Genomic DNA, 72089 nt, shown 5'->3' with positions numbered 1-72089 from the left:
TTGGTGATAAAGTACCAACAGCCAGCCTGCTTCGGTTGCACTGCACCGTGGCATGTAATGATGGAATAGGGCTGACATGTTCACAAAAGCACTTTTCTCTGTGGGTAGGAGTGGGAAACATTCTCATTTAGCTGATATCACTAATCTTTAAAGAAAACATATGAGCTAAAGAGAACTGAAGATGAATGTGGGAGCTATGAGTCAACCAGTGAATTTCAACTACATTAATTCTACCTTTTAAGTGACACAGTTTTAAAGTTTCTTAGGTTGTATTTTTTCTTTAAGAAAGCTCATACGGATACATACTGATGCATGCTGAAAATACTGAACATTTACTCTCATTCTAACATATGCTTAAAACAATGAATCTGCTCTTATTTTCAACATAAAAATTCATTTTTATATTATCAGTTTCCTAACAGTCTTAAAAACCGTTAACAGTTTTTGTGAAAATTGACTCCTTTCTATAAAACATGGTCTTTGGTATTTTGTTATTGTTATGGAATCTTTTTTTTCCCCCTTTTCCAACTGCTTTGTAGTGGATAATGTTGCTTCAAAACATTCAGCAATTTTCATTAGAAATGGACTATTCAGAAGGCTTTTGGATAAGCAAATTTTACATATAGCACCTTTAATCTTAAATAGCTCATCATCAAATAGCAGATATGAGAACTTGTTTTCCTTCGCTGTGGCAGATTCCGAGTGGCATTACAACTTTTTGGTTAATAATAAAAAAAAAAAACTAAAAAATAAGAGCCAGAGATTACATAAGAAAGATCTGTACTTGTCATCCTTACCTCAAAGCAAAACAAGACCCAGAGGCAGAAAAGAATCTCAAGGCCTGATTTAGAGGGCTGTGAAAAATAATTCTATCAAATCAAAGTCTAGGACAATCTTGGACTATGGCAAGAAAAAAAGAACATTGAGCACATTGTTAAAAATAGATATTCATTCCCTTTCAACTGCAGACAGTTCCGTAACATCTTACACGAGCAAATACAGATTGGAGACTTGATGAGTCTTGAGAAACAGGTGTAGTTAATGCTCTGTCACTTGACCATTCTGAGTCTCAGTTTTTTCATCACCAAAATGGGGATATTATTTATGGATTGAGTGTGAGGCTTAAGTGAGATAATGTCTGTGAAAATGCTGTGTAGATGATATGTTGTTGTTGCGTGCCATGGAGTCAATTCCAACTCATAGTGGCCCCCCGTGTTACTGAGTAGAACTGCCCCATAGTGTTTTCTTGGCTGTCATCTTCATGGAAGCAGATCACCAGTTCTTTCTCCTGAGGGGCAGCTGGGTGGGTGTAAACCGCCAACTTTTCGGTTAGCAGTCAAGGGCTTACCCATTGTGCCAGCAGGGATCCCTGTAGATGTTGTAGTACTTACAACACAAGGTTTTACTAATATCGACAGTCTGTCAAGAAAGCTCCTGGCTAATGCTAACCTGAAAGGATTAATAGCTGTTGTCTAACAACACGTTTTCATTATCAAAACTGCAAGCAGGATTCAGTTTGAAACAGTGTTATTAAGGAAAACAATCTGCTCTGCAGATCATGACTGTGATATGGTGCCCTGTCTCTTGGCAAAGACCCCCCACTTTAATTAAAGTTCCACACAGGTAGTAAAAGAACGCTCAGCTTGATAGCTGCCATGTGGACCTAAAGGACAGGATCATCACTGGCCTTTTTTTTTTTTTTTGTGGGGGAGGAGGGCGGTAGTAAGACAGCAGCATTCTCTTTGTTTAAACAAGAAAAGTTGGGGGAGGGAAACGTATGTGGGTTTGATCAAATGCTTGAGAAAATTGTTTTAAGCGGCTGGAGAAATAAAAGGGAGGTGCACTAAGGAGGGAATTCGCTAAATCGAAAGGTAAAGGAGAAACATCCAGTGACTGATTAAAAACGCTTTGGTGACAAGTCAGGCATGTAACGACAAGAGAGCAGAATGCGTGCATATTGAAGAGGTGCTGGTGGAAAGCAGGTTTCTCCTTTTAATTAGCTTTGTTGCTGGGAGATCTTCTCCCTCTAACTTCTGACCGTTTCTTCCAGCCGAGAATCTTGTTGGCGGTCCTTGTGATGTGCTAATGAGGCTGAGGGGCTGCTCCGATTGGGGGTGGGTCAGGAACTGCTCTGCCTCAAGGCCACCTCACCGACTACAGCCCAGTAGCCAGGAGTGGATAGATGGATGCCGATCCAGCTCACCAATGTCCGCTAAGAAAAATCATTCAGAGCTCAGCCTTTCTGCTGGTGGTTTAGATACTTTAAACCAGGTGCCATTCTTTGGATGAGGTAATGATTCTTCCCCCCATCCAGGAATACAACGCAGATGACCTGTGTTCCCCAATGTCTGTTCTCTTTGTCTCTCTTTAACAGAATCTCAGTTTTTACTGGTTGCCCAAAGTAAGACATTTCTCAGCCTTCTTTGTGGCAGATATGTGTGTGTGAGGGGAAGTACTCAGTGCAGCTTCCAGGGAGAGGGCATCCCCTTCCTCCTCTCCTGACTGGCCTGAGGATGTGGCTGCTGTGAGCCACTGGGGATGGTTCAGAGGAGGTCCATCCTCAAAGTGTGATGAAGCAATAGACTTGTCCCTGATACCACGGAGCCACCATACTAGCCCTGGATGTAAACCTTCAAATTGTTATGAGAAATAAACCTTGATATTGTTTAGGCCACTGAAACAAATGAACTTTTAAAAAAATTGTTTATTATCATACTTTAGATGAACGATTACAGAACTAGCTTCTCATTAAAAAATTAGTACACATATTGTTTTGCGACATTGGTTACCAACCCCACGACATGTCAACACTCTCCTTCTCAGCCTTGGGTTCCCTATGACCAGCTTTCCTATCTACTCCTGCCTTTTAGTCTTTGCCCCTGGGCTGGTGTGTCCCGTTAGTCTCGTTTTGTTTTATGGGCCGGTCTAATCTTTGGCTGAAGAGTGAACCTCAGGAGTGGCTTCAGTACTGAGCAAAGAGGATGTCTGGGGGCCATACTCTTTGGGTTTCTCCAGTGTGTCAGGCCAGTAAGTCTTATCTTTTTTTGTGAGCTAGAATTTTGTTCTACATTTTTCTGTAGCTGTCTGAACCCTCTATTGTGATCCCTGTCAAAGCAGTCAGTGGTGGTAGCTGGACACCATCTAGTTGTCCTGGACTCAAGTCTGATGGAGGCTGCAGTAGCTGTGGTCCATTAGTCCTTTGGATTAATTTTTCCCTTGCATCTTTAGTTTTCTTCATTCTCCCTTGCTCCAAACAGGATGAGACCAGTGGAGCATCTTAGATGGCTGCTTACAAGCTTTTAAGACCCCAGACACTACTCAGCAAAGCAGAATGTACAGCATTTTCTTTATAAACTGTGTTATGCAAATTGAGCTAGATATTCCTTGAGATCATGGTCCCCACAGCCCTTAGCCCAGTTAATCTGGCTCCTCAGGGAGTCTGGATGTGTCTGTGCAGCTTCCATGACCTTGCCTTGGACAAGCTGTGCTGGCTTCCCCAGTATTGTGTGCTGTCTTACCCTTCACCAAATTTATCACTTATCTATTGTCTATTTAGTGTTTCTCCATCCCTTGTAACCATCAAAGATTGTTTCTTTTTGTGTGTACACCTTTTCATGAGTTTTTATAGTAGTGGTCTCATACAATATTTGTCCTTTTCAACTAAACTTTTTACCTTCTTCACCTTGATGATTTACATTCAGAGAATAAATTTAACTTTTTCTATATCTGGGGTAAAGACTTTTTTTTAAAGGACTTAGTAGTTCTTCAATAAGTCTGGTTCTCTCCAAAACCATTCCAGAAAATTCATGTGATTGAAAAACTGGGCTAGTTAGTAGGGATAAGAACAGAATTTTTCACAGGTGATCCTTTGGGAAGCAAACATCTCCAAAATTTAGTCTCTGGCTGTGTCCGCATTGTCTGGTCAAGTTGAAGTGCAAAGCTGGCAGAGTCAGAGAATGTGAACACACACAGCATGATGGTAGGCTGTGCCTTAGACATCCACAAGTGAATACACGTCAGTTTATCTCTTGCTAAAAAGGTTCTCTATTGTCTGGATAAGAACTGATCACAAGTGAGTCACCGAAGTTAAAACTGAAGAACAACAGCTGAGACTGGCCTAACGGACCAATAAGCCAAAGCCAAGTCTGTTACATATCACTTTATAGTATGATGGGGAGAGGGAGAGATTTCGGAAAAGAGTAATGTAGAAGAATGTGTTGCGCTGTTCCAAGCCGGGTGAAAAAAAAATTCCTGGGCTGGAGAATAACATCACTTTGGACAAAATTCTTTACATTAAAATTCACTTCTATAATCAGAGACATTCACAATGAAAGCTTTCAAAGAACCTTAGAATTAGAAGGAGGACTAGAGAGCCTTCTTCCTTCAGGTTAAACATCAATCCATTACCAGCAGGATCTGAATGTGGTTGTTCAACCAGCAGTGAACTCACCTAAACTGAGTAATAATTCAGTCTACATTTCTCCATCATATATGTGAGCATAGCAGTCCGAGCAATGTCAGACGTAGGGATAATCTCCATCGCCAGTACCGCTCTAATCTGCCAAAATCGGCATGGTCTTGACTTCAGTACTGATTTCTTTTTCCAAGTCTCACAAATTGTCTTTTTAATTAATTGTTCTATAATTTTATAGGGGAAAAAAATTGAACTTATTGGCTTGTACTTTCCGTGAGTCACATTTTGTACAACTGGGTTGACATTTCCTTAATTCCTGTCTTTTGGCATCTCATTTCTCACAAGCTGTAAGGACTTACGGCTATTGAGTTAGATCTGCAATTTTTTTCGGTGCCCTGAAAACAAGTTTTTAGGGCCTAGGGATATAAATACATTTTATATTGCTACCTATATAGAAAGGAGTTCTGGTGGTCCAACAGTTAAGTGCTCAGCTGCTAACCCAAAGGTTGGCGGTTTGAACCCACCCAGTGGCTCCATTAGAGAAAGACCTGGTGATCTGCTCCCGTAAAGATTATAGCCTAGAAAACCCTATGGGGCAGTCCTACTCTGTCACATGGGGTTGCTATGAGTCAAAAATAAATTCAACGGCACTTAACAACAACCTATATAGAGTCTTCCCTTTTAACCATGTTTGTTCCATCCTCCCTAATTTTGAGAGCATATGGAGGAAACCCTGGTGGCAAAGTGGTTAAGTGCTACGGCTGCTAACCAAAGGGTCGGCAGTTCTAATCCGCCAGGCGCTCCTTGGAAACTCTATGCAGCAATTCTACTCTGGCCTACAGGGTCGCTATGAGTCAGAATCAACTCTACAGCACTGGGTTTAACCTTGATGGAGAAAAAATGGAAAGTAGGAGCTATCTGTTAGTGTCAAAAGAAACAGGTATCAGAGAGTTTTGAAAAAGTGTTATGCTTTTCTGAAGTTTAAACAACAGTGTGGTTCTTGACCCTAGCTGCACATCAGAATCACATAGAAGCTCAGGGATAAAAAAGCCTGTGCCTCACCCTAGAGATCTTGATTTCGTTGGTCTGGCGGGTGGAGTCTAGATATCTGTATTATTATTTTTAAAGCTCTCCAGGCGATTCTAATGTGCAGAGTGGTGAATCACTGCCAATCTAAGCATTAGAAACAAGTTGCTTTTTTTTTCTTATATGAAATCTTGTCTTGTTACTGCAGGAGCTAGGCTGCAGCAAAGCTTTGGTAGATAAAATGGAATTTTTAGGCTGTAAACCAATATCCTCAGGGGGACCCTGTGCAACAAGAGGTGCTGGCAGCCTTGACTTAGTTTAGTGGTTCTGAGACTGTATTTTTGGATACAATCTTCTGAGGAATATGTTTACAATACACATCTCTGGAACTCCTCCCCTCCCACCTCCTTAGACATTCTGAATTGCTTGGGAACAGAGGAAGGTGAGGGTGACCAGGAATCTGCATTCTTAACATACAGGCTAAGGGATTCCTATGCTGCTGTCCCACTTGGAAAGCACCGTCTTGTAGCCAATGGCACACACAGCCTAGTAACATACAGGGACTATACCCTGAGCAACATTAAATATATTCCAAGTAGAGCTTCTCAGCCTTAGTTGTGAAAGGGCAAGAACCTCACTAACCAGGGCAGGCTCTTAAGAGTTCAGGTCTGACCCGGGCCAGCAGATCTACCGTGAAGTCTCGTCCTGGACCCAAGAAACAGACATTGACAAAGCCGTGATTTCTGGAAGCTCCTCCCATTTCCGAGTCTTTATCAATTCCTCCACAACACAGTGTTAAGCTTTTATTTCTTCTTAATTGTTGCTTTCACACTATTCTACTTTGTAAGATCTTTGATCTCCAAACATATTTTCTCCTTAAGTACTGGCTAGACCTAGTTTGAAGTCTCTGGGTGATGTAAACAGTGAACGTGCTCAAATGCTAAACAAAGGTTGGAGGTTCAAGTCTACCCAGAGGTGCCTTGAAAGAAATGCCTGGTGATCTACTTCCAAAAAAATCAGCCACTGAAAACCCTACGGAGCACAGTCCTATTTTGACATACATAGGGTTGCCATGAGTTGCAACGGACTTGACAGCGACTATTTTTTTAGTCCAAGTTTGAAAGCCTGAGCTTTATAGGCCTTGGCCTTCCTGCCTTCCTGGTTCTGACTCATTTATGCTATTCAGGAGCCCTCCTTGCACCTCGCTTGCACTAGAGAGTGATGCACAGTCCTAGAGCCGCTTGAGGGATCTGTCCTACTTCTTTCTCACGGAAATCATTTTAGCACTCCATCCCTCTTGTACCGTATTCCCTTTTAGTTCCTGGCCATGAAATCATACCTATTCTCTTCTAAATTACTATTTCATCAAAGTTGAGTCTTCTGGTTCTCCAGAGCCTGATCCATTCCAACTAGAGTGAACTCCCTGCTTGCACAGGGTCTCCCCACTAGAATTTGTGAGAAGCCTCTCCTTTTTATTTCAGAGTTTTCACACTACTTTTCCAGTATTAGTCTCAATAACTTTCTTATATGTAATTGAGAACCCTACAATGATTCATTTTTTTGTTCTTGGTCAGAATTAGATCTAAATAGTTGATCCTGAATTTTTCATTCATCTTCTGAAAGACGAAATTGTCACAAGTAAAAAATTTATCAGACGGACTTTTAGCAGAGTGAAATCTGCAGCAAAGACCCAGAGGACAGAAATAGACTTTTTACTCCATCTGCCTCTCTTGGTTTGAAATCCAGATTAGGACAGCATGGCCTACAGACACTGCTAATGGCCTCTGTAGCCCCCCAATTTAATACTGTCCCTGGGGTGAAATCACTTCTGATTCTTTTCCCTTCCATGCCCACACAAATACCCTCCACCATGCTTCTTTATACAGGTTTCTGTCTTTCTATTCTTTTTGGATATATACTGCTTCTCTGTTATTTGATGCCATCGAGTCAATTTCAACTCACAGCAGCCCCATGTGGCAGAGTAGATCTGCCTCATAGGGTTTTCTGGGCTACAATCTTTATGGGAGCAGACTGCCAGGTCTTTCTCCCGTGGAGTGGCTTGGAGGGTTCAAACTGCCAACCGTTGGTTTAGCAGCTGAGTGCTTAACTAATGAGCCACCAGGGCTCCTATGCCACCCCTTTTTTCGGGGCTTCCTCATTCCATTCCTGAGCCCCATGTTTCAGTGATATTGAGGAAATACTGATTTCTTCCATTTGTTAACATCTCAAGTTCCCTTTGCTTAATACTCAGACTCTCCTAACTTGAAATCATATGTATTATTCCTGACCTGTTCTCCTGCTATTTTCCCATGCAAATTAAGGCATTGTTCAATTGTTCTATGTTTATGTCAGACACATTTTCTTACAAATACCAAGGTTTACACTTTCACTGGAGTAATTTTTCCACCCTCTCAGCTTTCAGCATAAAGTCTTCTTGGTGAGATTACTGAATCTCCTACAAGCACATTCTTTCTGATCTTCATAGGATGGGCTTTGTCCTTTGCTAGAAAACATCATTCTGGCATAACATTACCTGGTTCAGCTGCTTGCAAGAGGCAATCAAGAGTTGGGGAAATCCTTACAAAAAAAAGACACAGATTGCTTTTGGCTCATGACTTTGTGGCCCACAAAATTTTTGTGCTGCTGAAGCCCAATGATGCTTTCAGCCCCACAGCCAGGAAGCCTTAACTGGTAGTAAGCAGTACTGCTGTATGTCAGAAACAGACCTTGCTACTTGTTTCAGTGTCAGTTTTAATGTCCCTGAGGCCCAAATACTGATCTCGTCCTTCCTGTAGCTGCTAATATCATTTGCTGAGGCGGGAGAAGGTCTCCTCTTCCTACTGTTACAATTCTTTTATTGACTGCCTCAAAAGCTGGCCTTGTTTAGGTTAGATAACTCAGCATTCTAAGAGGAACTTTGGATTCATTACCTCAGAGCTAAGTCAGAAGACATGAGTGACACTACCAGGGCCAACCTCTAGAGGTTCCCACCTGCTGACAGGAAACCTGTCTCCTATCCTGTCACCCTGTCTGAATCCAGGGGAAGTCCCTCCCTGCTCACCCAGTGGCTGGGGGTAGCTTTTGTTCCCCTTTTTAGTTTGAGAGTCTCATCCAGCAAGGTGGGATGAAAACTATCGATTCTAATGTTCTTTTTACCATTTATCGTATCTGAAAACAAATGAATAAAATAAAATTTAAAACTCCCTTGACTCCGCTTCCTCCTCCAGGGGTTATCCCATCGTTCTGTTCCCTTTCACAACAGAACACTTATCTTTATTTACCCATCTCCCATTTCTCTGTAACCACTCATTTTGCTTCCTTCCTCACCACTCACCTGAAAATGATCTTGCAAAGGTCACTGATAAACTCTCATGTTGCTAAATCTTTTCTGTCTTCACTGGCTCACCTCTCTGAGGAACTGAACACAGTGAGTACTCCCTCCCTCCCTGAGCACCCTCCTCTTTAACCTTCATGAGTCCATCCTCCCCTGGTTCTCTCTCCTTTCTTGGATCCAGCCCCTGTTCCTCTACTTCACTTCTGAATGTTGGGGTTCCTCAAGCTATGGCTCTGGACCCTCTTCTCTTTTCTACCTACAGTCTTTGCCTAGGTGATCTCATCCAATCCTATAGCTTTAAATAAATACCTTCTACATAGTGACATCCACCAGGCGCTTCTCGGAAACGCTATGGGGCAGTTCTACTGTCCTATAGGGTCGCTATGAGTCGGAATCGACTCAATGGCAGTGGGTTTTTTTTTGTTTACATAGTGACAACTCCCAAATTTCTATCTTCAGCCCAACCTTTTCTTTGTGCTCAAGAATCACAGACACAATGGTATACTTGACACTGCCATTTGGTTAACGGACATCTCAAACTTATATCTTAAATTAGCACACTCCCTCGCCCCAATCTGTTTCTTCTCCTGCCTTCTCTCCCATCTCGGTATATGGTATCACTCTCCACCTAGCTGAATAAGCCATCCCTGATTCTTCCCTTTTATCCTACACAGAGAAGCCATCCAGTGGGTTCTACCTTTAAAATATCTCTTAAACCAGTCCACATCGCTCCTTCTCTAAAGCCACCACTCAGGTCCAAGTCTCCAACATCGTTCACTTGGATTTCTGTAATAAAATCTTCTAATTTGTCTCCCACTGCCACACTTGCCACCTTCCAAATAATACTCTACACAGCAGAAAGAATGTTCTTCATCAAATGTCACACCCCTGCTCAGTTCTTCTCACTGCATTTAACATAAAATCCAAATGACTACAAATGACTTATCATAGCCTAAAAAGCCTTGCCAGATCTGCCTCCTGCTTACTTCTGAACTGCATCCTATGCAATCCTTCCCATTGTTCCCTGCACTCCCGCCACACGGCCCCCTTTCCATTCCTAGAACAGGTTATACTCTTTCCTGCCTCGGGGTCTTTGTATTTGCTGTTCCCTCTGCTTGCAAGACCCAGGTTACCTGGCCGCTACTGAGAAGAAGTTGGTGTCCACCCTATCTAGAGAAGGACATACCCGTGCTCTCTCACAGTACTCTCGTACCTGTCTGCCCTAGTAGACTAAACACTGCATGAAGGGAGGGGCCCTTTTATCTTGCTCAGTGCTGTATAATAGTACCTGGTACACTGGTGATTAATACCCGTGTGGGTCTTTTGCATATAGGTTTCCTAAGGCCCATCTATATACAATTCCAAGGAAGGTGTTCAAATTAGGGTCTGTGGAAGCCATGGAAGAAGCCCAGAGCTCCTTCAAGACAACTAGCTATGGGGCTGCTATCCCTCGGATCCACCCTGTGCTCATGCCAAGACCACAGCAACCACTGACGTGTGCAGCGGGAGCACTAGTGCTGACCCAGCCCTGTCCAGCATGGGATTCTGCTCCTGGAGGACTCCCGAATGACCTGGTAGAAGCTTTCTAAGAATTTTGCCCTAGTCTGAAACTTTTTCTACAAAATTATTCCTTCCTTCTCTCCTTTCTCCCTACATAGGTGTCAAAACTATATCTTGATCTAAGGGCTTTCCTAGCCTCCTCTGCCCCTTCCCCCTTTATCCTTCATAGGCACTTTCCCTAATAAAGCTCTTATACCTCTAATCCCACTTTGGCCTCTGCTTCCCAGGGCCTCTTTAGAATCTTGAAATATTGATACTATAAACCATGGTCCAGAAAAACAAACTTTTTTACTTGATATTATGTACAAAACCATCTGTTCATGTCCTGTACCTCTGCTAGTCATGACCTTTGACTGGGAGATTAAAAAAAAAAAGCCTCCTGTCCCAAGAGCCTTTTGGTGTACCCCAGGGCTCCACATCACCAGGTCACGTTCCAGAGTTCATTAAACATTTGTTCCTGGTGCATCAGCGGAGTAGGTAACCGCTGGCAGACCCAGGAAATTCTGGCACATCTCAGGCCCACGCTCCAGAAAGGCAGCCAGGAGCTCAGACTCGGTTCTCTAAATCCCTCAGCACAGTCACCAACTGCTACCACTTGTCTTGGTACTAGTGACAGAATCTCTGTAGCTGCTGGTGACTAGACAGCCTCATTAATTTTGTGGAGAATAAAACCTACTCTTTACATCAGAGCGAGAATCTTGTTCTAATTTTTACAACTTGTGTAGTGTGGGATTTCTTCTCCTTCTCTGGTTGAAAATCAATATTTATTTGTTTGATTCCCAGCCAACGAACCTCATGCGTAGCCACTGCCTGTTCTGTCCATGGAGGCTTGCATGTTGCTATGATGCTAAATGGGTTTCAGCAGAGCTTCCAGACCAACACTGACTAGAAAGAAAGGCCTCGCGATCTACTTCTGAAAATCAGCCAATAAAAACTCTGTGGATCATAATGGTCCAATGCACAACCGATCATGGGGGTGGTGGAGGACCAGGTACCATTTCATTCCGTTGCACCTGGGGTCACCATGAGTCGGGGCCCGAATTGTCAGCAGCTAACAACAACTCTGTGAAAACTCCATGAACAGTCTATTTTGTTCACTGCTGTATTCTCAGCACCTAAACCGTGCTAGGTACATAGAAGGTACTCAATAATTATTTGTTGAGCAATTGTCCTATATATGCTTCCACATTATCTCATGTAAACTCTGTGAACACCAAAAAAGAAGAAGGCGCCAATCAAAACATCAACCTTACAACTTGAACAAACAGAAAGTGAGCAACAAAAGAAGCCCATGGTCACCAGAAGAAAGGAAATGATAAAGATTAGAGCAGAAATAAGTTAAACAGAGAACGGAAAAACAATAGAAAGAATCAATAAGACCAGAAGGTGGTTCTTTGAAAGGATCAACAGACAAACCACTAGCCAGAATGACAAATGCAGGAGAAAAAGCAAATAACCCAAATAAGAAATAAGATGGGTGACATTACAACAGAACCAATTGAAATAAAAAGGATCATAAGACAATAGTATAAAAAATTGTATTCCAACAAATTTGAAAACCTAGAGGAAATCGACAAATTTCTAGAAACACTCTATCTACCTAAACTAACAAAAACTGAGGTAGAAAAACTGAAGAGCCCCATAACAAAAGAGATTAAAGAGGTAATAAAAACACTTCCAACAACAACAACAAAAAAGCCCTGGCCTGGTGGCTTTACTGGAGAATTCTACTAAACATTCAGAGAAGAGGTCACACCAATACTACTTAAACTATTTCAGAGCAAAGAAAAGGAAGGAATACACCTGAATTTATTCTGTGAAGCCAGCATAACCCTGATACCAAAGCCAGACAAAGACACCACTAAAAAAGAAAATTATGTATCAGTCTCTCTCACGAATACAGATGCAAAAATTCTCAACAAAGTTCTAGCCAATAGAATTCAACAGCATATCAAAAAAATAATACTTTATGAACAAGTTGGATTCATACCAGGTATGCAAAGATGATGGAACATTAGAAAAACCAATCGATGTAATACACCACATAAATAAAACAAAAGAATCATAGGATCATCTCAATCGATGCAGAAAAGGCATATGATAAAAGTCCAACACCTATTCTTGATAAAAACTCTCAGCAAAATAGAAATAGAAAGAAAATTCCATAACATAATAGAGGGCATTTATATGAAACCAAGAGCCAACGTTATTTTCAATGGACTGAAAGCATTCCCCTTGAGAATGGGAACCAGACAAGGACGCCCTTTATCACCACTCTTATTCAACATTGAACTGGAAGTCCTAGCTAGAGCAATAAGGCAAAAAAAGGGGATTCAAATTATTAAGGAAGAAGTAAAACTACCCCTATTCACAGGTGATACGATCCTATACATAGAAAATCCCAAAGATTCCATTAGAAAGCTATCAGAACTAATAGAGGATTCAGCAAAGTAGCAGGACAAAAGATAAATATACAAAAATCAGTTGGATTCCCATAAAACAACAAAGAGAACTTCACAAAGGAAAACAATATCATTTACAATAGCCCCCCAAAAGATAAAATACTTAGCAATAAATCTAACCAGGGATGTAAAAGACTTACACAAGGAAAACTACAAAACATTACTGCAAGAAACCAGAAGACCTACATAAACGGAAAAACCATGTTCACAGATATGAAGACTTAACCCTGTGAAAATATTAATACTACCCAAAATGATCTACAGATGTAATACAATCCAGATACAAATTCCAACAGTATTCTTTAGCAAGACAGAAAAACTAATCACCAACTTTATATGGGAAGGAAAAAGTCCCCAAATAAAAAAAGCATTACTGAAGAACAACAACAAAGCAGGAGGCCTCACGCTACCTGCTCTCAGAACTTACTATACAGCCATGGTACTGGTACAACAACAACAGACACACAGACCAATGGGACGGAATTGAGAACCCAGACATAAATCTACCCACCTATGGACCTTTTTTTTTTTTTTTATGGACAGCTAATCTTCAACAAATGGCCAAAGTCCATTAAATGGGGAAGAGACAGTCTTTTTAATAAATGGTGCTGGAAAAACTGGATGTCCATTTGTAAAAGAATGAAACAGGACCATACCTCACACCAACCACAAAAACTAACTCAAAATGGATCAAAGACCTAAACATGAAACCTAAACTATAAAGATTATGGAAGAAAAAACAAGGACAACACTAGGGGCCCTAAGAGACGGCATAAATAGAAAAGCAAACATAACTAAATATGCACAAACAGGAGAAGATGAATTAGATAACCAGGAGCTCCTAAAAATTAAACACTTATGCTCATCAAAAGACTTCACCAAAAGAATAAAAAGAGAACCTACAGACTGGGAAAAAATTTTTAGCTGTGATGTATGTGACAAGGGTCTAATCTCTAAATTTGTAGAAAACTTCAACACCTCAACAACAAAAAGACAATCCAAATAAAAAAATGGGAAAAGGATATGAACAGACACTTCATCAAAGAAGACATTCAGGTGGCTAACAAACACATGAAGAAATGCCCACGATCATTAGCCATTAGAGAGATGCAAATCAAAACTACAATGAGATACCATCTCACCTCAAGAATAATGGCACACTAATTGAAAAAAAAAAGAAAATAATAAATGTTGGTGAGGTTGTGGGGAGATTAGAACTCTTATACACTGCTGGTAGGAATGTAAAATGGTACAGTCACTATGGAAAATGGTATGGTGCAATAGAAATATATGATCTAGCAATTCCACTCCTAGGTACATACCATAAAGAAATAAGAGCCGTGACATGACTAGACATATGCACATCTGTATTCATTGCAGCATTATTCACAATAGCAAAAAGATGGAAACAACCTAAGTGCCCATCAATGGATGAATGGATAAACAAACTGTGGTACATTCACACAATGGAATACCATGTAACGATAAAGAATAACGATGAGTCCACGAAACATCTCGCAACATGGAGGGATCTGGAAGACATTATGCTGAGTGAATTAAGTCAATCACAAAAGGACAAATATTGTATGAGTACACTATTACAGAAAAAAAAGTTTACACACAGAAAACAAAAAAACATTATTTGTTGGTTACCAGGGATGGGAAAGGGAAGGAGGGAAAACTATTGACAAACAATACTTTACAAATGGATACGTGGGTAGATAGGTATGCTAAAGAGGTGTGGGAAGGTGTAAGGGAGCACCCACCTGCAGATATAGGTTTAGTTGTGGATATTTCTATATATGTAATCCTAGGTGTTGCATGTATATTAATATAGATAATACAGCACACAAGGGGCACAGCCATGGAAACTTCTTAGGCATAACCAAACACCTTGTGGGATGAAGTTCCTAGGCTCAGAGGCAAGGGACCACAGACTTGGGGACATCTATGTCAACTGATACAGCATAGTTTATAAAGGCAACATTCTGAATCCTACATAGGTTAGTAGCATCTGGGGTCCTAAAAGCTTGCGTGCAGTCATCGAAGATACAACTACTGGACTCCTTCTGCTTGGAGCAAAGGAGAGTGAAGAAAACCAAAGACTCAAGGGAGCAATTAGTCCAAAGGACCCTGAGACCAGAGCTAGCTGGTGCCCAGCTACCACCACTGACTGCTCTGATTGGGATCACAACAGAGGGTCCCAGACAGAGCAGGAAATAAACGTAGAAAAAATGAATTCACAAAAAAGGTGAGACTTACTGGTCTGACAGAGACTGAGGGAATCCCTGGGACTATGGCCCTAAGATGCCCTTCTGACCTGGAAGTGAAGCCATTCCCGGAGACCACCTTTCAGCCAAACGACAGACGGGCCCATAAAAAAAAAAAAAAGTCCTGAGAGGAATGTGTTCCTTAGAACAATCAAGAGATCAACATTTGCCCAAAAGCAAAGATGAAAAGACAGGAGGGGTAGAAAATCCAGACAGAAGCAAACACGGAACCCAGGGTGGAAATGGGGAGAGTGGTGACACATTGTGGGGAATGAGGCCAAGGTAGAGGACACTTCATGTACAAACAATGGAATGAGAAACTAATCTGCTCTGCAAACTTTCACCTATAGTATAATAAAAAATTAAAAAAACAAAATAAAAAAACCCTGTGAGGTAGATATTATCTTCATGTTAATGAAATTTAGAAGGATCTCTTCAACTATTCAGACACTATAGATGCAAGCAGTGTATCAGGTTCAGAAAACTGCTTATTGTGTTTAGCTATCATTTTCCTAGTACTTTGCTCTAAGCACTTAACACTTTTATCACATCTAAGGAGTAGTTACTATTATTATCCGTACTGCACAGATGCCAAACTGAGGTTTGGAGAGGTTAAGTGACTTGCCTGAGGTCAGGTAGCTAAGAGGTGGGGCTGAAACACAAACACAAGTTCTAAATTCTTACACCATATTGCTTCACTACAAATGACAAGCATCAGTCCCCCCCAACCATGAGAACATCAAAGAAGAACACTGTCACATCTTTGGGAGGCTAATGAAAGGTCAATAAACAAATCTGGTGAAGTAGCAGGTTGCATGGCAGAATTACATTTTGCCTTTCCTTAAAAGAAAAAACGGATCTCAGTGTTAAGACAGTAGTGCAGAAGATAACATTGACTGCGTTATACTGTTAAAGTTGACGCTAAATGACCTAAGGAACCCACTTCAAAGTCTAATCATAATAAGGACAAACCAAAACAGAAAGGGACAGTGTCCTCTAAGGCTGTAATAAAAGACAATTTGCGTGTATGGGAGAAAGAAAGGAAAGGTAGCGTATGCAAGGGTTTAGGCAAGCATGCGACATTTCTCCTGAGGTTTGGTGTTCCCAGCAATTTTATATTTGCTTATTTAAATCATACACCACACTCCTCCTGTATTTAGCATTAAAAGAAAAAAAAAAAAGTGCAGGTTTTTGGATTACCCACTGTTGAGCTGTTCAGCTACTGTTGACACTGACAGGAATGGGGATGAACACTCAAAATATGGTATTTTACAACTAGCAGGGCTCTGGCTGGAGAAGATTGGTGGGGTCAGAGTGGCTGAGGCAGTGGTCAGGTCTGACTGGATAGAAGCATTTCATTATGTTAACTGGCACGGCCCTACCGGTTGGTACAGTTAAAAATTAGTGCTGGGCACAGGTTAACTGGGCACTGGCTAATTTCAACCCTTTAAGTGAAAATGTTCGACACTGAACTTTTCTTTATTTTACATTAGGTAAGATTATTTTTAAAAGGAACCAGCTTAGAATATGAGAGGAAAAAAAAAAACAAAACAAAAACCTGTTGTTCAGTCAATTCCAGCTCATAGAAACCCTGTAGGACAGAGCAAAACTGCCCTGTAGGGTTTCCTGGGCTGTAATGTTTATGTGTAATGTTTATGGAAGCAGACTGCCACATTTTTCTTCCATGGAGTGGCTGGGGGGTTCGGACCGCTGACCTTTCGGTTAGCAGTTAAGCACTTAACTACTGCGTCATCAGGGCTCCTTTAGAGAGGCAAAGCTCTCTGTATTTTGACTGACAGGTCACTTCATCGCCTTGGTGCATTAAAAGTATTTTCTTTGAAACTCAACTTTTCCTTTTCATCTGTCTTTTCCTTGGAATCTGATGGTAGTGACAACAATCCACACAATTGGTTGATTTATTCTCTTAGGCCCGAACTTAGGCTTTCAAGAAGAAAACAAGCAAATGCCAGTAAACCTCACTTTACATAATCATGCAATGAAACATTCTTTACGGAAATGGAGGTGAGAAGCTGAACTGCAGCATCCAGGTGCAGGCTTCCCTCACGCCCTCCCCTCACACGGGGAGCACATACCTGGCTCCAGCACTTCCTTACAGCGGCTGGATATAAGGGCCTTTCATAACACAAGCCAGTTAGAATCTGGTTTTATACTGAGTTGGTGAGCTTTGTAGTTAGAGCTTTTAAGGTGTTTTAAATCCCACAGGCCGGTTTAGTTCAGTGCTGGTCAGTAGGTTGATCACATGTCACTGGAACTTTTTAAACAATGCAAAGATCACTAAAAAAAAAAAAAATTGTGGTATTTTGAATTTGAAAACCAAAATCCAAACTAATAACCTACCAGTCAACAAGCAAATCAAAATCAAATCAAGGAGAAATAGCTTTAGGATATGATGGGTAAGGGACCTTGACTTATTTTATACCTGTCTGTGCTGTCTGAGTTGTTTACCATGTAGCATGTATTATTTTTATAATTAAAAACTCATTACCTTGCGAGGTAAAAAACTAGTAAAGAACAAGATACTTTGAAGAATCAAAGTTCCAGAGCATTTAAGAGCTAAAAAGGACATTTCCCACTGCTATTATTTCAAAGTATTAAAACAAACAAAACATCCCAGCAAATATTTTGAACACTTATACCTACTCAAACTAGACAGCTTGGTTTGCAATATTACTTGCACAACCACCTTTTCCAGGAAGTATTACCTTTATAAATGGCTAAGAGCCATGGCTTCTGTTTTGTTTTTAAATTTCTACCATATGCGGGTATAATGCTCACAACAACTCGGCAAACTGGTTACTCTTATTTTAGAGATGAGGAGATTCAGGATGTTAAATGAGGTTACCTAAGACCACTCAGATTCTAAATGGCAGTGATGGATTTGAACCTCACTTGGCTGAGAAAGCCTATACTACTACCTCCTCTTCGTCAATGATTGTAATATATGCATTTTTCCTGCTATGGTATACATGACATTTGGCATTCACATGTATGACATGCAGATGAGCACATCTAGGATGACACACATGCTTTTCAACCTGCTCGTTGTAACTTGACCCCCTTCCCTCTCTGTCAATCAAGAAAGCACACAGAAATGGAACTAAATGATGTTCTTAGGGGGAAAACCTTGAATCCATTCTAACTGATAAAACAGTTTACCAACTTTGGTTCTTAAAAATGACTGTTAGTTAACAAATACCTTGCCACATATCTTATAGCTGAAAACATTACACCAGCATGCTGCACACCACCCTGATGAACCATTACACGAACCCCAGTGTTTTACACTTTACAAATGCACCTTTATATACCTGGAAAAAAAAAAAAAAAAAGTCCTCCTAACAATTGTGTAAGATGGGGAGATACCACTCTCTAGATAAGGAAGTTGGGCCTCAGAGACATGGTGGGGACTTGCTACCCCTTAAACAGAGAGCTTCTATGCAGCTCTTCCCACCACTTTCTATACAACGATTGTTGGGGTCATGGGCCTTCTAACGAATGTCACTGGGCAGCCGGTGTGAAAAGCTTTTGTGCATACTTTTAACCCAGAAATACCACTTCTAGGAATTTTTATAGATCTATGCATTTGTTAAGTTGCCAGAAACTCTTTAGTTCAAAAAACAAATGAGTGGCCAAGGTCCCAAGTTCTACACCAAAGGGCCCTGGTATCCAAAGTGAGGTACATGTGGCCCAGATGGTATTTCAAGATGATCCACTGGGATGTGGAAAGAAAATATTAGGCTCTTTCTTCATCTCATCTTATTTTTATGCCTATTTCTGTGAATGCTTTATAGTTACAACAGAAGTACATGCATATAATCTATAAACACTTACATGGGTAGTATATATTCAATAATGTTTTACTGACACTGTATTAAAAAACGTATAGTCCAATGACATGAAGAAAGTCACTGACCTATACTACATTTACATTACTACAATACCATTTGCTGAGATAAAGAGCATTTCTACGCTAAGTTTGCCTCTAAGAGCCTATTCAAACGTTTAACACAAAAATATCTTATAGTCAAACGTAAATCTTAAGTGTAAGTGTGATAAATATATCCTCGCTCCTACCCTGACTCAATATTCTCCCATTTCCAAATTAATAAGCATCTGAGAAAGATGAGGACAAACAAAGCAGTTTGTATGTTAAATTAAGTCAACAGAAAAGCGGTTCTACTATTTTCTCTATTTCCCTCTTGACAAAACTTATCCTTAGTATAGAACTGTGTGCTCCATCACTGTGAATTACTTGACATAAGACTGCTGAGTAAAGAGATCTCAGAGCCTATCTACTTTACCTCCCACTGAAAGCTGGAAAACTCTGCTGCGCTGTGCCAGACACCATCACGTGGCTTCTTTGCTTAAGAACTTTAAGGAAGAGATGTTCCTTCCCTAATGTATTCTGCTACTGCACAGATCTAGGCATCGGAGTGGTTTTTCTTAAGACTAAGGTAATCTTCACCCATGGCTTTCAGATCTGCCCCTGGAACAACAACAGAACACAGCAACTTTCCAAGTGTCTCCTTTGTAAATATGGTTTATAGCCATTCACGATCATGGACCTCTTTCTGGTTTGGAAGGAATCTAGCCAAGCAATGTTTCACTTATAAACAACAAAAAACAAATACCCCAGAATCAAATGCATTTTACATGAGGGCAGACTACCAATAAGAAAAGATGACTTTGTGTGATTAAGATGTATCTTCTCATAAACTAAGTTTGCATTCTCATCTTTTTAAGCAGAGAAATCATGCTTGACTCATAGTAAGCCTACAACAAACTAATACATTGGCTCTCACATGAAAAAAATGCCAAGTCAGATTTTGGACTTCTGCAATGCAATTTTTGTAAATCTTAAATGGATTTGCCTTTATTCCACTTAAACTGCTTTTGTAGGTTTTGGTCAGTGTTTCAGCCTGAGATCTTTCTGCGCTGTAATTCTTTATCAGCCTTCCCTCCATACTTTCTATCATCTGTAAACTCAGTAGGCTATCCTTTTATTATAAAGATTGTGAAAACACACACACACACACGCATTAAGCCGGACAAGACAGAGCTACATGGAACTCAAGAGGTGGACATGCATCTACTAACTTCTCAGTACATGTATTCAAAATTATTTTAAATCCATTCAAATGTACTATTGCCTGTACCAAATCTTATCCCATCCGCAAGAGTACCATAAGTCACTCTGCCTTGCTAAAAATCAAGGTGTATGATCAAGTTTTCCCTTAATTTCTTCACATGTATTTTTATATACAATTCAAAAAAAGAAAAGAAAAAATACTTTGTAAAATATAAACTGTTTTACATATACAGCACTGCTTGTAACAAGCACTCTCTTAGACTTTAGTAATCCAACTTAAAAAAGCTCCGAGAATGGTTCGTTGCAATTTAGGGAATGTTTTGTTTAAAAATAACTGTTACACATTCAGTCATAAACATTCAAGTAGGCACAAAAATAAGACAATGCCTGTTCCTAAGGATCTTAAAGAAGAACAGTAAGTATAATGAAAAGATGAAAGACTACTCCAAGGGGCTATGAGGGTTAGGAGTAATCCTATTAGACTGGAGAGCATCAGGAAACATTACAGACAGGCCCCAAGAGGATGCAAGATGAGAAAGAGGGCACCCCAATTACGTAGAAAATGTAGAGGCAAGAAAGGAGCAGTGAGAGTTACTCAAGAAACACCAAATGATCCACCTTGGGTGGGACATGAGATCAGCTATGGCAGCAGAAGGCTCCTGGACTGGAACAACAGGGCCAGACTATGGAGGACTTCCCAGTCACAGCCCAGGAGGATGCATTCATCTCATGGACTATGAAGATCCACTAAAAGCTTCAGCAGAGGGGAACCTAAATGTGAATGTGCTTCATATAATGTATCTGATAAGAAGAAAAACAAATGTGGCTTGTGGAAGAGACCAGAAACAAGAAAGCCACACAAGAAATTAGACCGAGGTCCAACTGAGGAAAGAGAGGTTCACAGTGAAAAGACAGACAGCAAAAGCAAATTTACAATTCTGCATTCACTCCAACATTTTCTTTTGTGGTTTCTGAAAATCAAGACACAAATTACTTATCTCTAGTCTTCTAGAGAGCTTCCTTTCTGTATCACTTTCCTAGATGGACAGTGGTTCAGACATAACAAATTCGAATTCTACAAATTCCTATAGCCTTCTGAGTTGCAATTAATCAAGGCCAGGCCTTAATCATATGCTTCTCAGTATTTAATCATATTGAGTTTGTTTTTACAATCAGAGTTTTACAAAATACAAGGCAGATAAACAGGGGTTGTTAGGCAGTGCTATCAAATACCCATTCCTTGTTACTGCTGCTGAACTGAAAACAAGTAAGTTTTCTTTACCACTTTTCAGTAACTCTGCTCCTAAAATTTTGTCTCTTGGCACTAATTTTTAGTTTGCAGGCTTGTTTCATATTTATTACCAGGTATTCATTTGTCCCATGTTTGAAACATTTTAAAAAGTTCTGAGCTTCGTAGAAAAAACAAAAGCAGCATTTAAGTCCTCAATAATGAGTAGCATTTTGACAGGAAAATACTAGGGCTGGTTGGGGTGAACAGAAGGCAATTTAACATTAAAAAAAAAAAGCACAAGCAGAAATAGGCAAAAGTGAGAATGGTGTGTGAGAGACACATTACGTACTACATTTCAGTAGAAAAAAGAGGGAAAGAAAGCTACCATTTATTGAGCACCAACTACCAGATAGGTGCTTATACTCATTATTTCATTTACTCGTTAAGTTACAACAATCCTTTGAGGCATATATTACCTTCTGCATTTTATAAGGTGACTGAAGATACCATAGCTCAGAAAGGTGAAATAACCTGTCCAAGTTCATTCAGTTGGGAAAAAAGCAGAGTGAGATCTGAACTTTTGTGCTTCCATTTTTCTCAACTTCAGCTTTAAATTCTCATGTTTTCTAATCTTCTATTTAATTAAGAAACTCTGTTCCTATCAGAAAAGTTTCTGGCTATTCAAAGTGAGGTCTATTTGGTCACTACGGAAATCCATATGAAACAACAGAACCTAACAAAATGCAGATCAGAAATAAAATCTAGAAACATGAAAAGCTAGTTGGTTACTACAGCTTGCTAAACTGACTTAATGCAACAAAAACTACTTTTTCTATTTCTTCGTAGCAGAAAGCTATCAATTAATCAAAAGCAACTTTCATTAGCCTTGAATTAGAAAAAAAAAATGCCTTAAATGCAAACTGTGGTTTTAACTCTTTACTGTATTTATCTGATAGTTAAGACTTACATCAAGAAGTGCTGATGGAGCCTACAATTTAGCCGTCTGTGTACAATAAATTATGGATTTAGCAACACTAGTTATCTGATGTTCCCCTGCAATTTTCAGTTCTTCCTAGTTTACAGCAGATAGCAGATTAAATATAGTTAGAAGACCCCAAGAGATAACTGGACAATAGACACAGACATTTCATAAAACAAAAAATATAATTAACAAATATAATCTAAATGTTCAAACACTACTAGGATCAAGGAAATACAAATTATATGGCAACACACCATTTTAAAATGCCAAATTCATGAAAAAGTGGTAATATTCAAAAGAAGGTAATGAAATAACAGACGCAGTGTTGGACAAGTATAGCCTGCTCCTGTATGCTGTCTGTACTGCAACTCTGGTTCTCTCATTCTGTTCTCAACTACCCTCTTGAGGATTTCATCCCCTGCCCCCAACAAGGGCTTTAAAGTTTATGATACTTAATTCTAAATGTGGAAATAAAACCGTCTATGCAAATTAGAGAAACCTGTATGTGCAACAACGGAGGTATCGTTAAAACAAACAAAAAAACTACAGCAAATCCATTCACTGAATTATTACGCAGCTACAAACTTTTTACACTGACAGTCTTTACCGTGAAAAGACCACTTGAGATGATAATTACAAAAATATGCAAAAATAAGATGACATAAAAACAAAAGTATGCATTTAAAATAAGTATATGCATGTGTCAGTGTATAGTGAGCAAGTGAGAATAACAGAGTGTGTGTGTGAGACAGAGAGAATATTCACCCAAAAGTTTCTGTCTCGGTGAATCTGTAAACTTCAACTTTACTATATTCTCTAATTTCTACATATAATGAAATTATATTACTTTCATAATTAGGTAGAAGACAACAGATACCATGTAGAAACATACAGTAGTCTGAAATCATTTAGTGCAGAGCCAAGCATCCCTAAATACAGCTCTGTGGATTCTAGCAGCATCACCACATTGTAGCAAAGGAAAATTCCTGCCTGCTAATCTGCTCTAATCCGAGCCCCGACGGCTCAGGGGTTAAGAGCTACAGCTGCTAACCAAAAATTGGCAGTCTGAATCCACCAGCTGCTCCTTGGAAACCCTACTCTGTCCTATAGGGTTGCTACAAGGTGGAATCCACTCACCGGCAATGGGTTTGGTTTTTTGGTTAATCTGCATTCTTAATTATTCTGAATAATCAAAAGTTAAATTATGGTCAGTATACCCTGTTAAAAAACACAGAAAGGTATAAAAGATGGTAAAAATATTTTTATCAAAACAGGAACCACAGAATATTTCAACATTAATATTAATATTCCTAACATACTTGCATCAAGTCACTTTCCTGTTCCCAAACCCTGAAAGGGTCCCCCATGGTGTGCAGAGTAATTTGAACTATTTACTGCAAGCATTGCACAATCTGGTCCCATTCTACTGATCTCTTCCCACTGTCACCCAAGGGCTCAAAGGCTCTCATTCACAAGCCTCATGCTCTGGATGGCCTACTCACTTTCTCTCAAAGAAACATTATATACTTGTCTGAGTTTTGCTTACTCAGCCACCACCACCTTGACTCCCCTATCCGCTCCTAGTCCTCTCCCCCAACCGACACCCAGCCTTCCAGGCACAGTTCAGCCTCCCCAAGCTACAAGCCATCTCCTCCCAGTATGTTCCTATAGAAGTTAATGTCTACAGAACACACCAAGCACTTAACTGTACACCTAAAAATTACGTAAATAAATATATGCATTATCTCCTAAAATACATTTTAATTTCTAAATTATCAGGGACCTTTGTTCTTTGTATAATAATACCTCACTTTTATACAATGCTTTGCAGTTTACAAGCAACTCACATTTATTATTCTCAATAAATACAACGGTGATTTAAGAGAAGGCTTCAGTAATGGTGTGCAGAAAACCTCTCATTCAGATATGGGATCAGTATATTCTCCCTTACAACCCTCAAATAATATTAGCCAATGAGGGGAAAAGCTCAACATTTTCTAATTGAAAAAACAAAACAAAAACTCACCTAGCACCCAGATCTTGGTTTCTAAATATAATCCTCTAATAAAGGGAATTAGGGCTCCTTAAAGAAATGGCTCATTCTAGCACTGGAGCAAGGAAAACACAAGATAAGCTTGAAGCATCTTTCAGTACTGAAAAGTCAGGAAGTGCTCAAAAAACAAAAGGATGGAGTATGTCAAAAGATACAAGAGCCAGTCTGAAAGAGCTCCCAATGGCCAAAGCTGAAATGATTTGAATAAAATAAATAACAGTATTGGATTATGAATCCCTAATAATATAAATGACTGAACAAATAAACGTGGGGGAAGAAAAAATATCTTTCTTACAGAAGAATTCCAAATAATATACGCAGATAGTCCCTCTTTTAGGATGTGGAGTTTAATTCTAGTTCTCCTTGAGTAAGGGTTGGACTGGCTGACTCTCTTCCAAAAAACACCATACGGAAAGAAGGGAAAAACAGAACTTTCCAGAGGAGAAACCTGGCAGACCTACCTTAACCAAGTGATGAAGGTTATTACCATCATCAGTGATGTCATATAATTATCATGCACCCCTGAAAAGGGCACTTAACTTCTGTGGTAGCCTTTCAAAAAACTAATCACCCCTGTATAATCATAAAGACATGAGACAAACACAAATTTGTAGAACACTCTACAACATACCTAACCTGTACTCTTTAAAACTATCAAGGTCATAAAAAACAAGGGAAGACAGAACCTATCACAGACTAGAAGAGACTAAGGAGAAATGACAAATAAATGCAACGTGGTATCCTGGATTAGATCCTAGAAGAGAAAGAGACATTACAGAAAAACTGAAGTTTAGTTAACAGTAATGTGTACAGACAGACTAGGAAGGCCTGGCCATTTACTTCCAAAAATTAGCCAGTGAAAACCCTATGGATCACAACATTCTGATGCCAACAGATCATGGGGGTGGCATAGGACTGAGCAGAGTTTCATTCTGTTGCATATGGGGTCACCATGAGTCGGGAGCCAACTCCATGAGAGCTAACAACATACCAACAACAAGTAGAACCTCTAACCCCAATCAGCCATTTTACATGTAAGTCCTCTGGGAAAGAGACTATCAGGGAACAAGAGTCTAAACGACCTGGTACAAACCATATGAAGTATATACAAATGCCTACTTGTCCTATAGGGTCGCTATGAGTCGGACTCGACTCTACGGCACTGGGTTTTTGTTGGGTTTATGAATGTCTATGAATAAAGGCATCCCAAAGTTTTAGAATTTGGTTCTCTAAAATTCACTTTACCAGATATTTAAGTCCTAGTAGGATAAAAAAAATAATTCTTTAAAATAAAAATGGATTTTAGGCCTTTAAAAAACAAAAACTCTTGCTAGTGTCATGTTCCCAATTTTATTATAAAATGATTTTGACTTTTTTACTTTAAAAAATGAAAAAATACTTAAAGGCCAAAAATTAACCAAAGTATGTACATGAAAAGCTGTTTCACAAATAATGCAGCTTTTTTTTTTTTATTCATGCAGCCATATGGAAATTTATCTATTATTACTGCTTTGTGCTCTGATGTAACTAAACATATTTAATTACAAAATTACACTGAATTTCGCATCTTTAAAAAATTAAAGCCACTTTCTGGAACTAGAAATGCTTAGTGGTAGACAACACATAAGTAAAGACAATTAATATTAATACAATCCATAGGTCTTCCTGGCTAAAGTCTACAGCTTTAAAGACAATTTGCCTTTAAATGATTAGAAACATTTCCACAGTAGGTAAATAATTTTAGAAGGGCCATTTCTATTTGCCTATACTTATTGGAAAGTGGCCCACCAAAGATTAACACTCCGCAAACTTTCAGTAAAAAGGGCCTTCTACTTTCATAGGGCTGGAAGCTCAGTTTTCAAACGAAGCAACATGGGCCCAGAACTTGTCAGTAGCGTCAAAGAATGTAGAATGCGAAACATCTTTCTTTCAATTGCATATTCTTTCCGCTCCAAACGCTATCTTCTCATTCTTCGGGTCTCTAGATGTTGAAAATCCATATTATAAAAGCCGAGATTCTCCAAATTAATGACAAGGGACTGACTGTTAAAGTGCAGATTCTTGTGTTGCACCCCAGGTTTAATGAATTTTAAAAAATATCTACATTTTTAAAAAGCAAAAAAAATCTACATTTTTAACAAGAACCTCAGTTGTCTGATGCAAGTGACATATGAATTGGTTGACGTGTGTAAAAAAGGACATTAAGATTTATACTGAGACAACCTAACATTTAGTTAGTCAATATTAATTTTATATTTAATACTAAATTAATATTTAAACCAAGACTATCTTTGGCAAACCAGGATATCTGGTCACCTTAGTGACGGTCTTCCTTTTGAGAAACACTACTATATTGTTATAGAAGAAATATTATGATGGTACACTTCCTGGTAATTAAAGTTCTAATAAAATAAGATCCAAAATATAAGTCCTACTCTGAATTTTTTATACAGAAAGTAGTGATAACAAGGTGGCTATCCGGTCTATAAAAACCTAAGCCATTATTACGTTAATTGTATAGACATGACAATGCAATATATATAAATATGATTATAAAGTGATATGATTTTTGGCATAGTTACTTTACACTATAGATATATCTACTCGAGTCTGTCTCTGTATGTGCAGATTTTAAATTTGGAGCTATACTATGTACAAAGACTGTCACTACCTCAAACTGAAGCTAAGAAACACCTATCCCCCCTCAAAAAAAAAAAAAAAAAAGATGGTCACTCGCTAAACAGCTTATCCAAAGCACATTTAAAATAGAAGATATTTAATTTTCAGTCTAATATGGTAATCTAGAATAATGACAGGTTGAACTTTTATTAATAAAACATCTATCTTCGCAGTCAAGTACATGGATGCTTTAGTAAATCTACACAGTGGAAGCTCTTAAGATTTTTCTGTAATTTTTAGAATAAATAAAATTAAGCTGGCCTTAAATGTTTCAGAATGTAGTCACAGTAAGCACAACTCCCCAGTGTTGATATTCACTGCTAAACACTCTGAAAGGTACACATCTCTGACCAACGAAACAAAAACAAAACTAAACATCTAGTACAAACGAATTCAGACTAGGTAGTGTTTAAATGTGGTATTTCAGTTATGATTTGGACTGTGGATGATCACTATATTACAAAAAATTACCCCCTACATTCATCACATTTTAAAATAGGTACAGTATATTCCCCATATGAATAAAAATGGAAAAAAAAAAGTACCTTTTTTTTTTGGTAAAATAGTAATGGTGGTAAAATCGACCTTATTTATGCTGCATCTCAGATTTGAACCATGATGTGATTAATTAACTATACAGTATCCTTAATATAAGACCAAAAATGTTTTCTCAAATCTTAGTCAATGTCATCATGGATTTACCCATACAATTCAACTGACCCAAGTATTTTTAGTTTTAGTATTATTTTTACCTTAATAGCTGATTACTTCCCCATTCTAACTTCTCAAACTTATTCTACATAGCAAGGTTTCAGAATTAAGATGTATTCCACACATCCAAAATAGACAAAGCCTCTGTAGGGAAAACAATGAGAAATGAAAGAAATCTCTTGCCCCACTTTGAACTGAGCTACGCTCAAGAGACAACTCTAAATTCAGAAGAAAAAATAAAATAAAAAGGGAAGAGGCAACGTAATAAACCTCTTTAAATGTAGAAGAAATTGGACTAGTTTAGTTTTCTTTATTATCTTCTTTAATAAAACATTACAGCACACAACTGAGCCCCCAGTGTGTCAGTTAAACATGGGGATGTAGATCCATATGAAGAGAATGGAAACAAACTTAATCTTAATCCCACTCCTTTTGGCAGCTAAAGGAAATACAGAATACGAACGGACCAATCCTCACTGTATTTTATCAAGTCTTTGAAGACACCATAACAGTTTTACAAACGAACTTTGTTGTGATCTGTTAAAGAATCTTCAAACTAAATAATAAGCATGCTTAAGAATTATTTTTCCCCTTATAGCAGATTTAACTCAACCACAATAAAAGGGGATGACAGTAATAATCCCCATATGAAGTATGAGAATTAATGTTTTATGTGTGATAAATGCAGCTATTTCCCTATCACTGAGATACACAGTTAAACATGGTGTCTTCAGCTGCTTATAAAAAAATGATTAAATACAAGAACAAAAAAACTTTTATTCTGATTTACAGTCAGTAAAACAAGTGAAAAAAAACTAAACAAAAATTTGTGAATGGTTTTTAAATGATTTGTTACTAAACATAAACATACATATGTTCAAAGCACTTTAAAAGACTTTTAAATTGCAATTAAACCAGAACTTTTATAATACCCACCATACGAAATTAGGCCAAGCTCTAACGTTCTGGTAACCAACGTATTAGGAAACAACAAATATGAAATCTGAGACTTAGAAAATTAAATACATCAAACAAAAGGACTGTACTTCAGAGTATAAGAATAGGAGTTGCTAATGCTAAGAAACTATCACTCCTGGAACTTTTTCTTCGAACTATCTTATTTTAAACTTAAGAGTGAAGACAAACAAGGTGGGCAGAAAATACGCATAGCTGTAAAACAAATGCAGTGATGAGTTACAGCAGAAAGAGGGAATGCATTTTGTAATCCACAGGATTAGGTTTTCGGCTCTAAGCAATCACCAGTAAATATTTGAGTGTTCATCCTACTATGCTCGTTTTAAAATTTAAAGTGAGTTAGAAAAAAACCTGTTATAGTAGTTCCACTCGTACAATACTAGACAAAAGTAAATTAGAAGAACCCTAAACTTAGTCTTCCTTAACTTGGTAGGGTTTACCTCATCCATCTGAACCAACTCACGTCCCCACACTTCTATCCAATAAAATGAGAATATTGGCCTATTTTAATACTTTCTAGTTCATACTGAAGTCACACTGTACACACAGTCTTTGATTTTAGAAATCAACACAAAGCAAACTCCTAACTCACTTAAAAAAGAGAGGAAGAGGATTCTGGGAATTAACCCAGCCACAAATTATTCCAATTTTCCTGTCAATGCAAAATCCATTCATAAAATTGGCCACATCACTAATAACTTTCAAATTATGAACTCTAATTTCAAATTAAAGAACTTGAATAATTTCCAAAGAGCCTAGCGTAATTTCTAAAAAGATAGCTCTTTACCAGTTCACACTGTTTGTTCCATCCACATTTTGTATTAAACAATAAGCTTACTGATTAATTTCATTACAGTATGTACTTCAGAACTAATCTTTCCGAGTGGCTCACTGACAATCCAATGCTTCAGGAATTTATCAGTTATCTGCAGGATACACATGACTGGCAGCTACAGCCAGGCCACATAGCAAGTAGAAAGATCCAACCTCAAAATACAGGAAATGATCAAAGGGTCTGGAAATGACATATAAATGCAATACACGAAGGCAGCAGGCAAGTCATTCTTCACCTAGATCATCAGCTGCCAATAAAATCTCGTACACAAATTTAATGAATGAGTCTGCTCTAGTTTAACTAACGAAACTGCCATTGAGCTGAGGAAGGGGAATAAGAATTGCACTTGCAATTCTAGCTGATGAATTCATTAGACTTTATAAGGCAAATAATGTGGAAACTTAGAACAAAATTTCTAGAACCATTTATCCTGTGATGTTGTAAAATCAAAGTACTACTTTATTAAATGAGTTATTTTACACAATATGAACATCAATATAATTACAATTGTAAAAAAATTTTTATAACAAGGATGGACTGATTTTCAAATTTCCAAATCAGAGTCAACTGTACATTTACACAGAATTGTCTTTGCATGAAGCCCAAAAGGGAACAGCATAAAAATGAGTGTTTCTGTAGCCCCTTTATTTTTGCTGATCAACAGTTTGTTAGAAAAGCAGCTGCAGGTTTGTTACCTAAGGTCTGAGACAGTAGAAGAGTCAAAGGTGTCATGAATTCACCTGAAAAACATAAAAACTTTTCAATAAGCCTTACTGCACAAACGCTACTTATATGCAGTTCAAAACGTCCAAGAAAAAAGCACAACGTGCCTACTTTATAAAGTTAGTCTCTGATAGATTTGTCACCACAGCCAACTGGATTTTATAAACTAATGACAGACTGTTGATGAATTTACTTTAAAAAGAAATAACTATCAAATACACACATCACCATTTAGAAAAAAATAAAAATCCAACCATGCAGAAAAGCGTGAACTGATAATTCTCCACCAACTACCAAGTTTATACAGCACATGCCAATATTTTGCCCTGCATTTTAATGTACTTAGAAGCTTTACTAAGCACTGTAAGTAAAACACCTGTGACAAGGTGCTCAGGAACATTGACGTACATCATTTCTGGAAGCGAGTTCCTCAGATGCCTTTGTAGTTAACTATTTTCTTTAAGCTGATAAATCTCTTCCATTCTTGGACCAGGATTGTCCAGCATCTCCCATCCCCATGCCCTCCTCCTCCCCATTTTTGGCTACAGTAGTAGAAACTCGGTATTTCAAAGGCACTGAAAGGAAATGGTCTGGGCAAGTAACTTTCAACAGTTGTAAGGTTAAACATTAACTTTAAACAGGGAAGCAATATGAAGTTTTAGCTAAAAGGCAGAAATTAATTTTCCAGTTACAGAAGATAGTTATGCTGTCTTATAACCCTGACATTAACAAACCAAAAGGGGGGAATCAATTACCTGTAAACGACATTATGCTTGAACATCAGCCAATTCTGGAGGAAGTGGGGTCTTAGGATGTTTGCTCTCAAAGTGCTGCTTGAAGGTCTTAGGGTCTGGCATTTGTGTCTAATAAAATATTGTGTTAAAAAAAATAAAGAGTTAAACCTTATTCATTAAAGGAAACTAAATGTGTTAACTTTTAAAATCTAGTTAACACTGAACCTGCTCATGATAGGTAACTATCATAAAATACCCTTAAATTCCTATAGTTCAGTGGCTGGTATACTAAGAGGAGCCTTGTGACAAAGAAATTTCTAACATATTTGCACATTATACATATGAAGGGGTAGCTCACATGGAAGTCTTCTGCCTATCTCATTAACAGCAAACAAGTAACATTTACCGACCCCTTACTATGTTGAGCATGGTACCTGACTGCTCATGTAATATTCACAGAAATCTTGAGTTAGTTCCTACAATCACCCTCGTTTTACATGATAAGGAAACTAAGACCCAGAGTTTAATTTCCCTAAGACCTATATTTTAATCAAGGACTAGGTACTTCAGCTCTCAAATACTACACTATACTGACTTCCCTAGCCAAGGACCTTAAATTATTTATTCTTCAAAATTCAATTAGACAAAACATGAATTTTTTTTTGGTCATTTTGTTTTAATTTTTTAAATATGTGAACAAAGGCTGCTCAATTTCAGGTATGTTCACTTGATTTGTTTACTTTACTGTATGTAATACTCAATTTAAAAATTTACCAACAAAGTGCCGTGTATTAAAGCTCAATATGAACAGGATAATTACTTTAACAGACTCTCTCTCTCTTAGATTGAGAACTTTTATGTAATTAGAAACTTCTGACTACTAACAATATTCTAAGTCACTAGTATTTTGGGAAATGGTTAGTAAGTCTGGTTATTTTTTTCTTTTGACTTCAATGGATGATAAACTACTTCATTGCAGAAGTCGTGTCTTATCAAAATCCTTTTCCCAGCCACACCACCAATGCTACCCAGGTATGAGGCCTTGAAAATAAAAGGAATGCGAACAGTTGTTGGGCTGAATCCACTATGTACTTTTCCTTTGGCACTTCCATTCACTAACTTCAAAGGGTAGTGAGCTTAAATAAACAGGTAGGAAAAACACTCTGGCTTAGAATTTAAGAAAAACTCCTTTGAGAGGTAGTGTGGTATAATGGTCTAGGGAGTAGACTCTGAAGCTGGAGTGCTTGCATTGAGACCCTCGCTCTACTACTTACTAGCTGCCTAACTTTGTGCAAATAATTTAATTCCTGTAACTCAGTTCCCTCATTTGTAAAGTGACAATAATAAAAACTACTTTATCTCATAGAGTTGTTGCATTAAATGGATTAATACATGTAAAACACCCAGAATAGTGCCTAGCACATGGTAAACAGTTAATAGTAGCTGTTGCTACTAATATCCTTCGAAGCTAACAAACACATTAACTCTGGTGAAACCCTTCAATGTGAATATAGTCCTGCAGAGATCCTAAGTAGGGGTTTAGCGAAGTGAAAGAAAGATGTAACCTCTCTATATTCACTAGTGTCTTACATGTCTTCAATATTCACCAAACTAAGAATGTAGATCTAACTTCCACACAAAACTCAAAGTTTAGATACGCCCTTAAGAAGCATCTTTATTCTCCATGGGGAAAGAGATTTTGCTTTGTTCACTCCCTTCCCCCAGTACCTAGAAAACTGTGCCTGTCTATAGAAGCCATTCAAAAAATATTCGTTGAATGGAAGAATAAAGAGACATTCCTAAGATAACCAGTTCTCAAATCTACTATTTCAAAATAAAGCATTGAATTTGCCATGACTGCAAAGTTTAAATCTATACAAAGCAATCTGTAATGAAAGAACTGCCCATGGGGAAGCTGTCCTTCAATTCCCCTTACCCTACAGACAGTGCAGGTATATATTAAAGCAGCTTTGGCAGCAGCCTTTTGGTCATGTCCTTGTTTCTTCTTTTGTCCAGCTTGCTTTTTGGCATTTTTCTGCTGAGACTGAATCTTCTGCTGCCCACGAGCCATATCTAAAAACAGAAGTTGAGGCCTTAGTGATTTATTTATTCTAATACAAAGTAAACTAAGCAGGATAACCCTCAGGGTTGAAGACCTAGGTTTTCTATAAACACCTGTCAACTGTATACTAAAAATTACACAGTTCATAACTGGGAGTATAATTCGGCACAAGCACTGTGGAAAACTCATAGCTGTCCACCCAATGACCTAGAAATTTCACTCCTAGGTATAGAGCCAACAGAAATGTATATGCAAGTACAACAAAGGACATGTACAACGATGTTCAGAGCAGTTGTTTCTAAAACTGAAACAACCCAAATACTCACCAATAATGAAATGAATACATAACTTGTGGTTATATTTATATAAAGGAGTACTACACATTTAAAAAAGTATATTGTTACAAGTAACAACATGGCTGAATCTCACAATGTTAAAGAAAAGCAGCCAGATACCAAACAAAAAAACCAGTCTATAAATGTTAAATTTGGCAAAACTAATTTACAATGAAAGAGATCACCTTGGGGGTTAGGGGGTAATATCTGGGAAGAGAAGGCACAAAGGAGGCTTATCGGGTGCTAATGATGGTCTACATCCCGAGCTGGGTAATAGTTACACAGGTATGTTCACTCCCCAAGATCTGTGTATTTTACTGTATGTAATCTTCAATGTAAAAATTTACCAAAAAAGTTCAGCCCCTCTCTTCCCAGAATCATTTCATCACTTTGCCAAGGTACTTTCCCCTTCCAGTATTCGGTTGTGACTTGAGATTCTTACTTTAGAGAAATAAGAGCTGTCATCTAATGCTCTAAAAAAGATCATAGGAACAGGCTGGACTATCCTCTTGAATACTTGCGTTTCATAAAATGATTGTGCTATTCTAAACCCTTCTAAAAAATTGATCTTTGCAGGACTGCTGCACATATTATAAAATTAGATTAAATCAAATCAGTTCAAAGAATGAACCTAGTACAAAGGGTAAGGGTACCTTATCAAAAATGAAAGGTACCACTTTTTAATACTGACAGTCTTGAAGTAACCCTAAATGGGTTAAAAATAATCAAGTCATTGAGAAACATTACTTTTAATTTTCACTAAAGACTTCTATTAGACAACTTAAATCTGTTCATAAAGGGTCTATACTGAGTTTATGCTGCTTTTTTAGTATATTTAAACTGAATCCCAAGTAGAATTTCTATTAGCACTGTAAATTTTAAACTTTTAAATCATTGCAGGACATGAACATACATAAAACAAATCTTATCAACTTCACCAGAAAAGACAGTGCTGGTTTTTCTGACTGCAACCTTAATTCATTTATGGATGTGAGGTCAAAGCACTTCCTAAGAATAACTGAGCTTCCCCTCAAAAGAAAAAGGGAAACGGGGGGGGGGGGGGGGGGGGAGGCGGAGAAGCCCTATTAGGACAAATTCTCTCTAGCACTAAACACTGAACTGAGAGTCAAATCAAATTTAGAAGAGGATCAATGCTCTTCTAGAAAGCCAATCAAGTAACGTAACAAATTACAAAAATATTTAATATGGTAGCCTAACATAAGAACCCCTTCCCACCAAAACAGTGATATGTATTACCAGCTGTGTTAGTCCTTCAAGGTTAAACTTCCATTTTTGTTTTTTTAACTAAATCCTTTATTAAACTAAATGGGATGATTTTTTTTTTAAGTACATTTAAATGTAAATGCCATGGCAAGATTACAAACCTATTTCCCAGTAAAACAGGTTTGGAGACTTATGTATTACTTGAATGGCAGTCAGGTGTTCAATCTTTATGGATCTCAATGTTTTAACATGTTGTTAATGTCTCAATGTTTTACTATCAGGACCTTATGTTAGAATACTTTAGTCCTCTCGTGCATCTTAACTCTTCCACACATGAATGTTATTAATACACTGATTTTGTGGGAAACCTAACTGTTTTACATGGAAAAAAACTTCTCAGATGGCAGCCCACTAATTCCATGTTTCTCTGATATCTAGAAGTTACTGGTTATTTTGACAGCATTTTCATGAAATGTTATTAGATACATGAAATTGTTCTTAAGTTTTCCATTTAGATCTTATCTTGAAATATTACACAACAGATTGAAGTCATTTTTCTGTCAACTACCAAAAACAATGAAAAAGTCATAGTAGCTTTAATAAAAGGGTGAAAGTAATTTTAATTTTTAAAATAGAAAAATTAACACCAGGTAAAAGAAACTGAATCAAATAGGAAAAATCCGTGAGGTGGGCCTCTTAACTTCTGACAACGCATTGCATTGATTTCCTTTCTGAAAGCAGAAATGCAAACGAACAAACCACCTGCTTTTGGACAGCTCAACTTAGGACTTAACTCTCAAGTCAAATGAATTTCCTACAAAAATCTTAAGCATTTAACTACTCCCCGATCAAATGCCACAGGCTGAATGGCAATAAGTCATTTATAAATACCAACTCGCTGGTTTTTAAATTTAGCTGTTATTTAATTAACTTGTTTAGTGTTCCGAGGGGGCTGCAAAGAGAGAAGTAGCAAAATGAGCGAGTTCTTTTAAAATGAGGAGCTCTCGCAGGAGGCAGTAAGTAAGCACGGCCCCAGAGATTTTTTTTTTTTAAACCAAGACGAGGAAAAAAAAGGTATTTGGATCCAGGAAGCAGAATTATTCTTCATAACCGTGTAAAACGAAGAGACCCAGGCAATGATCAACATCCTAACCCCAGCTTTTAACTACATCCTTTTCGGGAGCTAGGAGGATGAAAACATCAGGACTAAAGTCTACTTCAACCTACATTTCACCGACCCCAGCTGCTGCCGGTGCACGTTCCTTCCCAAACTGGCCTCTCCCGCTTCTGGCAGCCCCCTTCCCCTTCCCCTTCCTGCCACCAAAGGCCACGCAGCCCCCACCTACCCGCCACTCCTCACGGACCCCGGCCCGAGACGCGCCTCCTGGAGGCCTTAGCTGCGGGAACCCGGCCCCCTTCGGCCACTGGTAGCTCCGACCTCAAGAAACCAACCAGCTGCTGTCGCCAAGAGGTAGGGTTGCCGCTCCGCTCCGCGGCCAGCCTGCGACCCGGCCACCTGCAGGGCCTGGCAGGCACCCGAGCTTGCCCTCCTTTCCTTGGCTCCGCAGCGCTTGCCGGGACCGGCCGGGCCTTGCCGTCCCCCGGCAGGCGGGTGAGCCCGCTGACCCCCGCGACTCGTCGCGACCCGGGGTGACCCCATGGTCCCCGCCGCCCCCCGTCGGCGGGCCCCCGCCCCAGTTCCCGGGCGTCCTGCGGCGTCAGCGCCGCCCCCGCTCACCCGGGCTGGGACAGTCTTGCGTCGGAGAGACCGCGCAGCGCGAGAGGGCCGGGGGAGGTCGCCGGAGAGAGAGGAAGGGGTGAGCGCGCCCAGTACCGCTTTGGCCTCCTCCACCCGCCAAAGAGGGGAAAGAGGAGAACTGAAGCACAACAGTCCGCGCGTCGCACACCCGCCGCCACCGCCGCCGCCGCCGCGCGCGCCCGCCGCCGCCTCAGCCTTAGGGAGGCCACTACGCTTCGTGCCCGCGCACGCCGCGCAGCTCCCAGTCGCCCCAGCGCCTGCCGGCTCCTCGCAGCCCCGCCCTCTGGCCTTCCTGCTGCGGCCCCCTCCCGCCTGCTCCCTTTCCGGTCGCGCGGGCCAATGGCAGCACGTCTACATTACATAAGCGAGAGGGGGCGGGGCCTAGCGGCCCCTCGGAGCCGGGAAGTGTGGGGCACGTCGCCCTCTGTTTCCCGGCGTCAGTCCCGTGCAGCGTTTTTTCGCTGGGCGACTTCTTCACCCGACTCTGGGAGCTCCGTGGTTTAGGTCCTGGCGGGTGACCGGCTCGCAGGGTGTTTCACAAGTTGTTCGCTCACTAGCTCGGGCAGTGGCCAAGCCTCGGACCCTGCGCCCTTTGCAGGGGCCTCTTTGGCTGGCGTGCACTGGCTGAGAGGCGCCGGCCGGGGGAAGCGGCCGGAGATGAGAGTCCGGGCGGCCGCGACGTGGGTCTCCGACAGGGCAGCCCAGCTACCAGGACTCACTCGCTTCCCCCGCCCCGGTGTGGCCGACGGCCCTTAATAGGGACGCGCAGCCTTTGTTCTCTCATCAGCGCCCTTTACCTCACTCCCGCAAAAAAAAAAAAAAAAAAAAAACCGGCCGTGTTTAAGAGCAATAGCTACTAACCGAAAGATCTGCGTTTCGAATCCATCAGGCGCTCCTTGGAAACTGTGGGGGCGGTTCTACTCTGTCCTATAGGGTCTCTATGAGTCGGGATCGGCTTAATGGCAACGGGTTTAGTTTTTGGGTGTTACTAAACGGGTAATCTGGGGTTTATAGTGCGTTCAAGAACAAGCCCCATTAAATATTGCTGGCCGGGCATCCTTTTCTAGTTTAGACTTACTACTAAAATTCTGAGTTGCTAGTATTCTGCGGAATGGTTAATAAGGTTGATTTTTTTTTTTTCCTGTTTTGATTTACAGGCAACGGCCTTCGACTTTAAATATCTGATAAAGATCAACGACTATTGTAACGATTATTATAGCTGCTAATTTTCAGAAATGGCGTTTTAGACATAGGCTTTATTCTGCACCCTTCCCCCTGCCATTGGTTTATAATTTTAAAAATTTTTAAAAATTGGTTTATAATTAGCTATAAAAAACCACTGCCTTCGGGTCCATTCCGACTCATAGCGACCCTACAGGACAGAGTAAAACCGCACCATAGAGTTTCCATGGAGCGCCTAGCGGATTGGAACTGCCTACCTTTCGGTTAGCAGCCGTAGCACTTAACCACAACGCGCTATATTAGGGACAAAAATTGAAACTTGCTGTTTGACGTTCTCACCTTGCCCATAGCTTCCACTCTCTCAGATTTGCCTGTCAGTGCTCAGGAGATACTAGTTGGATACGAATACATCACAAGTTTCCAGGGCATATGAAAAAGGGCATATAGAGATCACAAAATTATTGAAAACAGCCAGGAAGAAGTTCTGGGCTGCCCGTTACCTTTGGGTGGGACAAAATTAAAAATAAACATGGTGTGAAACGAACTTCCTTCTGCATCCTCCTTCCAGCGGCTCTCATTTTCGTTTTTCATACATCCCTCCCCCACTTGTAATTTTTAATCACGTTTACTTTTTTATTAATATCCCTCCCATCCTAGATTGTAAGCTCCATGAGGGCAAGGGCCACTTTTAAAAATCACATATCCAGTGCCCAGTTAAATCTAGTAAACATTGAACAAATGGGTGTTAGCCATATCAACTGGGTTTGTCTAAAGAAAGCGAGGTAGCCACCCTAAGCGTGATAACTGTGTTGTTACCGTCTTGTGTCATGGAGTCACTTCTGACTCATGAGGACCCCGTGTGTTACACAGCAGGACCGAGCAGAAGCAAATCACCAGGGCTTGCTTTGCAGTGCTGCTGGGTATGTTTGAACCACCAGCCTTTAGGTTAGTAGTTGAGTATAGAAAGTTTGTACCACCCGGGGACCTTAATAATTGTATTAACCTGGCTGCTAGGAAGGGGGAAACCCTGGTGGTGTAGTGGTTAAGTGCTGCGGCTGCTAACCAAGAGGTCAGCAGTTCAAATCCACCAGGCACTCCTTGGAAACTCTATGGGGCAATTCTACTCTGTCCTATAGGGTCGCTATGAGTCGGAATCGACTCGATGACAGTGGGTTTGTTTGGTTAATAGGAGGGGGATGAGATAAATGGAGGACCTAGAAGAGAGAAATCCAGAGTATGTTTGTCTATCCCTGAATAAGCAAGAAGGGAATGGTGAAATTCAGCTGGCAAAGATAAGTCTTAACTAGAGAGGTGATTTCTGTTAGGGGGTAGGATTAATACATCATGCTAGATAGAATATCCATTAAAGCCAGTGTTTCTTTGAGAATTTGGTAAAAGCTATGGACTTTGCTCCCAGAAAGTTCGTATACATATAAACTTATCTCCATAGATACTCTCAACCTTGGCACTGTTGACATTTTGGGGTAGATAATGCTTTGTTGTGGGGGGTCTGTCCTGGGCATTGTAGGATGTTTAGCAGCATCCCTGGCTTCTACCCACTTGATGTCAATAGCATCCCATCCCCAGTTGTGACCACCAGAAATGTCTCCATACTTAGCCAAACGTCCCATGGGCATCAAAATCCCCCAGTTGAGAACCACTGACTAGAGGATGTGATATTATAGTAATTTTCAATGATTTTTTTTTTCAGTTGACTTCAAGTTGATTCCGACCCATGGTGACTCCGTGTGTCAGAGTTAGACTGTGCTCCATAGGGTGTTCAATGGCTGATTTTTTTCGGACATAGATCGCCAGGGCTTACTTCTGAGAAATCTCTGAGTGGACTCAAACCTCCCAGCTTTTGGTTAGCAGCTAAGCACGTTAACCATGTGCATCAATCAGGGACTCCATATGATGATTAACAAAAAAACAAACCAAATCTTTTGCCATCAAGTTGATCCCATCAAGTTGATCCCAACTCTATAGGACAGAGTAGAACTGCCCCCCCCCGCCCCGCCCCCAGTAGGGTTTCCCAGGAGCCGCTGGTGGATTTGAATGTCCGACCTTTTGGTTAGCCCCTGAGCTCTTAACCACTGCACCCCCGGGGCTTGCATGTGATGATTAGGGCATTTGAAATATGAAGGGGGGAAATAAAAAAGAAAGGAATGGATAAGGTTCAACATCTGCGAAGTGACAAACACTAAATGAAAGGCGGATGAATTAGTGTTTCTACCAGCTGGCCTCCTACTTATAGAAATGTGACAATGAATGGGATATGATCTCCACAGAAGGATTTTTATGCAGGAATTCTACAGTACTTCTAGTGGCTGTTTTTCCACTTCTGTCTTTAGACAGTTATCTAGGTCAATATGCAATGAACCTATTTTCTACCCAAAATCATAATCTGATTAAAATGCTTCTGTGATGACCTGAAAGAATTATTTGTATTTATGTAGGATTTTCAGGGGTGAAAGAGCTGGTGATTAATCAATATATTATTTGTCAAATAAACCTAGATTATTATGAATCACTTTTCCCAATTTAACTGTTGTTGTTAGGTGCCGTCGAGTCGGTTCCGACTCATAGCAACCCTATGCACTGCCTGGTCCTGCGCCATCCTTACAATCATCATGCTTGAGCTCATTGTTGCAGCCATTGTGTCAATCCACCTTGTTGAGGCTCTTCCTCTTTTCCGCTGACCCTGTACTTTGCCAAGCATGATGTCCTTCTCCAGAGACTGATCCCTCCTGACAATATGTCCAAAGTAGGTAAGACGCAGTCTCGCCATCCTTACTTCTAAGGAGCATTCTGGTTGTACTTCTTCCAAGACAGATTTGTTTGTTCTTCTGGCAGTCCATGGTATATTCAATATTCTTTGCCAATACCGCAATTCAAAGGCATCAGTTCTTCTTCGGTCTTCTTATTCATTGTCCAGCTTTCACATGCATATGATGCGATTGAAAATACCATGGCTTGGGTCAGGTGCACCTTAGTCTTCAAGGTGATATCTTTGCTCTTCAACACTTTAAGGAGGTCGTTTGCAGCAGATTTACCCAATGAAATGCATCTTTTGATTTCTTGACTGCTGCTTCCATAGCTGTTGATTATGGGTCCAAGTAAAATGAAATCCTTGACAACTTCAGTCTTTTCTCCGTTTATCATGATGTTGCTCATTGGTCCAGTTGTGAGGATTGTTGTTTTCTTTATGTTGAAGTGCAATGCATACTGAAGGCTGTGGTCTTTGATCTTCATTAGTATGTGCTTCACGTCCTCTTTACTTTCAGCAAGCAAGGTTGTGTCATCTGCATAACGCAGGTTGTTAGTGAGTCTTCCTCCAATCCTGATGCCCCATTCTTCTTCATATAGTCCAGCTTCTCAGATTATTTGCTCAGCATACAGATTGAATAGGTATGGTGAAAGAACACAACCTTGACGTACACCTTTCCTGACTTTAAACCAATCAGTATCCCCTTGTTCTGTCCAAACAACTGCCTCTTGATCTATGTACAGGTTCCGCATGAGCACAATTAAGTGTCCTGGAATACCCAGTCTTCACAATGTTATCCATAATTTGTTATGATCCACACAGTCGAATGCCTTTGTGTAGTCAATAAAACACAAGTAAACATCCTTCTGGTATTCTCTGCTTTCAGCCAGGATCCATCTGATATCAGCAATGATATCCCTGGTTCCACATCCTCTTCTGAAACCGGCCTGAATTTCTGGCAGTTCCCTGTTGATATACTGCTGCAGCCGTTTTTGAATGATCTTCAGCAGAATTTTGCTTATGTGTCATATTAATGATATTGTTCTATAATTTCCACATTCATTTGGATCACCTTTCTTGGGAATAGGCATAAATATGGATCTCTTCCAGTCAGTTGGTGAGGAAGCTGTCTTCCATATTTCTTGGCATAGACGAGTCAACATCTCCAGTGCTGCATCCATTTGTTGAAACATCTCAATTGATATTCTATCAATTCCTGGAGCTTTGTTTTCGTCAATGCCTTCAGAGCAGCTTGGACTTCTTCCTTCAGTACCATCGGTTCCTGACCATATGCTGCCTCCCGAAATGGCTGAACATCGACTACTTCTTTTTGGTATAATGACTCTGTGTATTCCTTCCATCTTCTCTTGATGCTTCCTGCGTCATTTAATATTTTCCCCATAGAATCCTTCACTATTGCAACTCGAGGCTTGAATTTTTTCTTCAGTTCTTTCAGTGTGAGAAACACTGAGCATGTTCTTCCCTTTTGGTTTTCCACTTCCAGCTCTTTGCAAATGTCATTGTAGTACTTTACTTTGTCTTCTTGAGCCGCCCTTTGAAATCTTCTGTTCAGTTCTTTTACTTCATCAGTTCTTCCTTTTGCTTTAGCTGCTCGACATTCGAGAGTAAGTTTCAGAGTCTCCTCTGACATCCATCTTGGTCTTTTCTTTCCTGTCTTTTCAATGACCTCTTGCTTTCTTCATATGTGATTTCCTTGATGTCATTCCACAACTCATCCAGTCTTCAGTCACCAGTGTTCAATGCGTCGAATCTATTTTTCAGATGGTCTCTAAATTTAGGTGGGCTATACTTAAGGTCGTATCTTGGCTTCCATGGACTTGCTCTGATTTTCTTAAGTTTCAGCTTGAATTTGCATGGGAGCAATTGATGGTCTATTCCACAGTCAGCCCCTGGCCTTGTTCTGACTGATCATATTAAGCTTTTCCATTGTCTCTTTCCATAGATGTAGTCAATTTGATTTCTGTGTGTTCCATCTAGTGAGGTCCATGTGTACAGTCACCGTTTATGTTGGTGAAAGAAGGTATTTGGAATGAAGAAGTCATTGGTCTTGCAAAATTCTATCATTCGATCTCCGGCACTGTTTCTATCACCAAGGCCATATTTTCCAACTACTGATCCTTCTTTGTTTCCAACTTTTGCATTCCAATCACCAGTAATTATCAATGCATCTTGATTGCATGTTCGATCAATTTCAGACTGCAGCAGCTGATAAAAATCTTCTATTTCTTCATCTTTGGCCCTAGTGGTTAGTGTGTATATTTGAATAATAGTTGTATTAACTGGTCTTCCTTGTAGGCATATGGGTATTATCCTATCACTGACAGCATTGTACTTCAGGATAGATCTTGAAACGTTCTTTTTGACGATGAATGCAGCACCATTCCTCTTCAAGTTGTCATTCCCAGCATAGTAGACTATATGATTGTCCGATTCAAAATGGCCAATACCAGCCCATTTCAGCTCACTAAAGCCTAGGATATCGATGTTTATGCATTCCATTTCATTTTTGACGATTTCTAATTTTCCTAGATTCATACTTCGTACATTCCAGGTTCCGATTATTAATGGATGTTTGCAGCTCTTTCTTCTCATTTTGAGTCGTGCCACATCAGCAAATGAAGGTCTTGAAAGCTTTACTCCATCCATGTCATTAAGGTCAACTCTATTTTGAGGAGACAGCTCTTCCCCAGTCTTCTTTTGAGTGCCTTCCAACCTGGCGGGCTCATCTTCCAGCACTATATCAGACAATGTTCCGCTGCTATCCGAAAGGTTTTCATTGGCTAATACTTCTCAGAAGTAGACTGTCGGGTCCTTCTTCCTAGTCTGTCTTAGTCTGGAAGCTCAGCTGAAACCTGTCCTCCACGGGTGACCCTGCTGGTATCTGAACACCGGTGGGATAGCTTCCAGCATCAGAGCAACACACAAGTCCCCACAGTACGACGAACTGATAGACACATGGGGGAATTTTTCAATTTAACTGTGACATGTATAATATCCAAGCGTAAAGTGCTTGACAAAAGAGACAAGGTCCTGGCCCCCTGGACTCATCCATCTAGTGGCAAATAACAACAACAGTGAACTAAAAACAAAAGTGTTTCTTTTGCTGGCTCTTCCTCCTCTACTCAACTTCTATCTGTTGAAATTTCCCAGGGCTCCAACCTGGATCCTCTTGTCTTCACTAGACTCTTTCCCCAAAAGTATCTCATTCATTGTTGTGACCTTAAATAACCAACTCCAGATGACTCCACACTTATATCTCTAGTTCAAGCCTTTCTTTTCTGAGCTCCAGACTGTTATCTCCAACTGCTTACTTTTCATCCAGGGCTTTGAACCAGTTCTTCCTGGTTAAGTCATGGCTGAGGAAGCAAAACTGGAACAGACCTGAATTTTTAAAAATTGAGCCAGAATGATAAACAGAATGAAAGAAATTATGGGTCAAAGCCCCACTAAAAACTTAATCTTAGAAAACCAGGACAGCATATGCGTTGCATAGCAACCAAATCTCCTGCCTGTCGAGCAGAGTCAAGGCAGTGGCCTGCTGAACGATAAGCGCTGCTTTGAATGTGTGTTGCTCTCCACAGTCCTGCTAGTAATTCAGCCTCACACATCAGGCTCCTGAAAGGGCTCACAATGCCTCTTCTGAGTCTGCCATTCCCGGGCTTTGACCCGTAATTTTTCCCATTAGTTACCGTTATGGATCACCCAAATTGTAAAAATTCGGGTCCGTTGCAGTTTCGATTCGTCCACCATGACTCACCCAGTTTGAACTGGTTCAAAGCCTTGTTTTCACCTCCTTTTCAATATTTTATGGACATTTCACATTTAAGACTGTATTGTATTGACTCTAAGAAGCCATTGATTTTAAGTTGTATTTCTGAAAATCAGCCAGTTAAAACCCTATGGATTACAGTGATCTGATCCGAAGCCAATCATAAGGATGGCGGAGGACCAGGCAGCATTTCTTTCCATTGTGCACGGGGTTGCTGTGAGTCGGGGGCTGACTCAACGGCAGCTAACAACAACAACGTTGGTTTCCTCATTTTGCATATTAGGTAACCGAGGTACAAAGAGCAGAGGTGTAACTAATGCATGGCAGGTAGGGCACATGCCCTCAGTGTGCTTGAGAAGGGGTGCTAATGAGCAGTTTCTATTGTCCATCGAAGTTTCTGTTGCCAGCTGTGAGAAATCATTCGGCAATTTAAAACTAATTGCCATAGGTGCCATTTTCCATAGATAGGTCCCTGACAAAGAGGTTAAGTAACTTACCTAAGATTATACAGCTAGAAAGCGAAGAAGCCAGGATTTGACCCCAGACATTCTGGGTGCTGAGACTGCAGTTTTCTACACTTAAGGGTAGGTTTTATGGCTTTTTTTTTTTTTTTTTCACAACTGTGTAGCAAGCATCTGGCATAGTACCTGGCATGGTGTAGGCGCCCAATAAATATTTGTTGAATAAATATATGCCTGAACGATTTCCTCCAAACTAGGTTGGGAGGCCTCCCCGGCATCGCAGAACATGCAGTCTTGTACTAACAGTTATCTCACTGTTCTGTACTTGCCTGTTGATATAGCTAAACTCCCATTAAACTATGAACTGGCTGAGGTTCTGAATTATGTCTAGGGCAACAAGTATCTGTGCTGCATGAAATCAAAGGTAGTGGATTATGTGGGAATTTACAAGTACTGATGACTTTTTTTTTTTTTTTAGTGACTATGGCGAGGCCAGTGTTTGAAAATGAGTATCCTTTGTCATCCACTTAAAGACGAAGGTTTCAACACATGTGTTTACTTCTAAAAATCCCACTAAAAACAGTAGTTAAGAAGCTTATTTTAAAAAACATCAGCTCACAAAGAAAACAGGAGAGAAGACTATGAAGCAGAATTTTGGAAACTGCGAAGTAGATGGATAAATGGTCAGTGGCTTAGGAGGAGACACCAAGCCCAGGTAGGGGTATGGATTCTGTACTGAAAACAGGGAGAATTTAAACTGAATGTTGAGATATCTTCCCTCATTTCTTCCTTCTCTCAGTTCCCAGAATGGGGATAGACAGTCTTACACTTCCAGGCAGAAGATTAGAAGAGTTTTCTCTGGAATTCTGGTATAATAGAAATATCTATAAATACTGACATTACGGGTTCTCTAATAAAGCAGTGTAGCCAGGTCACCCTTCAATGAATCCCATGTTTGAAAAGTCTCTCCTGCATGTACAAATCTTCCAGCCAGATTTTTAGTGCCCTGCTCTTAAATTTGAGCAGACAGCCACAGATAATCAGATGTTTGAAGAAAGCTTCTTACATGAAACACAGAGATACCATACTAGAAAGTAGACTATAGAAACAGACTATGGTAAGAGAAGAAAACTTTAACAGAACCATCAGAGAGATAATTACCTCAAAGAGGCTCATTCTAGAATGCTGTTTTAAAATAAAGGACAATGAGAGAACAATAACAAAAAGCTGTGTATATGTATATACATACCCAAAAAACCAAACCAAACCCACTGCCGTCGATTCGATTCTGACTCATAGGAGTCTATATGACCCCGCAGACCTCATGGGGTGTGTGTGTGTGTGTGTGTGTGTGTGTGTGAAACTTAAAGGAGCGCTAGTGGCAGTGGTTAAATGCTCGGCTAACTGAAAGGTCGGTGGTTCAAACCCACCAGCTGCCCTGTGGGAAGAAGATGTGGCATTCTGCTTTCATAAAGATCATAGCCTTGGAAACCCTATGAGGCAGTTCTGCTTTGCCCTATAGGGTCGTTATGATTGGGAATCCACTTGATGGCAGTGGGTTTTGGGTTTTATGTAAAACTCAGTAGAAAGATTGAGAGATAAAATTGAGAAAATCTCCCAGAAAGTGATATGAAAAGGCAATAAAATTAGAGAATCAATCTAGTGGGTTCAACATCAAACTAATAGGAAGTCCGTAAAAAGTGAACAGAGAAACTTGATCGGAGGAAATAACTTTTTTAGAAAATTATCAAAATTCTATCAAACTGAGTTACTAGCTGAAAGAACCCAATGTGTACCTGCAAATTGGATGGAAAAAACCCACACCACAGCACATCGCAATGACATTTCAGAACACTGGGCACAAAGAGATGATCCTATAAGCTTCCAAAAAGGGAAAAATAAACCAGTTTCATCAATGAATAAAGATCAGAATGGTATTGGTCTTCTTAGCAGTGATATTGAGAACTGGAAGACAGAGACATGCCTGCAAAGTTTTTAGGAAAAATTATTTCCAATCTAGAATCTATACATAGTGAGAGAGTAGAATAAAGACAGTTTCAGACATATGAGGTGTCAGACTATTTACTTCCTCTGCACCCTTTCTCACAAAGATTTCTAAATAATGTGTTCCACCAAAATAAGGCAGTAGACAAAGAAAGCTGGTGATGTGGGATCCAGGAGATAGATGATCCAGCCCAAGAGAGGGATGAAGAACATATACAAAAGGGGATTGAGGATCCCAGACTGACAGCCTTCAGAAGCCTATAGACCAGTCAGTATAGTTTGAAGCTGGAGAAGTTTCAAGTAATTAAAATTGCTAGAATATAAGTTCATGAGTTTGAATATGTTGAACAGAGATTTTATAACTTGAGTTGAATTTGTAAAAGGAACATTGGATAAACAAAGCAATTACTACTGGGAGGATCAAAAGTTGTGCAAGAAAAGCCAGTTAATCACTGTGCCTTACATGACTCAGTGATTAATAGCATGTATAGTGATAAAGTTGTAAATACATAAATATGGATATAATCACAATTATAACTACACATATAAATTTATCAGGAGGATGAGGGAGTGAGAAGTTTGCATGTGTGGCAGGGCCATGTCTTAGTTATCTAGTGCTGCTATAACAAATACTACAAGTGGATGGCTTTAACGAGCCATCTACTTGTCATCAATCTTCCCCTGGTTCAGGAGCTTCTCAGCACAGGGACCCCAGGCGCAAAGGATGTGCTCCCCTCCTGGTTCTTTGTTTTTGGTGGCATGAGGCCCCCCTCCTTTCTGCTCAATTCTCTCTTATATATCTCGAAAGAGATTGACTCAAGATACAACTAATCATATAGATTGAGTCCTGCCTCATTAACATTAATGCCTCTAATCCTTTCTAATTAACGTAGTAGAGTTTAGGATTTACAACACATGGGATAATCACATCAGATCACAAAATGGTAGACAACCACACAATACTGGAAATTATGACCTAGCCAAGTTGACACACATTTCGGAGGGACACATAAAAGGCCAAATTGAGGGAGGGTGCAGAAAGAAGGCTAAATTCTCATGTGCCTTAGTGGGAACTCAAAAGATAATGCCCAAAACTGGGGGGGAATTTTCAACAAAGAGTAGTATAAAAATGGTATCAAGAGATGTGAAGATAAATACTAAAAGAATTGACTAAAAGTAGCTGCTTCCAAGTAGAGGGAATTTGGCAGGTGGGAAACTACTGTCTTGTATAACTAGTCTTATAGGACAAGTTGAATTTTTAAACATGTGCATATATTGCTGTGACAAAGCATAAACTAAATTTAAAAAATTATTTTGTTTCCCATAATCTCCTAATTGTGCTTTGTTTCCAGGCAGAATGGATGTCTTTAAAGACTGGTACTATAATAAGCCTAAGTATTATTAGCACCCTTGGCATCTCCCTGCAATTAGAGGCTCTACTTTTCATTCCAGGTACCACATGCCTCAGGTTCCACCATTCCATTTTTCTAGTTCTCTACATACCATCCTTATCACTCAACCCTCAGGCAGCTGAATGAGCGAGGGAGAAGAGCGTATCCAAATTTAATGTGCCTGTCCATGCTGTCTTTCCATTATTACTCTTAAACAGGAGAGAAAAACCCAAACAAAACAGGAAAATCAAGCACGGGATGAGTCATTCTCCTTCAAACAGGAATTCTGGGCAAGGGCTTTTCCTTGATTTTAAGAGCAAAGCTATCTTGGTGTGGAGGATAATGGAGGGTCTTGCCTTTGTCTGAGGTCCACTGACTGCACTGGTAACAGCAGTCCCTCGGCAAAGCAGGACGATCCCATATGAAAATGGATGATGCTGTAAAACTGTTCTAAGAATGGCTCCCATAGTTTTACACTGGGTTTTCCAAATCGGGTCAGTCTAGGCATTTTATTTTTTTAATGTAGAGATACCACTTGCATCTCCTAATTTCTTCTGCAAAGACATTTTTTCTAATGTCTTCACTTGGAACTCTTCCTTTGGAGGAGAGAAGACAATTAATAAAAGGAAAAAAAGTTTAGTTATCCTCTGAGATGCAACCACTTTTTGACTGAGTGTTGTTATTAATGCTTTTAATTACATGCTTAATTATATTCTGTTTGATTTAACTAGTCATTAAGCTATTAAGGCTTAGAAGAATTTTTAATGACTGATTCCCCAGATATAAAATGAAAGGGTTGGTATGAGTGACTTCCAAGACCCCATCGAGTCCTTAAAGGTCTAAGATTTGATGACTCAGCTTCAGGGTTCTTTTAAAAGAATGTCATTCATGACAGGCAGAATAAGAAGCACTCTGAACTCCATCTGTATGAAAAATTGAAACCAAGGTCACTTATTATTTTTGTATAAAATGAAAATGAAATTTCAGTATACCACAGGGAAGAATTAAGTGAGGAATGAGTAGAAACAGCACGGACTGAGGGGAAACACTTGCTTGAAACTCATGACCTACATTCAGTTCACGTTGCCTGTGCCACTGGGGGAATTCCCTGTGCTCCATGCTGCTTATGTCAGTGTTTATTGGTTCACTTACTTAGGGTACCTTATAAATAATAACCTTTTTAACTCAGTCCAACGTGGGGCATGTTGATAAACGGGATAATCAGATCTATCGTAAATGTCTGATGCGAGGCTTGTTATTGTTGTTGTTCGTTGCTGTCTAGTTGATCCTGACTCCTGGCTAAACCCCATATGTACAGAGTTGCGTGATCACAGATCAAACCTGTCTACTGGGACAGCTGTCTCAAATTAAACAAATTTTTTCCAAAAGTATACGGTGACAGAGGCATCTGGGGGGAGGGATGGAAAATGACAAGTGATCACTGCAGCTATTGTTTCTTCTGGAAGAGATAGTCATAGAACATGCACTACTCGTCCCTAGTATTATCTTCCTGTATAAAAGTCAGCTATTACTCAAAACCTCCTAAAGAAATAATAAGAAGTACAATTTATTTGGCACCTGTTATGTCGACGGCAGTGGGTGGTGGGTTATGTGCCTCTAGGGAGTCTCTGGGTGGTATAAATGGTCAACACGGTTGCTGCCAACTGAAAGGTTGGAGGTTTGAGTCTACCCAGAGGTGTCTTAGAAGAAAGGCCTGGTGCTCTACTTATAAAATATCAGCCATTGAAAACCCTGCGTTGCACAATTCTACTCTAACACACATGGGGTCACCATGAGTCAGAGTGGACGTGACAGCAAAGGTTTGGTTTTTTTATGCGCCTCTGATCCTCACATCAGGAATCCCTGGGTGGCACAATGGTTAAGTGCTTGAGTACTAGCTGAAAGATTGGCAGTTTGAACCCACCCTGAGGTGCCTCGGAAGACAGGCAGGCCTGGTGATCTGCTTCCGAAAGGTCATAGCCTTAAAAACCCTATGGGGCAGTTATACTCTGCACACATGGGGTTGCAGTGAGTTAGAATCAACTCAACAGCAACTAACAACAATCCTCACATCAGACCTTTACAATAGATCTGATTATCCGCAATTTATTGATGAGGAAACTGAGGTTTCAAGAGATTGATTTTCTTGTCACTCAGCTGGAAGGTAGAGAGCTAGTAAGTAAAATAGCCAGGACTGAGAATTCAAATATGATTCCAAAGGCTGCCTTCTGTCCCCTACACTGCACTGCCTTTGGAATGAATTCCAGCACTGAGAACCCCTTTTCCGTCTGGTGGTGAACTTCTGGTACTATGAATCGGACAAACAATGGTCAATACTATGTGCCGAGATTCTTCCTACTGTCCGAACCACGCCTAGGTGTTCAAACGTATCATTATGAGTCAAAATGACTTCTGAGTTTGCTTCCGTTCAAGATGCAAAGGCTGATCCTTCTGATGCCAGCTCTTGGTACTTCAGACGGAATGATTTCCTGATCATTTACATGCAGATAGAGAATGATCATGGAATACGAGCATGCATGGGGGTTCTAATTCCCTCTCTGCTGCTTTTCTGGGTTGCACAGGGCAATGTCTTACCATCTCTGCCTCTGTTTCTTAATCTGAAAAATGAGGAATTTGGAATAGATGTCCCTTTGTAATCTCATTTCAGGTTCTTATGATTATAACTTTGCTAAGTATGAAATGTGAGACATTTATTTTTTATATGCTCTTTATTTCCAAAACAGATTCGGAGTGGTTATATCCAAGTGTTAGTTTTATTTAGCTGACATATATACATATATAAAATTTTATTTATTTTGTTGTTGATTAGCTGACATTTTAACTTTTGTTTCATATGATTTCAGAAATTCATCACAGAACATGAATTGGTTAACCTTAAAGAGCTATCTTTAATGGTTTGGGATTTAAAGCACAAGTAAGTGAAGGATACTTTTAATAAATCCTGTGTCATTTGGGACAAAAGCAATATGACGTGGGGTTTCATCCAACATAGCCATCAAAATACTTCAGCATATTCAGCAGAGTTAAAATTTTGAAGCTGCTAGGTCAATTGGCATAATAAAATCTATTAAGAAAACATTCTCACTTTGGTGTGTGGTGTCTGGGGTCTTAAATGCTAGCAAGTGACCACCTAAGATACATCAGTTGGTCTCAACCCACCTGGACCAAAGGAGGATGAAGAACACCAAGAACACAAAGTAAATACGAGCCCAAGAGACAGAAAGGGCCACATAAATCAGAGACTACATCAGCCTGAGACCAGAAGAACTAGATGGTGCCTGGCTACAGCCGATGACTGCCCTGACAGAGAACACAACAGAGAGCCCCTGGTGGAACAGCACAGCGGTGGGATGCAGACCTCAAATTCTCGTAAAAAGGCCAGACTTAATGGTCTGATTGAGACTATAAGGACCCCAGAGGTCACGGTCCCCAGACCTTCTGTTAGCCCAAGACTGAAACCATTCCCAAAGCCAGCTCTTCAGACGGATTGGACTGGACTTTAAGATAGAAAACGATACTGGTGAAGAGTGAGCTTGTTGGCTCAAATAGACACATGAGACTATGTGGGCAGCTTCTGTCTGGAGGGGAGATGAGAGGCAGAGGGGGACAGAAGCTGAATGAATGGACATGGGGAATACAGGGTGGAGAGAAAGAATGTGGTGTCTCATTAGGGGGAGAGCAACTAGGAGTATATAGCAAGGTGTATATAAATTTTTGTATGAGAGACTGACTTGATTTGTAAACTTTCACTTAAAGCACAATAAAAATAAACATAAAAATAATCTGAAGATGTATGTGTGTGCATGACATACATATACATCAACCTTAGTATTTAATTTCACCACTGCAGGGCTTATGCTTTTAGCTCTTTCTGTCAGTGGGAATGGATAGATATGCATAGATCCCTCTCCTGCCTGGACTATCTTTTGACATGTGGCTTACATGTACCAGATGTTTGGCTTACTAGAATCTGTGACCTTAAACAGTGCATCAGTATCTGGCCCATCAAGGAATTGGACTCATGGTCTTCCTCCATTACCCTTTTGGGCTAATCAACTACCCTAACCAACTAATCAGTTGGGGAGATGTGAAATTCTTGCATCGACTGGGCAAGTCATGCTCTTTCATTGTGCCTCAGTTTCTACATTTGTTCATAGGGATAATAACACCTCTCGGACACTTAATTGAAGCTGACATTTTGTGAGGCAGTATATGTTGGTCATTGAGAGGATCACTTGCAAGTAGTTGACCAATTTATAGATGACCCTAGTTACTGGAGGGAAAGACAGTATTCAATGTTAAAACAGTTGTATTGGCTAAAGACTAATTATAACTAAGTTGAAAATTGGATATTTTTTTAAAAGAACTTTTTCCATTTTGAGACAATTGTATACGGAAGAGAGAAAGAGAAAGAAATTGAGAGAAATAGGAAGATAATTCCTGTCATTTTCAGTTGGTTTTGGAAAAACATGCATATTTTAATCCTTGATGTTTCTTGCTATTCGATAAAATGCACGTTTGCTACAACAGTATGAACCCTGAATTCTGTAATTTTCAGACAGACTACTTTTTGGTGTTACATTATTTTTGCAGTTATTTGAATGTGTCTTTCAGCTGGCACAGCAGTTGTTTCTTCATAATATACTTAGTCTGAACTGTGATCAGCAAATAGCACAGTTAAAATGTCAGGTCATGAACAGGTATTGAAATGTGAATAAAGGTAGGCACTACCCTTTATTTGGCAGTTCCAAAATATTGAAAATGCAGCTGAATTAGCATTTAAAGGAGGGTGTGATCCTTAGTAACACCAATGTATCTGGTTGCTGCCTAGTTAGAAAAGGGATAGGCCAACTTGCTAGACGAGTCCAACGGAGACTAACACAAAGCTCTGAAATTGCAAGAGAGCTCTCCTGTTCTGTTCCCATAGCCTGACATTTGTCAGGAAGTATTTGGGTACACATCTTAAAGTTGTTAAAAACACACACACACACACACACGTGTGTGTGTGTGTATATATATATATGTTTGTCTTAGTTATGCAGTGCTGCTATAACAGAAATACCGCCAGTGGGTAACTTTAAAATACAGCTATTCTCTCACAGTCTAGTAAGCTAGACGTCCAAATCCAGGGCACCAGGGGAACACTTTCCCTCTCTGTTGACTCTGGAAGAGGAAGGTCATTGTCATCAATCTTCTCCTGGTCTAGGGGCATCTCAGCTCAGGGACCCCAGGCCCAAGGGACGAGCTCTGTTCCTGGCACTATGTTTTTGTGGTATGAGGTCCCCCTGTTGCTCTGCTTACGTTTCTCTTTTATATCTCAAAAGAAATAGACTCAAGACCCAACCTAATCTTGTAGATTGAGTCCTGCCTCATTAACGAATCTGCCTCTAATCCTGCCTCATTAACATCATAGAGGTAGAATTTACAACACATAGGAAAATCATATCAGATGAAAAAATGGTGGACAATCACACAATACTGGGAATCATGGCCTAGCCAAGTTGACACGCATTTTGGGGGGACACGATTCAATCTATAACATTTTATATGTATGTATATATGTATATCAAGGAATTTACATTTCAACAAAACATAAAACGGTATGGAATTTTAATGGTAAACCAGAATTTTGGTATTATCGGTGCAGTTAGTTTGAAAGCTGAGAGCTGCTGTTATGCATCTTTTAGCTGAATACTTTCCATTTCATATCACAGACTCCTTTATATTGAAAATTTCTTGAATTTCCCAGTAGCATGATGCACCTAGAGAATTACATTATGGACATTTTCAGTGATCTAAAAATCCAACTGGTCCATTTGCTAAAGGAATTCTAGCTCTGTAAGCTTACTTTCTTATTCATCTTTCTCCTACTTCCAAACGAAAAATAAGTTAGACCACTATTGAAATTTTCTTAAATTGTTGCCAGCTCAAAGCACCTGACAGAGAAGGAAAATGTAGAGGAATTGTCTTAATTCAGTGTGCAAAATAGTTAGGAATCCCTTTGGAAGATTAACTTAAAAAAAAAAAACCAGCGCTGTAGAGTTGATTCTGACTCATAGTGACCCTATAGGTCAGAGTAGAGCTGCCCCATAGAGTTTCCAAGGAGCACCTGGTGGATTTGAACTGCCAGTCGTTTGGTTAGCAGCCATAGCTCTTAACCACTATGCCACCACAGTTTCCTTTGGAAGACAGAGGAGACAAATCAAGGCCTACTCAAGTTGAATAATCATGAGGTTGATTTTATACACACACACACACGCACACGCACACGCACATGCACACACACACACGTTGATTTCTGTGAATAGATCAATTATACCTAGTCTACTCAATCACTTATTAGCCTTTTTATAATAACACGGTGGGGAATACATTTTCTTTTTCTTCTTACAGTATTTACTTCTATTGCTACTTGAAATCTTCACAGCAGGTGAAGCGTTTATTTAAAGTAAGAATAAAAAAAAAAAGTAAGTATAAGAGTGCTTAATAGTGGTAAAGTAAGTGCTCTGACGAAGAATTTGGAAGCTTCATGGCTTCTGGGTTTCTGGTGGGCGTGTGGGAGGCTGGGATCACTGTGATACCAGTGGGGGGTGATGGCTAGGCCTGGTTTCCCATGTGAGCAGCAAGAACCTTAACTGCCTCGTCATTGCTAACACATAAATAAAAGAGAGTAAAATTGTACAAATGAGCATGATAAATCACAATCATTAGCACAGCTCTGCTCTGAGACACATGGGCTTGCCATGAGTCGGAATTGACTCAATGGCAACTGGTCCTTGTTTTTTTTTTTTTTTTTTCCATAAGCAAAAGTTTTCAGGCAAAGGTTGGAGTTCAGTTTTAGATTTCAAACTTAGTTCTGCATCCTGTAAAGTGAATGGCATTGTTAAAACGCTGTAACTTTTTTTATTAACCTAACTGATAAAATGTTTTCCGTTATTCATTTGAATTTGAAATGTGAATGTTTTCAGTGATTCCTTTTCTCTGCCATCTGGTGGGTTTTTCTTAAAACTGCAGTAGTGACGTTCTGAGTTAAACATGTCAGAGGATGTTTACATTCAATGATTTATCTCATTTGAATTTTTCCAAATGACTGATAGATACTATTACTAATAATTCTTGAAGTCCATCATAAATTAATAACAAAAATCCTAAAGACCTCTAGGTATCTTTTAAGACCTTTTTTTTTTTCCTTTTAAAGAGTTTTTATTATTAAACTAATTTTTACTTAGGCCATTTCTACGTAGAAATGGAGTGGTCATATCTTTAGGCAAGAGTTTTGCTTATGGCTTTTTTTTTTTTTTGCCTTTCAATTTTTTTAAATAGGAAAACTTTCAAACATTTAGCAAAGTTGAAATAATTTATGAAGTGAACAGCTATATACTCACCACTTAGATTCTACTATTAACATTTACTTGTTTTGTCCTGGTGGTGCAGTGGTTAAAGTGCTTGGCTGCTAACCAAAAAGTTGGCGGTTTGAACCTATCAGCCACTCACTCCATTGGAGAAAGATGTGGCAATCTGCTTCTGTAAAGATATATACCCTTGGAAACCCTACGGGGCAGTTCTACTCTGTCCTAAAGGTCGCTATGAGTTGGGATTGACTCGACGGCAGTGAGTTTGGTTTCGTGTTTGCTTTGTCACCTACCCACCCATCCTTCTGTTCGTCTGTCAATCCATCTTGGTTTTTAATGAATTTTAAATTAAGATATAGGCATTAGTACGCTTCCCCTAAATGCATGTCATTAATGAGAATTCAATCTTTGTTTATAGTTCTTTTTCTTTCTTTGGAGGCAAAATTTTTGTACAGTGAAACGCACAAATCTTAAGAGTATTGTTTCACAAGTTCTGCCTCCTTTAAACCCCTATCAAAATATAGAATATTGCTATAACCCCAGAAGCCCAGGTGGTGCAACTTAACCGGGTTAAGCGCTTGGCTGCTACTATGGTTGGGTTTAAACCCACCCAGAGGTACCTTGGAGGAAAGACCTGGCAATTTACTTCCAAAAACATCAGCCATCGAAAACCTTATGGAGCACAGTTCTACTGGCAACTGGTTAATCATTCAATGGGCTGTTAATAGTTATCATCCGGTTTTTCCACAAGCATCCTAGAACCCACGCAATATAGTTGACCATTATAAAAAAGATCATATTTTGTTAAAGAAATACTGCTATAATTGGAAGTCATGTCTAAGAATAGATGACCAAGGATGCAGTACTATAAAAATTGCAGAAGTGACTAGAAATATGCCATTCAAAATGCTAGAATGATAAATCACAATAATTGTCATAGCTCTGGACTATTTGAGAAGGCCTCCGAGTTATGCAGAGAAGTCAATAGGGAAAGACAAGATCTGGCTCTGGACACCCACTGGGGCAGAGCTGACCCTGTGCAAGATGTCTAATCAATGTTCAGAAAAGTGGCCAGAAGTCAGAGAACTGGGACAGGAACCTGGAAAGGGAGTCATAGGTGTAGACAGGAAGGAAGTGGACATCAGGGGCAAGGTCCCACCCACAGAACAATATTTATATCCTTCAACTTAACAATTTATTTTCAAGGAATTTATTTACACAAGTAATCATGTAGCACAAAGATTAACTAGCTTATAATTTTTCTTGTTAGCTGCTGTCAAGTCAGCCCCTGACTCATGGAGACCCCATGCACAAAAGGATCAGACCATTGTAATCCATAGGGTCATCACTGGCTGATTTTCAGAGGTAGATTGCCAGGCCTTTCTTCCTAGTCTGTCTTAGTCTGGAAGCCTGGCTGAAGACTTTTCAGCATCATAGCAACATGCAAGCCTCCACTGACAGACAAGAAGTGGCTGTGCTTGAAGTACCTTGGACGGGTATCTAACCCAGGTTTCTTGCATGGAAGGCAAGAATTCTACCACAGAACCACCACTGCCCTCTAAGATTAACTATTAATACAATCTTTTTTATAGAATAGTGCTTAAAATAGTGAAAAATTATGATGAACTTAAATGTCCAACAATAAGGACATTCATACAATAAAATACCATGTGGTTAAGAGCTCAGGCTGCTAACCAAAAGGTCGGCAGTTCAAATCCACCGGTCACTCTTTGGAAACCCTATGGGGCAGTTCTATTCTCTCCTTTAGGGTCACTATGAATCGAAATCAACTCGACAGCAATGGGTTTGGTTTTGCTTTAAAACCTGTTGTCGTGGAGTTGCTTCCGACTCATAGCAATCCTGTAGGACAGAGTAGAACTTGGCCATAGCATTTCCAAGGAGCAGATGCTGGACTCAAACTGCTGACCTTTTGGTTAGCAGCTGAGCTCTTTGTTTAGCCATTAAAAATGCTGTTGTGGAAAAATTCTTTTTTTTTTTTTAATTTTATTGTGTTTTAGGTGAAAGTCTACAGTGCAAATTAGTTTTTCATTCAAAAATTTTATACAAAAATTGTTCTGTGACATTGGTTACAATCCTCACAATGTGTCAGCACTCTCTCCTTTTTCCTTTCCAGCCTGGGTTCTCAGTGTCCATTCATTCACTTTTCCTGTCCCTTTCTGCCTTCTCATCTTTGCTTTTGGCCAGGAGTTGCCCATTTGCTCTTGTATACTTGATTAAACTAAGAAGCATGTTTGTCACATATGTAACTGTTTGTTTTATAGGCCTGTCTACTCTTTGCATAAAAGGTGGACTTCGGGAGTGGATTCAGTTCTGAGTTAACAGGGTGTGCGTGGGCCATATTCTCGGGGGTAAGTCTGGTCTTTTTTTTTTGTGAATTTGAATTTTGTTCTACATTTTCCTCTTGCTCTGCCTGGGACCTTCTATTGTGATACTTGTTAGAGTGGTTGGTGGTGGTAGTCGGGCACCATCTAGTTCTTCTGGGCTCAGGCTGGTGGAGGTTGTAGTTTTTGTGGTCAATTAGTCCTTTGGACTAATATTTTCCTTCTGTCTTTGATTTTTTTCATTTTCCTTTGCCCTGGACTGGATAGGACCAATAAATGTATTTTAGATGGCTTTTAAGACCCCAGACGCTGCTCACCAAAGTAGGATGTAGAACATTTTCTTTATGAACTATGTCAGTTGACCTAGATGTCCCCCAAGACCATGGTCTCCAGCCCTCAGCCCCAGTAACTTTCTCCCTCAAGGTGTTTGTATATGTTTAGGAACTTTCTATGACTTTGCCTTGGTCAAGGTGTGCTGACTTCCCTTATATTGTGTGTTGTCTTTCCCTTCACCAAAGTTAACAGTTGTTTACTATCTAGTTAGTGATTTTCCCTTTCCACCCCCCACTTGTGACCATCAAAGATTGTTTTTTCTTGTGTAAACCTTTTCTTGAGTTTTTTTATAATAGTGGTCTCGTACAATATGTGTCCTTTTGTGATTGACTTATTTCATTTAGCGTAACGCTGTCCAGATTCATCCATGTCGTGAGATGTTTCTCGGAGTCATCATTGTTCTTGATCATTGTATAGTATTCCATCGTGTGTATGTCATAATTTGTTTATCCATTCACCTGTTGATACGCACTTAGATTGTTTCAATCTTTTTGCTATTGTGAGTAATGCTGCAATGAACATGGGTGTGCATATGCTTATTCATGTGACAGCTCTTATTTCTCTAGGATATATTCCTCTAGGAGTGGGATTGCTGAATCATATAGTACTTCTATTTCTGTCTTTTTAAGAAGGTACCACATCATTTTCCATAATGGTTGTACCATTTTACATTCCCACCAGCAGTACATAAGAGTTCTAATCTCCCTGGAACCTCTCCAACATTTGTTATTTTCTGTTCATTTTGATTAGTGCCAGTGATGTTGGGGTGAGATGGTATCTCATTGTAGTTTTGATTTGGATTTGTCTAATGGCTAATGATCTTGAACATTTCCTCCAGTGTCTGTTGGCCACCTGAATGTCTTCTTTCGTGAAGTGTCTGTTCATATCCTTTGCCCATTTTTTTAAATTGGATTATTAGTCTTTTTATTGTTGAGTTGTTGAAGTATTGTATAGATTTTAGAGATTAGACCCTTGTCAGATATGTCATAGCCAAATTTTTATTTCCAGTCTGTAGGTTCTCTTTTCACTCTTTTGGTGAAGTCTTTTGATGAGCATAAATGTTTACGTTTTAGGAGCTCCCAGTTATCTAGTTAATCCTGTGTTTGTGCATTGTTAGTTATGATTCATATTGTATTTATGCCATGCATTAGGGCCCCCAGCATCGTTCCTATTTTTTCTTCCATAATCATTATTGTTTTGGGCTTTAAATTTGGGCCTTTGGTACATTTTGAGTTAGCTTTTGTGTATGGTATGAGGTATGGGTCCTGTTTTATTTTTAAACACATGGACATCCAGTTTTGCAAGCACCATTTGTTACACTTTGGTCTTTGTCAAAGATAATCTTACCATAGGTGGATGGATTTATGTCTGAGTTCTTAATTCTGTTCCATTGGTCTATGTGCCTGTTGTTGTGCCAATACCAGGCTGTTTTGACTACTGTGGCTGTTGAGAAGGTTCTGAGATCAGGTAGTATGAGGCCTCCTACTTTCTTCTTTTCATTTAATAATACTTTGCTTATCCAGGGCCTCTTTCCTTTCCATATGAAGTTGTTGATTAGTTTTTTCAATGTACAGCCAACATCTTATGTCTGAAGTTATTATGTCACTTAGAACTTCTTTTGGTTGCACAGTGAGCTCATGGAATAAGAGAGTTTGTTTTATTACCTTCGTGTATTTTACAGAAAAGACGAACACCAAAACCAAACCCACTGCTGTCCAGTTGATTCTGACTCATACCAACCCTATAGGACAAAGTAGAACTGCCCCATAGGGTTTCCAAGGCTGTAAATCTTTACGGAAGCAGACTGCCACATCTTTCTCCCATGGAGTGGCTGGTGGGTTTGAACTGCTGACCTTTTGGTTAGCAGCCGAGTGCTTTAACCACTGCACCAGCAGAGCTCCCTACAGAAAGGACAACACTTTTATAAAATGTTCCATGAATGCAGAGGCAAAGACTATTTAAAAGTTTGCTTCTTTTGGCTTGGGGAACACCTAGCTCAATTAGCATAGCATAGTTTTTAAAGAAAATATTCTACATTCTACTTTGGTGAGTAGCATCTGGGGTCTTAAAAGCCTGTAAGCGTCCAGCTAAGGTACACCACTGGTCTCACCCCTTTGGGAGAAAGGGAGAATGAAGAAAACTAAAGTTACGAGGGAAAGATTAATCCAAAGGACTAATGGACCACAACTACCACAGCCTCCACCAGATTGAGTCCAGCACAACTAGATGGTACCCAGCTACCACCACTGACTGCTCTGACAGGGATCCCAATAGAGGGTCCTGAACAGAGCTGCAGGAATATGTATCACAAAATTCTAACTCACAAAAAAACCCCAGACTTACTGGCCTGACAGAGACTGGAGAAATCCTAAGGGTGTGGGCCCCAGACACCCTTTTAGCTCAGTAATGAAGTCACTCCTGAGGTTCACCCTTCAGCCAAAGATTATACGGGCCCATGAAACAAAACTAGACTGAAGGGGCACACCAGCTCAGGGGCAAGGACTAGAAGTCAGGAGGGGACAGGAAAGCTGGTAATAGGGAACCCCAGGTTGAAAAGGGAGAGTGTTGACAAGTTGTGGGGTTGTTAACCAATGTCATAAAACAATATGTGTACTAACTGCTTAATGAGAAACTAGTTCTGGAAACCTTTACCTGAAGTACACTAGAAAAAAAATTTTTTTTAAAGTTTGCTTCTTTTATTGAAGTGGGCCAAGCTTAGTAATGAAAACCACTTTTATTCATTGGTTCATTGAACACCTACCATGTGCCTAGCATGGTTTTGCATATTGGAGACTAAATGCCAATTTAGTCTCTGCTTGCAGGTGGCTCACATTCTAAAGGAGGAGGGTTGAGCCAACCACCAAGTAAATCGTTCATGATTGTACGTAGCGATAAAACCAAAAACTTGTTGCTGTTGAGTCAGTTCCACCTTATGGCAATCCCATGTGTTACAGAGTAGAACTGAGCTCCATAGGTTTTTCTTGGCTGTAATCTTTACAGAAGCAGACCACCAGGCCTTTCTTCTGGGGTACCTCTAGGTAGATTTGAAACAACAACCATCAGGTTAGTAGCAGAGTGCAAACTGTTTGCACCACCCAGGGACTTGGTAGTGATAAGTGCCTTTAAAAAGTTGAACAGGGTGATGGAAGAGAGTGAGGCTGGACGAGGGTGGCTGCTTTAGGTAGAATGGTCAGGAAAGGCCTTTTTCTGTGGAGCAGATATATGACCAGCCATACATGCCAGCAAACTAGAAGTATGGGGTGCCATCCTGCCCTTTCCACGTCTAGTAAACAATAAACCATATTATTTCATACAATTTATAATTATATGCTCTGTCTTGAGATGTGAAGGGATGCAGGTGGTGTATTACTGAGAAGAAACTTCCAGTAAATGTCATTCTTGACCTTTTGATAATCTACAGCTAGATCACTTTATGACGTTGTTGTTGGGCTGATTTCAGCTCATAACTACCCCATGTGACAGTAGAACTTCCCCATAGGGTTTTCTTTTGAATGATATTTTATTAAAAATTATTTTTATAATGTTTTAGGGGTTTCATACAAATTGTTCACTGCTGTTGGTTACAATTTTTACATTGTGTCAGCATTCTCATTACTTCCATTCCTTTAGTTCTGTTTCCATTGATCTAGGTTTGCTTCCCCTCCTTGCCATCTCATCTTTATTTTTGGGTAACTGTTGACAGTTTGGTCTCATACAGTTAATTGTTTAAGGGAGGACATGACTCACAGGTGATATTGCTTATTTCATAAGCCAATCTATTGTTTGGCTGAAAGGTGACCTGCAAAAATAGCTTCAATTCCTAGTTGAAAGGGTATCTCAGGGAGATAGTCTGTTGGCCCAGAGTAGACACGCCTGGCTGTGGCAGGGGAGATGGGCTGTGGTATTGCGTTCACCCAACCAGAGCCCAGGTAGCTCCTTCCCTTCCCTCCTCCATCCCGTGCCAGACCATGCAATGAGGCCAGGTTCGCACCAGCTGCTCTGCTGGAGACATTACATAGTTCATTTTATTCATTCATTCGGCAAATATTTATTGAGCTTCTACCATGTGCTGGGCTCTGATGAGAAAATCAGGAGCAAGACAGAAACACTCTTTGCGTACACAGAACTTGTGGCCTAGCGACATAGGCAAATATTTAAACAAGTAACGACAATAAATTGTAGCAAAGCTATGATAAGATGCTGTGGCGACTCAAAGCAGGGATCCCTCATTTGGTACCGAGAGGTCGGGAAAGTCTTCCTGAAGAAAGTGCTATTGACTAAGCTGGGCTTTGAGGTTGAGTAGGAGTCAGCCAGGACAAGTAGGGAAGGATGGAGGAGATCGGGTTCCAAGCAAAAGGAACATGTGGAAAGCCCGGAGGTACAAACATTGGCCTGTCTGACGAACTGCAAGTTCTAGGCTGGAGTATAGAGAGTAGTGAGAGAAGGGAATCCGGAGAGTTGTCAGTCCTGTTCAACCATCATTTTCTTTTTTCCAATGACTTAAAAACTTAAAAAAAATTTTTTGTTGTTCTTGTAGCGAATATACACAGCAAAACATATACCAGTTCAACTGTTTCTACATGTACAGTTCAGTGACATTGATTACATTCTTTGAGTTTTGCATCCATTCTCATCCTCCTTTTCCAAGTTGTTCCTCCCCCATTAACATAAACTCACTGCCCCCTAAGGTTCCTATCAAAATTTTTGACTCATTGTTGTCACTTTGATCTCATATAGTTATTTCAAAAAAGTGCCCAAGATAGACATTTTTTACTAGTTAGGCTAAACTATTGTTTGGTTTTAAGAAGACTTCAGGGGATATTTTTGGTTCAAGGTTTAAAGATTATCTCAAGGCAATAGATTCATCCAGCCTCCATGGCTCCAGAAAGTCTGCAGCCCATGAGAATTTGAACTTTTGGTCCACATTTTGCCCCTTTGATCAGGATTCTTCTATAGAATATTTGATTAAAATGTTCAGTAATGTTCAGCATGGTAGCTGGGCACTATCCAGTTCTTCTGGTCTGATGGCAAAGGAGACAGTTGTTCGTGGAGACAATTAGCTACACATTCCATATCCTTCTCCTATTCCTGATTCTTCAACCATCATTCTTTTTAAATAGAAAAAGTTCAAACATATATGGAGTAGAGAGAATAATATAAGGACCCTCCCTAATGTGGTATGTACCCAACTTCAATAATAGCTCATAGTCAATCTTGTTTTCTCTATACCTTTTCCTCCCCTCTCCTGGGTTATTATCATTTTTTAAAGTTCTTTTTTTTTTTTTTTTAAATTGTGGTGAAAATATACATAACCAAGCATTTGCCAGTTCAATAATTGGTACATATATAATTCAGAGATATTGATTGCATTCTATAAGTGGTGCAACCATTCATTCTTGCTATCCTTTTCCAAATTGTTGCCCCAGGTTATTTTGAAGCAAATTCCAGATATCATATCATTTCATCTGTAAATACTTATCTCCAGCTCCTGGTCTGGTATTTATGGTAGGCACTCAATAAATAAGCTCACTTATTTGCTGAACCAATAAACGAGTGAATGAAAGAAAGGCAGGCAGAAGCCACATTATGAAGGGCATGGTCTGCCATACTGGAGTTTGGCTTTGTTCTGTGGCTGCTGGGAATTCAGTGGAGGGTCTTGAAGAAGAGGGTGACATGAAATAATCACTATAACTAAAGTGTGGAGAAAGAGTTGGAGGTGACAGTTGCATCTGCAGAGGAATATTTAGGAGGCTGTTATGTACATCCCGTAAGGATTACAGCCTAGAAAACTCTATGGGGCAGTTCTACTCTGTCACATGGAGCTACTATGAGTTGAAATCGACTCAATGGCAAACAACAACAACATTGTACATATCCAGGCAACCATATTATAGCCTTGTGTGGGAGAGGGTAAGAAGTGAGAAGAAGTGGAAGGGGGGGAAGAAAAAACAACAACAAAGTAAGAGGAAGTAGAGTAGACCAGAATTGTAAGCAGAAAAAAAAATTCAAACAACATTTATCAGAGCTTTTGTCTATATGCAAAGTAACAAAGAAATTTCATTAGACTCACTGGGACTCAGAAGTATACCACCTATCTATGGTTCAGCTCTTGAGTCAGTTGAGAAAATATCTATCACGAAGCACTTTAGAAAAAGAAATACATATAGTAAGAGAAAAGCAGCTAACAATAAAATAGGTATAAAAGCTTTTTATGTGTAAACAGTTTATGCTATGCTACTTAAGCAACATTAAATAAATTCATAAAAGAGAACAATAAATACAGTAGAATAACAAAAAGCGTATTCTTGGACTATTTCAACAAAACCTGGGATTTTGGGGAATAAAGTTACAAGATTTTTTACTTAAAAAAAAGAGGAAGGAGAGTAGAGTGGACAGTAAGAGAGAACAAAGAAGAGAGTCAGCAAGATGAGGGAAGAAGTACAAGAGAGAAGTACAGGGGCAGCAAGGGGCACAGAGCAAGGAGCCAGGAAGGTTGTAACCACTGATTCTCGCTGTGCCATGTGGGCCCAATTCTCTTTGCCTTGAAGTGTAAAGTGCCAGCAACACTCAAGTGGATAAGTCTGGTTTCAGTATCTGCTCCATGGAGAAAGGCAGGGAAATGCAGCAACAGCAATTCTCAGGATCTTGTGGGTATCCAAGGAGCACCCAGGACAATGTCGGGGGAGGTGACATCTAGGCAGCAAAAGAGCTGGCAGGAACCAGCCTGAGAAGGAGAGCCACCTGCCAACTGGGAAGAGGTTCTGGGCCCACATCCTGTCCCAGAAGAAGCTGGAATGGGAACAGAGCTCCAGGGCTCTGGGCAGAAGACCATTCCACCTGGCACATCCAAGGGTTATTTGTTAGAGGTCAGAGATCAAGGTTCTCACAGATACTGGAGGCAGGGGAGGGGGCAGCCACTCCATCCCCATGACCTGTTTCTAGCACCCCTGCCAAATCTGCTCAGGCCTTGGTGAAGCACATCTTGCAAGTGAACAGCCCTTAGTACCCAAAGCTTGGCAGGCAGGGACCAGTATTGGAGACACTCCTGTTTTCTAATCTGGCACATTTTAACAAGGTTTTCTAACCATCATGAATATTCATTTGTTTTAGGGTTTGACAAACACGGGGCTGCCTCTTCTGGTCTCTTGAGCCAGATGATATTGTGAAAGATTTTCCCTAAATACAGTCAGCCTCTTACCTGACTCTTTCCTCTCCCCTCTGAGTCTTTGGCTGTGGGTAATGTTTTTTTACTGGGGGGAGGGGCTCTCCCACAGGATCTCAGCATGGATGGGGTGGGATTTGTCTTGCTCTTCTTCTTTCTTTCTCCTTCTGGACCAGCAGGAGGCTGGTAACCTGGTGTTCCTGTGTGTGCTTTGCTGACGCTGCTTTCCCCTGGGTAGGGCTAACCTTAGGCTGGGGTTAGCAGACTCATTACGACAATTACAATGCTGAGTGTGTTCCCTAACCTATGTTTCGTTGATAACCAAGGCAGATTTCTGTCAATTATCTGCCACCTCTTCTGTCTAAAACTTGGGGGCTTGCTATTTTTGCCCCCCCTCCCCGGGAGGACACGGGGAGTCCCTGGGTGGTGTAAATGGTTAAGCACTTGGCTGCTAACTAAAAGGTTGGAGGTTTGAGTCTACCCAGAGGTGCCTCAGAAGAAAGTCTTGGGGTTCTATTTCTGAAAAATCAGCCATTAAAAACCTTATAGAAAATGAGTCAGAGGCAAAAGGACAAATACTGTATAAGACCACTATTATAAGATCTTGAGAAATAGTAAACCTGAGAAGAACACATACTTTTGTGGTTACGAGGGGGGGAGGGAGGGAGGGTGGGAGAGGGTTTTTTTATTGATTAATCAGTAGATAAGAACTGCTTTAGGTGAAGGGAAAGACAACACTCAATACATGGAAGGTCAGCTCAATTGGACTGGACCAAAAGCAAAGAAGTTTCCGGGATAAAATGAATGCTTCAAAGCTCAGCGGAGCAAGCGCGGGGGTCTGGGGAACATGGTTTGCGGGGACTTCTAAGTCAATTGGCAAAATAATTCTATTATGAAATCATTCTGCATCCCACTTTGAAATGTGGCGTCTGGGGTCTTAAATGCTAACAAGCAGCCATCTAAGATGCAGCAATTGGTCTCAACCCACCTGGAGCAAAGGAAAATGAAGAACACCAAGTCCACATGACAACTAAGAGCCCAAGAGACAGAAAGGGCCACATGAACCAGAGACCTACATCATCCTGAGACCAGAAGAACTAGTTGGTGCCCGGCCACAATCGATGACTGCCCTGACAGGGAGCTCAGCAGAGGACCCCTGAGGGAGCAGGAGAGCAGTGGGATGCAGACCCCAAATTCTCATAAGAAGACCAAACTTAATGGTCTGACTGAGACTGGAGGAATCCCGGCGGTCATGCTCTCCAGACCTCCTGTTGACACAGGACAGGAACCATCCCTGAAGACAACTCATCAGACATGTAAGGGACTGGTCAGCGGGTGGGAGAGAGACGCTGATGAAGAGTGAGCTAATTATATCAGGTGTACACTTGAGATTGTGTTGGCAACTCTTGTCTGGAGGGGGGATGGGAGGATAGAGAGAGAGGGAAGCCGGCAAAATTGTCAAGAAAGGAGAGACTGAAAGGGCTGACTCAAGACGGGGAGAGTAAGTGGGAGTAGGGAGTGAGATGTATGTAAACTTATATGTGACAGACTGATTGGATTTGTAAACGTTCACTTGAAGCTTAATAAAAGTTATTATAAAAAAAAAAAAAAAAAAAAAAAAAACCTTATAGATACACCCATGTTTATTGCAGCACTATTTGTAACAGCAAAAAGATGGAAACAACCTAGATGCCCATCGACAGGTGAATGGATAAACACGTGATGGTACATGCACACAATGGAATACTATGCAACGATAAAGAACAGTGATGAATCTGAGAAACATCTCACAGCATGGATGAATCTGGAGGGCATTATGCTGAGTGAAACAACTCACTCATAAGAAGACAAATATTGTACGAGACCGCTATTAGGAGAACTCAAGAAAAGGTTTACACACAGAAAAAACATTCTTTGATGGTTACGAGGGTGGGGAGGGAGGGGGAATCCCTAACTAGTTAGTAGACAAATGTCAACTTTGGTGAAGGAAATGACAACAAACAATACAGGGGAAGTCAGCACAACTGGACCAAAGCAAAAAAACAGAAGTTTCCTAGACACATCCAAACACTTTGAGAGACTGAGTACCTGGGGCTGGGGGCTGGGGACCATAGTCTCAGGGAACATCTAGGTCAATGGCATAACATGATTCGTAAAGAAAATGTCCTACATCCCAGTTTGGTGAGTAGTATCTGGGGTTTTGAAAGCTTTTGAGCACCATATAAGATACATCTATTGGTCCCACCTTGTCCGGAGCAAAGGAGAATGAAGAAAACCAAAAACACAAGGAAAATATTAGCCCAAAAGACCAAAGGACCACATGAACCAGAGTCCCCACCACCCTGAGGCCAGAAGAAGTAGATGGCGCCTGCCTACCACCAACGACCCCACTGACAGGGATCACAACAGAGAACCTCGGACGCAGCAGGAGAAAAATGTAGAAGAGAATTCAAATTCACAAAAAAAGACCAGACTTACTGGTCTGACAGCCTCCAGACGCTCTGCTAATCCGGAACTGAAACCATTCCCAAAGCCCAGATTTCAGACAAAGATTAAACAGGCCTATAAAACGAAGGATAAGACAAGTCAGGAACGTGCTTCGTAGGTAAATCAAATATATGGGTCCAGATGGGCAACTCCTGTCCAAAAGCAAGAGGGGAAGGCAGGAAGGGCCAGTAACTGGACAAACGGACACAGGGAACCCAGGGTGAAAAGGGGGAGCATACTGTCACGTTGTGGGGATTGCAACCAATATCACAAAACAATATGTGTACACATAGGGTTGCCATGAGTGGGAGCCAACTCAACAGGAACCGGTTCAGTTTGACTTTTTTGGAGGACCTGGGCAATGCCACGTGCAGCCAGGATTCTGTAGGCAGGGCTCCACCTCCAGCAAATGAATGCTGTCTCTCGCCCCCAGGCCCATGACGGATCCACTTACAATGTCTTTTTGACTTATTTATGATACAAAAGGACAAGTTTCTCCCAAACTCTTGATGGAGACATTTGTATCAGAAGAGACACGAACAGGAATGCTAAACCAAAAAGGCTCTATGCAAGGGATCGGAGGATGGTAATCATATTCCCTTAGTACAAAACTGTGAGCCTCTTACAAAAAAGGCAGCAATCATCCTTGGTTTATCTTGCTCAGAAATGTTGGTCACAACCTACTGTGTACTTGGTTCCTGCAGGAAAGGAAACCTGTTCATTGCAGGTCTGGGGCTCCAGGCACCCTTTGAGGGTTTTCCTGCTTTTGTCCACGTCCCTCCTGAGGCTGCCTCCTCTGATCAGACCTGAGTCTCTGCCATCTAGTTCAAATGTCTGTTCTTAAAGCTGGTGAACCTCATGGTACGATACAGTAAAAGCTCATCATGTGTTATCAGAGAATGGTTCAGAAAAGGACGTTTTCTTAGGAGCATTATAGTTTAATTCCTGAGATTTATAGTTTGTAGCTATTTTTTTTAAAGAAAGCTTTCCACAATATGTTACTTATTACTCTGCCTCAGTAAACAGAGCACCTGGAGCATAATTTAAACTTCTGATAATTTAGCGTGGCTATTTTTTTATTGGAAACCGGTGGCTTAGTGGTTAAAACATTGGGCTGTTAACCAAAAGGTCAGTGGTTTGAACCCACCAGCTACCCTGTGGGAGAAAGATGTGGCAGTCTGCTTCCATGAAGATTATAGCCTTGGAAACTCTATGAGGCGGTTCTACCCTGTCCTGTAGGGTTGTCGTGAGTTAGAATTGACTCGATGGCAACTGGGTTTGGGTTGGAAACCTCTGGTATCATACTTTGCTCGTGGAGGAAATTTAGCCTGCCTTTTCACTAAATCCCCCCAAATTGCTTCCCAGGCAGCCATCTTTGTCTCTGCTTGTCTTTCTTTTTTTTTTCAGTATATATTTTGGGGGGACACGATTCAATCCCTAACAAAGGGTGACCGCTATTTTTCGGCCCAAGCCTTTGCTCTCTTAGAGTCTGACACTTAGTGTACAGTAACAACAAGAGCTAACAGAACCCAAAGGCAGACCACACCCCTTCTGCCTGAACCACCGGAGCGTTCTCATTTTGTAGATTAAAATCCATGCCTTGCATGACGTGCCAGGCTCTCTCACTGAACCCTCCAAACCATCCCACAGGGCAGATGCGCTCCCCCATTTTTCGAATGAAAAGGCCTAGCTAGGACAGGGAAAGCAATGCTCTGGGTTGCACACCTAGTGAGGGGTGGCTCCAGCATTCAGCCCGACTCTAAGGCCCAGCTTCTTACTCACTAAGCCATACTCAGTGGAGTCCACATCTCCCATGAACCGGAGGGGTGCTGACTGAATCACTTATACTTCTGCCTACTCTGGCTCATGGGAACAGTGGCGGTTCAGTGGTGGAATTCTCGCCTTTCATGTGGGAGACCCGGGTTCCATTCCTGACCAATGCACCTCGCATGGAGGCTTGCGTGTTGCTGTGATGCTGAGCGGGTTTTGGTGGAGCTTCCAGACTAGGACAGGCTAGGAAGAAAGGCCTGGTGATGTACTTCTGAAAACCAGCTCATGAAAACTCTATGGATCACAACAGTCTTATCCACAACCGACCACGGGGATGGTGCGGGACCAGGCGGCATTTTGTTCCATGGTACCTAAATGGGGTCAGCATGCGTCAGGGGCCGACACCATGGCAGCTAAAAGCAACGCCACTCTGGCTCAAGTTTCCCAGTGCCCCTCTGCAAACACACACACCAGCCTCTTTTCTCTGCTTTTTTCAGCTCACACTAGAAGCCCAGCAGGGTGTCAGCACGTCAGACTAGGATAGCCACAATTCTATCATCTTCAAAGGCACTGTGTACTTTTCCATTAGCAGCGCGAGGACATCCAGACCCACTTTTTGCACAGCTGAAGGCTTTCGCCAAATCCTTGGTTTTGCCTGCAGCTCATGCTCCCGTCAACACTCCCACTCAGCAGGGGTTGCTGTGTCCCCCAAGATTCCCAGGGTTCCCAGAGGGCCCTTTCTAAGGTGCCTGGCCTGGTGCCTTGCCCACTGGAGACATACAGTAAACATGTTTGGGGTGAGGTGAGGTTTTCTGTGGCTGCACCTCTGCCTGGCAGTATCTTCTCTGCCTGGAGGTCCAGCTTTCCCTAGGGGATTTATATATTGTCCCTGGATGGTGCAAACAGTTGGTGGTTTGAGCCTACCCAGAGGCATCTTGTAAGAAAGGCCTGGCAATCTATTTCTGAAAGGTCCCATAGCCATAAAAACTCTATGGAGTGCAGTTCTACTCCAACACACACAGGATCACCAAGAATAAGAATCAAGGCTATGGCAACTAGTTTGTGAGTTTTTTGTTTTGTTTTGTTTTGTTTTGGTGGTTGAAAGTGAGAGCCATAAAGCCTGATTACCCTGGCTCAAATCCTATTTTTTTTTTAATTTTTATTATTGTGCTTTAGGTGAAGTTTACAGCTCATTAATTTCTCATTAAAAATGTATACACATATCGTTTTGTGACAGTGGCTGCATCCCCCCGCCAATGTGACAGCAGCCTTCTCCCTTCCACCACAGGTTCCTGTGTCCATTGGTTCAGTTACTGTCCCTTCCTGCCATGTATTTCTTAAAGTTTAATAGGTTTACTTTTGTACCATTCTGTCTTTAGAAGGCTCTCTACAACCTCAGATATTCATAGAGTAAGAATTTTTAGAGCTAGAAGGAAACTTGAAGCCTCTGCAGTCTTTGATTGTCACCTAGGGCAGAACTGCAGGTTGCCAAGGAAACCAGATGATCCAGGTTGTTTGTAATACTAAGGAAAAATTGCTCTGTCTTCTCTGAACATCTGAAGAGACAAAGTACCAAAACTTTGTCACAGTTGCCACTGTTAAGTTCAGAGTCTTTTGAATTTTTTACAGCTTATTTTATGTTCATTGTTCAGTTTAGAACCAGGCCCCAGGAAGAGGACACTATTGCTTCCAGATTTGCTCTCATCTACGGCAAGAATATGGAGTCCCTGGGTGGCACAAACAGTTACGTGCTGGAACTACTAGCCCAAAGTTGGTGGCTTGAACCCACCCACCCACTCCTCAAAAGACAGACCTGGCGATCTGCATCAGAAAGGTCGCAGCCTTGAAAATCCTAGGGAGCAGTTCTACTGTGTACACATGGAGTCATCATGAGTTGGAGTTGACTTGACAGCAAATAGGAACAATGACAACAACAGTAAGAGTAGGCGTCACAGGGTTTGGAACAATCTAAGTTCCCATCTCAGATTCATGTTCCTCTTGAGTCTGTGTTGCATCCAACCATTGATAACATTGGGCTGACATATGAAACAGTCCAAGTCAAAGGTTGGGGGATAGTGGTGAGAACAGAGGAGAGTCCAGATTTGATAGATGTTCCAAAGTTAGAACTGGAAAATTTGGCACCTGGTTTCTGGAACACAAAGGGTGAAAGAGACAGGTAGTCCCAGATAAGCCAGCTCCCCACTTTGGGTGACTGAGAAGACACAAACCACAGCTTAGAGCACAAGGGTAAGAACGACTTTGCAAGTGTATAAGTAGGAGGTTTCTCTTTGTACATGTATTTGAAGAGCCCAGGGACTTGACCAACATTCAGATTACAATTGTTCTGAAAGATGTTCAGGGAATCATCTGACTGTGAGGATAATATGATGTAAAGAAGCAGAATATTCATTTTCTTGGACCAAATTCTTCCACTAACCAGCTACGGAACTTCAGCAGGTCGTAATTTTTTCAGAATTTAAGTTCAGTTGCTTAAGGCTATATACAGCATGCTGATGGGAAAACTTGGCCCAAGAGAACCAAGAAAATG

The 72089-nt window shown here is 40.4% G+C and overlaps 1 protein-coding gene across 2 annotated transcripts; it reads right to left on the bottom strand.

Annotated features, from left to right (window-relative positions):
• Positions 1-25917: 25917 nt before the first annotated feature.
• On the bottom strand, positions 25918-36543 carry ZNF706 (zinc finger protein 706). 2 transcript variants are annotated; one of them, XM_049854028.1, is made up of 4 exons: positions 36067-36157; positions 33036-33172; positions 31121-31228; positions 25918-30382 (listed from the first exon to the last, which is right to left on the bottom strand). In XM_049854028.1, the coding sequence occupies exons 2-3, from the start codon at positions 33168-33170 to the stop codon at positions 31133-31135; spliced, it is 231 nt and encodes a 76-aa protein (XP_049709985.1). In that variant the 5' UTR covers positions 33171-33172; positions 36067-36157; the 3' UTR covers positions 25918-30382; positions 31121-31132. The 2 variants fall into 2 exon arrangements, with proteins under 2 accessions (XP_049709985.1, XP_049709984.1); XM_049854027.1 differs by lacking the exon at positions 36067-36157 and adding an exon at positions 36459-36543 and having other exon boundaries at positions 25921-30382.
• Positions 36544-72089: the final 35546 nt, after the last annotated feature.

Source organism: Elephas maximus, chromosome 15, assembly GCF_024166365.1.
Source record: "Elephas maximus indicus isolate mEleMax1 chromosome 15, mEleMax1 primary haplotype, whole genome shotgun sequence".
Classification (NCBI taxonomy): domain Eukaryota; kingdom Metazoa; phylum Chordata; class Mammalia; order Proboscidea; family Elephantidae; genus Elephas; species Elephas maximus.
Note: the sequence above shows the minus strand (reverse complement) of the source record. Positions and strands in the feature narration are given on the sequence as shown.

Coding starts and splice junctions, on each gene's coding strand:
- ZNF706 (XM_049854027.1), bottom strand. CDS start 33,170: ATGGCTCGTGGGCAGCAGAAGATTCAGTCTCAGCAGAAAAATGCCAAA. Junction 31,229..33,035: donor ATACCTGCACTGTCTGTAGG/GTAAGGGGAATT, acceptor ATATTTTATTAG/ACACAAATGCCAGACCCTAA.